The sequence below is a fragment of the Narcine bancroftii genome, chromosome 2 (genome assembly GCF_036971445.1).
Source record: "Narcine bancroftii isolate sNarBan1 chromosome 2, sNarBan1.hap1, whole genome shotgun sequence".
Classification (NCBI taxonomy): domain Eukaryota; kingdom Metazoa; phylum Chordata; class Chondrichthyes; order Torpediniformes; family Narcinidae; genus Narcine; species Narcine bancroftii.
In genome coordinates this window covers 353,533,551-353,605,019 of record NC_091470.1, presented here as the reverse complement: position 1 = coordinate 353,605,019, position 71,469 = coordinate 353,533,551, and the positions used below count along the sequence as shown (strand labels likewise).

The 71,469-nt window shown below is 46.7% G+C and overlaps 1 protein-coding gene and 1 long non-coding RNA gene across 3 annotated transcripts; one reads left to right on the top strand and one right to left on the bottom strand.

Moving 5' to 3' along the window:
* Positions 1 to 11,182: 11,182 nt before the first annotated feature.
* LOC138755769 (uncharacterized) lies at positions 11,183 to 49,965 on the bottom strand. 2 transcript variants are annotated; one of them, XR_011352555.1, is made up of 6 exons: positions 49,894 to 49,965; positions 31,926 to 32,088; positions 17,903 to 18,036; positions 16,298 to 16,489; positions 14,859 to 14,965; positions 11,183 to 11,512 (listed from the first exon to the last, which is right to left on the bottom strand). It is a non-coding gene; the product is annotated as an uncharacterized lncRNA (long non-coding RNA). The 2 variants fall into 2 exon arrangements; XR_011352554.1 differs by lacking the exon at positions 11,183 to 11,512 and having other exon boundaries at positions 12,137 to 14,965.
* Positions 49,966 to 50,189: 224 nt separating this feature from the next.
* chrac1 (chromatin accessibility complex subunit 1) lies at positions 50,190 to 70,574 on the top strand. The gene is made up of 3 exons (XM_069922337.1): positions 50,190 to 50,381; positions 63,331 to 63,454; positions 70,127 to 70,574. Exons 1-3 carry the CDS (start codon positions 50,217 to 50,219, stop codon positions 70,264 to 70,266), a joined length of 429 nt encoding a protein of 142 aa, XP_069778438.1. The 5' UTR covers positions 50,190 to 50,216; the 3' UTR covers positions 70,267 to 70,574.
* The last annotated feature ends 895 nt before the right edge of the window (positions 70,575 to 71,469 follow it).

The window sequence follows — 71,469 nt, the reverse complement described above, 5'->3', positions numbered from 1 at the left end:
TTGCAGGATAAAATATGCTGAAAACAAGCTCGAGATCATTTGTGCACTAATTCTGTCCTGACTTCTTATTTGAAGTGTAACAAAACTCTTTCTAAAACAGCTGTTCAAATTTAAATGAATTTTTTTTATTGGTCCAAACTTACTACCTGGTGCTCCACATTTATAATCAGTAAAAATCCCTGATGCATGGCACCTACAGGGATTGGTAGATACTGTTTAAGTGAATTGCCCTGGTTGCTTGAAGACTGCGTGTTGCGTGAATGGAGAACTAACGGCGAGATGCGCCAATTTTAAACTTCTGTATTTTTTAGCCATTTATTTTGCTGGTTGCTTGAATTCTGCATAAGTGATTTTTACCATATTTTGTTCGAAGAAGCAGCAAATCCTAAATCCGATAGGACCGGACATAGAATGGAAGTAAAAATGAAATGGCAAAGGGTGAGAAATAGAACAAAACAAGACAATTATTATAACATTTGAAAGTTATTTTTAATATCTCAGTATTCCCAAGGTGGAGTAGTCCTGCAAGAATGTATGATGAGCAAACTCGTTCATTATAGATTCACAGTAAAATATAACATTTTCTCCAGTTAGTTCTGCCACAGAGAGATTTGTTTTATAAATGTACACTGCCCTGAGAAGCCGAAATTCCTCATTGCATCTCTCAGCAATTCAGAGCACGTCAGACACAACCATCTCTCCATTAATGAGTTAGTAGTGGGAGAGACTCCTTACAGATAGCATTCATTTGATAAATTGCCCGTCATGTGCCAAGTTGAAGAGCAATGATGAAGAAGAAGTTTTCAAAAATATAATGATGACCATCTTACAGATCCTCTATACATCTGGTGACAAGATCTACAATTTTCTTGGGTACAGCCATGATTTATTTCTGATTTTGTATGTTACAGTCCTGTTAAGCAATTATTCTAGTTATTACAGGAATACACTGTCATTAGAGATATCAATGGTCCTCCAGACCCTATAAAGAACAGGAAATGATTCTCTGAGAGATGTAAACCTGTCAAAATTTATTTCCTAAGGCAAAGAGATCTGGAGCCACAAAGCCAAGATATTGATAACAAAGTACCTAAGTAAGATGTATTGTGTAGAAAAATGGTTAGTACCAGTCCATTCAGAAATTGCTAATTTGCATTCCTTGAACTTTGTGTTTTAAATGTTACGAGCCCAGAGGTCCTTGAAAACCCAGCAGCAATAGAAATTCACCAAGACAAATGGTTACTTAAAAAGGTGCTTTTAATTATCTTTAAACATGAAAACAGGATAAAACTTTAACTTATTACTATTAACTTAACTCCCTTCTAATTCTAAGCGCACGTGTATATAATGTGTAAGTTCAGAAAAGTTCTTTGTGAATCAGTCCAATCTCACTCCTCACTCCTCCAAGTTCACTGGTTGCAGGCAATTCACATACTGTGCACGCAATTCAACATTTATGAATTTCACCAGGCTTTGGTGCTCAGGAAGGTTCTTAACAGTTTTCAGAGAGAGATTTGTTGCTCGTTGGACACCCACAAATGATTCTTTCCGATCAGCCACTTCAGTGTCTTGCTGAAGAAACTTGCCCCATCAGGGTTTTCCAAATGATAACCTCTTTCTTTCAGGTCACCACAGAGTTCCTTTTTGTTTCCCTTATTTCAAGTGAAACATTAGGCAGCCAGTCCTCTCCTCTTGTATGGACCACAAGGGCTTTGAACAGGCTGAACTAAGAACTCACAACCAATAATGGGGTTTTTCTACAAATTTGCCAGCTTGTCCTGTTCCAGTCCCAACTGCTGCTGCTGAACAGTAGAACTGAATTCTCTCTATCCCTCTCTCTCTCTCAGAGAAAACTACATGACCCTCTTAGAACAGCCAACTGCACTCAGACAGACTGCAGCTCTGGACCTAATCTTCCGAGTTCATTCATCTGTTGCTTTCCAAAATTATAATATTTTACTCCTCATGTCCAATTAACACCTACTTGTGAAGTCCTTATAGTCCTTCAAAGGTTTTGCAAAGGCACTTGGAGCTTGGACTGCCTGGCTTAAGCAGACCTCTGGTATTTTAAATGAGATCTGTTTTGAAGTGTTTGCATTTGACCTACACTAAAAAAAAATGCCACAATTTATCTCCTTTAAAACATATCTATATACAATATAAAATATAACAATTTGTCAAATAGTGGACATCATTTAAAAGTATCATTGTAAAAGTGAACATGTGGCTTATTAAATAGATTCAATTAAAATATAGTCTCAAAGGAAGTACTCTTATCCCTGAAGTAATGCAGGTGTAGGTCAATGGGACAACCAGAATGATGTTTCAACACTAACGAGAAGAGCCAAATGGCCTGTTTTCTGTGCTGTAGTGCTCTATGGTTCTATGGAAAGGCTTTCAGTGGATTACCTCATGAAAACGTGACTGGAAAAGTTGGAAGTGCAGGAATGGTAGAAAGTTTAGCCCTACATGTCCAGCAGTATTGGTGTAGGAAAGTTATCAAAATCATGCCATCTTCCAAATAAACTCCCCGGTTGTAATTTTAATGGTATTATTGAAAGAAGCTGGGAGCTAGTTGAATAATTACCATAAGAAATGAGAAACAAAGCCTGGTTCTCACTTTTGCCACCATTGAAGCTCTTTCTTGAGATATCCAGGTGTCAGGTTAACATGCTGATGGCCAGCAAAATTTCTTTCCACGCTTGGAAGATAAAATAATTATTAACTCTATTCTCACTTTTTGGAAATGGGAGTTCCCTCTTTAACTTTACCTTCATCGTACAAACTTTCAAAATTGCTTCGGAAATCTTTGAGCCTTTCTGAGCATGCCCCCAAAGACATTGCAAGGGAATTCCACTCCCCCTTAAGAAACACATTTCTATTTTTAAAGAGGTCTTTTCAGACTTGCTTACAATTGCATTCCAGATTTTTACAGTTTAACGTCAGCCTCAATATTCTAGACCTGTTTTTGACGGAAATGAAAACACAATGCTGGACAAACTCAGCAGGTCAAAGAGTGAACTTTATGCAGAAAAGATAAAGATACATAACCAATGTTTTGAGCTTGAGCCCTTCATCAAGCTCTGACTGAAATAGGTGAGCTTCAAACTAAAACCAAAACTTTAACTGATTTTTTTTCAAAATAAGTTGTGCAGGGTTTAAATGGAGTTGTCAGGGAGAAATTTTGTCCCTTGGAAGAATAACCAGCATCAAATGTTATCTTGTAAAGCAATTATTTCAAAGTATTTAAGACACTGGGCAAAGTAGGGGGTAGATAACAATGCTCTTTCACACAGAGGATTTCCATGATCAGGACTGTGCAGTTTGCAATGATGAAATAGTAATTTTCAAAAGTCAAATGATTTAAAAAAAAAAGATGAGATGAATAAGGGGCTTGAGACAATTGAATAGATCTTTCAAAGAAATCACTCAAATGACTTCATTCTCTTCCTATCATATTGTCAGGCTAAAAGTTTTAGAATGGGTAGGATAACAGCAAGCACCTTACACAGTTGAGGCTTCAATATAGTGTGGTACTGGAGACCAGTGAGGAAGGAGTTAAAGAAAGCTAGAGTGGAGATTTGCAGGCGAGCCCATGGGTGGTAGATGTCAATAAGCCACAGTATACTGATGAGGGTTCTGTTCAGAACTTGCCCCTTGACAAACGTACTCAGACAGACCAGCAGGAAAGCTAAAATTACTCATCGGAAAACCCAAAAATGTAAAGGGACTGAAGAGCTGCAGTTGCAATTTCAACCCTTTTAAAATATCCCTAAATTATTTATATCCCATAAAGTACTTCTGCAACGTTGTCCTTATTACAATAAAAGGAACTCAATAAATTTCCCACAAATCTTCTTCTTCTTTGGCTTGGCTTCGCGGATGAGGATTAATGGAGGGATAATGTCCACGTCAGCTGCAGGCTCGTTTGTGGCTGACAAGTCCGATGCGGGACAGGCAGACATGCAGGGGAAAATTGGTTGGTTGGGATTGGGTGTTGGGTTTTTCCTCCTTTGTCTTTTGTCAATGAGGTGGGCTCTGGGGTCTTCTTCAAAGGAGGTTGCTGCCCGCCAAACTGTGAGGCGCCAAGATGCACGGTTGGAGGCGAGATCAGCCCACTGGCGGTGATCAATGTGGCAGGCACCAAGAGATTTCTTTAGGCAGTCCTTGTACCTCTTCTTTGGTGCACCTCTGTCTCGGTGGCCAGTGGAGAGCTCGCCATATAACACGATCTTGGGAAGACGTGACCTATCCAGCGCAGTTGGATCTCCCACAAATGGTTACCTGATAACTACAGTCATGGCGATTGAGGAAGACATAATGTGGCAGGATTCTGAGCAGTCTTACCCTTCTCTGTTTGGAGTAGACCCACAAAGGTGCCAATCCCCTCAGTATTTCACTTGAGCATCAGTGCACATTTTCCTGTTCAATTTCAAGGATGTGAATCCTGGAACTTTTATATTTCACCATAAGTAGAGTAACAATCGAGTTGTGGAGGAGGTAAATTTGCCTCTTAATCAAAAGGGCTAGTTCAAAATCAAGGCAGAAATTTGAGCTCAAAGTAAATTAGGTAGATGTTCTGATGCAGGACCGAGGGGGTGTTGCGTTGAAATGCCATCTTTTAATGAGGCTTTCTTCTTTCCCAATATTTTTATTGAAATTCCACCTCAAAAAAATACAGCACTAGGATACCCTAATCAGAGTGACCCACAGTCGCCAGGAGTGGTTGTTATCACTGGAGCCATCAATCAACTGAATGGCTCACGAGACAGTCTTGAGCCCTGGAGTCAAGCTCGTGTAAACTTCTATAAATAGCTCACTCCATTTTTTTTGGAAAAAAGTAGCAGAGAGTTCAGGTTTGGCTTGGTGAAAATGTGCCTGTCGTTAATTCTCTGAGTAAACTCGAAGTGGGAGTTAGATTCCTCAGTTACGTGTGTAACCCAAACATTTTGGGCACAGTAGCAACATACAGAGAATACGTATTAAAAGTCAAAAAATTGTATATTACACTTAAATCATACCAACTCATCCAAGTATCCCACATTCTTGAATAAACAAATATTACAATAAAACATTTTATTATAAAAAGATCAGGGCTGAGACATGGCTCTATTTTGAGGAATGGGGATTTATTTCTAGCCTATATTGAAACCCAAAATTACTTTTTAAAATCACTATGAAGTTATTTTTGGAATCATTGCATCCAATGAGAATCAGATTTATTGTCAGAGTAAATAAATGACATCTCTTACAACCCTGAGATTCTTTTTTCCTGCCGGCCAAGGCAGAATTACCATTCACTGGCCGTGCAAAAAAACTGTACACAACATACACACGTAAACAAATAAAATGTAAACAAACTGCAATTCAGAGAGGAGAAAAGAACAATAAAGTGCAAAAGTGAGAGTTCTTAAATTAGTCCCTCACTGAGTTTGTCCTCACTGAGGACTCTGAAGATGTTGACAGCTGTTCCTGAACTGGGTGGTGCAAGTCTTGCGGCACCTATGCCTCTTTCCTGATGGCAGCAGCGAGAGCAGAGCGTGTCCTGGGTGGGGTGGATCCTTGTTGATTGCTGCTGCTCTCCGACGACAGCAGTTTTCCCTGTAGATGTTCTCGATAGTGGGGAGGGTTTTGCCTGTGATGTACTGGGCACCCTTATGGAGGGCATTACACTCGGCGGTGTTAGTGTCCACATACCAGACCATAATGTAGCCATGACAGATAATTAGCTGCAATGTTTCTGATGTTATAACATTTCAAAAGTGCCTCAGTGATTGCAAAGTTCTTTGGGATATGATGAAAGGGAAATAGAAAATCAAATGTCTATTCTTCTCCACAACTTCTGCCTCATTGTGTTCATAAGGGAGTGCCCTCTGTCATATCACTGTCAAACCACATGACACTGTCACATCACTACTGGGCAGAAATCCTTTGAAACTCCATGTGTGAACCAGAAAGTTGAGAGCAAATATGGATTGCAGCTGTGAATCCATCACAGAAAGCTGATTTCCAAGAAGTTGAAATGTAAACAGATATTTTATGCCATTGTGTTGGAGACGAGAGCATTCTCTCGATAATCATATTCACAGGTTTCTGACTAAAGATAAAGGGGGTTTCTGACTAAAGATAAAGGGGGTTTCTGACTAAAGATAAAGGGGTTTTCAAAGTGATGGGCATGAAATATAATGGGTTTTCTGGTTCTCTAACCTTTCTTGTACCGTGATTGATCTGAGGGCTGCAAATTACTTGAAGGAAATGTATTGGTTGTTGTGATGTTACGCTGCGGAACATCATTCTGCCAACCGGTGGCCTAGAGACACGGCACCCGGCCTAATGACATCCGACCACCAGGTGGGCCCATGGTATAAAGCCGAGGTCCCGACTGTGTGTGTTCTCCCCCCCTCCCCCCCCCCCCTCCCCCCCCCCCCCCTCCCCCCCCCCCTCCCCCCCCCCCCTCTCCCCCCCCCCCTCCCCCCCCTCTTTCTCCCTCCCCCGGAACCACTAACAGCCAACTAGATATTTATGTGAGTTGAATAAAGCTGTGTTTCCCCAAACAGTATTTTGCCTGTGTTTTCCTTTGGCACAGCCTGCCACACAATTTATTCCACTCACATAAATATCTAGTTGGCTGCTCGCTTTGCTTACAGTGATCCCAGCGGAAAGAGAGAGAGAGAGCACACAGTTGGGACCTCAGCTTTATACCATGGACCCTTTGGGCCCACCTGGTGGTCGGATGTCTATAGGCCGGGTGCCATGTCTCTAGGCCACCTGTTGGCTGAGTGATGTACCAGAGCGTATCATCACATTGTGTCTAATCTTCCAAAACAAATTATATAGATCACTAACTTTAAGATTGCAAAGAACTAAATTTAGGAAACTTTAATCAAAACATGAGACAAGAACAAAACACAAGTTGTGAGTCCATTAAGGACATCTACAAGAAGTGGTGTCTTAAGAAACCAACCTCTATCCTCAAGGACCCCCACCACCCATGTCATGCGCCCTTCACACTGCTACCATCAGAAAAGTGGTACAGGAGCCTGAAGACAAGCATCCAGCTGCACAAGGACAGCTTCCTCCCCTCTACCATCAGATTCCTGAATGGATTCCTGAACCACAGACATTATCTCACTTTTTCCATTTTTTGCACTATTTATTTTGAAATAATTCATAGCAATATTTGCACTGTAGAGCTGCCTCAAAACCATGAATTTCATGACATATTCATGACAAATTCTGTTTCTTCTGAAGAAACGCCCTCTCGCAGGATTTTCTTTCTTTGGCTTGGCTTCGCGGACGAAGATTTATGGAGGGGGTAAAAAGTCCACGTCAGCTGCAGGCTCGTTTGTGGCTGACAAGTCCGATGCGGGACAGGCAGACACGATTGCAGCGGTTGCAAGGGAAAATTGGTTGGTTGGGGTTGGGTTTTTCCTCCTTTGCCTTTTGTCAGTGAGGTGGGCTCTGCGGTCTTCTTCAAAGGAGGTTGCTGCCCGCCAAACTGTGAGGCGCAAAGATGCACGGTTTGAGGCGTTATCAGCCCACTGGCGGTGGTCAATGTGGCAGGCACCAAGAGATTTCTTTAGGCAGTCCTTGTACCTTTTCTTTGGTGCACCTCTGTCACGGTGGCCAGTGGAGAGCTCGCCATATAACACGATCTTGGGAAGGCGATGGTCCTCCATTCTGGAGACGTGACCCATCCAGCGCAGCTGGATCTTCAGCAGCGTGGACTCGATGCTGTCGACCTCTGCCATCTCGAGTACTTCGACGTTAGGGGTATAAGCGCTCCAATGGATGTTGAGGATGGAGCGGAGACAACGCTGGTGGAAGCGTTCTAGGAGCCGTAGGTGGTGCCGGTAGAGGACCCATGATTCGGAGCCGAACAGGAGTGTGGGTATGACAACGGCTCTGTATACGCTTATCTTTGTGAGGTTTTTCAGTTGGTTGTTTTTCCAGACTCTTTTCAAGCATCCAGCTGCACAAGGACAGCTTCCTCCCCTCTACCATCAGATTCCTGAATGGACGATGAACCACAGACATTATCTCACTTTTTCCATTTTTTGCACTATTTATTTTGAAATAATTCATAGCAATATTTGCACTGTAGAGCTGCCTCAAAACCATGAATTTCATGACATATTCATGACAAATTCTGTTTCTTCTGAAGAAACGCCCTCTCGCAGGATATTTGCAGGCAAACAACAATGCTAAGAAACTTAGTGCGACTCCACGGTAATGGGATCAATTTGCATTGGAATACAGACTCCAAGACCCTGATTGCACCAGTCATTCATGGACTGTCATTAATAAGTTCACCACTAAACTAGCACTGTAAAAATTGAGTGAAACATGCAATTCTGCAGATGCTGTGATTGTAGTAAACACACAAAAATGCTGGAGGAACTCAGTAGGTCATGCGGCGTCCATAAGAGGTAAAGATAAACAACCAATGTTTCGGCCCTGAGCCCTTCTTCAAGGTACCTTGAGCTGTTTGTTGTATATTTTTACCTCCCATGGATGCTGAGTTCCTCCAGCATTTTTGTGTTTTTGCTACAGGAATTGAATCTCTTTCAGAAAGACAGAATAACATTAACAATTTTCCATTTGCATCTACCATCTTCCTTTCAAATAAAGACCTGAATACCTATGATATTCAAAATAAAAGTTGAAAGTGTTACAGAATGGGTTAATTAAATTTTATATATGTCTTTAAAAGGTATAGATTGTGTGGGTTTAGTTTAGGTACACTTCACAAACAGTCATCTCAGTAACGTTTCACAAAAGACATCTCATTTGAAATGCAAGAGCTATGCCCAAGGAGAGACTCCATGTCTACAGTGGCTTTGAAGAATGTCTATGATGCTTCACAAGTAGGAGTCAATTGGACTGACGTTGTGGAATTGAAATGGATTATTGTCTTTAAAGGAACAGATGTCCAGGCTCAGAAACTGATTAATCTTTTCCCGTGCCAGCGATCCAAGTCTGGTTGAAGTTTGCTGTTCTAAGAGGGGTCATGTGATTTTGAAAACGGAGAGAGAAAAAAACATGCTATTCTCTTGAGAGAGAGAGAGAGAGAGAGAGAGAGAGATTACAGTGGGAGTTGGTGTTGGAAGCAGCAAGTTTTGCAGACCTGCTACAAGACCCCATTTGAAGACAGGTTTTGAGTTCAGCCTATTAGTCCAATTACAAGAAGAATTGGCTGGTTAATGTGTTTCTCCTGAAATAAGGGAAAATTAAGAAATTTCTGTGACAACCTAGAAGAAATTACCTTTTGGAAAACACAGGAAGGGGCAAGTTTCTTTGGTAAGACATTGAAGTGGCTTGGTAGAAGGAGATCAGTTTGTGTGTCCAACAAGAACAAAAATCTCTCTGAAACCAACAATTTTAAGTTAAAGCCCCAGAGCCTGGTGAAGATCATCAATGTTAAATTCTGTGCACTGTATGAAAATTGCCTGATACCTGTGAACTTGGAGGAGGGAAAAGTGAATGATTAGACAGTGAAATAGAGAACTTTCCTGAACACATACACATTACATACACATGTGCTTGTAATTAGAAGGGGTTTAAGTTAAGTGTAATAAGTTAAATATTGATCTTATTATGGTTGAAGAAAATTAAAGACATTTTTGTTTAAGTAACCATCCTCTTGATGAATTTCTTTTGCTGCTGGTTTCTGGAGTCCTCTTGGCTCGTAGCAAAAACAATAGTGTTGCTTGAAAATGTTTGTTTAAAAAAAAATCAATAGGAAACACATAATTAGGGGAGGCATGGTTACAGTTAGCACAGCGCCATTACAGAACCAGTGACCAGGGTTCGAATCCAGTACTCTCAGTAAGGAGTTTGTACATTCTTCTCATGTCTGCATGGGTTTCCTCTGGGTGCTCCAGTTTCCTCCTGCCCTCCAAAATGTACAGAGGTTGTAGGTTAATTGGTGTATTTGGGCAGAATAGGCTCGTGGGCCAGAAGGGCCTGCTACTGTGCTGTATATTTAAATTTTAAAAATTTAAAGGTAAACATTTATAAATTTAAAGTACAAATCCCAATGCTCATAAGAAAACTGCATACAGATTCAAATCATTTGACTAAATCCCAAGCCAAACACAAGAAATGTCTTCCTATACTGGAAGGTATTCATTTGGAATCAGGGAATTTTATATTATTAACATGCAGATACATCCAAAACAAAACTACAATTGGGAATTTTGGAAAGCCATGTGCCAAATCTAGTCATTGCTTGGGTTTTTTTTTGGTGAATACAATACTCTTGCCCTCTTTCTGTGTGAAGTTCCTGCACCTTTCACTTGCTGGTTATAATCTGCCCCCCAAAAGAAAACCATTCATCGTGATCTGATCACCAACCATAATACACACAGAGTCGTAGAGTTTTACAGCATGGTAACAGGCCTTTCAGCCTAGTATATATTGGTTACGACTTAGGCACGACTTGAGTACCCCAATTTACTAAAACGCACTAAAGAATTTGTGGGGTTAAAAATGTTCCAGTCTCAATGGATGTGAGGGATGTGCCGCTGTTACAGTGAGGCACAAACAATTTTTCTACCATTTCCTTTTCACAGTTCTATACGGATAAAAATTGAAGGGTTATGGCTGTGAGGAGGGAAGGATTAGAGTGGCATGCAGAAGGTTTAAATAGGTTGGCACAACATTGTGGGCTGAAGGGCCTGTAATTGCACTCTGTTATTAGACTCCAGGTCATATAGCATGGAGACAATCCCTCCGGCCCAACTTACCCATGCCAACCAAAATGTCCCACCCACACTAGACCCACCTGCCTGCATTTGATCCATATCCCTCTAAATCTATCCCATCCATATATCCGACCAAATATTTCTTAAACATTGTGATAGTACCACCCTCAACAACAACTCAGGCACCACCCTCTGTATTAAAAAAAGTTTCCCCTCAGTTTTCCTTTGAATCTCACCTTAACCTATATCCTTTGGTTCTGCATACCCCGACTTTGGACAAAAGACTTTTCACCTGATCTCTTTCTATCATGTCTATTTCCCGCATTGCAACAAAAACTATATCGAAAGTATATGTATATATCCTACAGTCCAACATAAAAAAAAGTCTTTTTTAAAAAAAGCTTTGATTAGATGATTTTAATTTTAATAAAATGTGTGCACACACACACACACACACACACACGTGTTCACGGGTACACTTACATGTATTTTGATGGGAATGGTTTACATTCAAATGTTGTGTTAAAATGTTCCCTGACACCTGCTTAGATTATTTCTACTGGCACCAGATACATTTGTATCATCTTTGGTTGAATTGAGCTTGAACAATTGAACAAAATTCTTCCCATCTTGGGAGAACTGTTCATTTGGAATCAAAAATAATTATTTGTACACTACACGAATAAACGCTTTCTTCAAATTCACTGAATAAAAATGAAACACAGCAGTTTCTAGCTTCAGCGTACCGCAGCCGTACTGCAGAAGATTGGATCTCCTTCACTTTGCGACTTCCATGCTCTTGTCAGCTTGAAAATTAAAAGTATAAATAGAATATTTTAATGGTATGTTGGGTTTTTTCTTTCCACATTTTGTATGCAGCATGTGCTTTGTCCCAAGGTATTTTGTTGACTTGTGACATTATGAAAATGCCAAACCTTTTTTTTAAATCAAAATACACTGAAGTTCAAATCTCTCAAGTCTTTTTTGGCCATATTCTAAAATAAATAGGAATGATGTCCCTTGTTAGCGTTGAAAATATGGGCGAAGTGATCACCAAGCCAGCTGAAGTAAAAACTAATCCACAATGACTTTCTGAGATTCAGGAGGAAAGGGCCTACTTACCCTGAAGGAGGCTTTTTACACAGCTCAATTATTTTGTTTTTAAAAAATTGCTTAACGAATTCAGCATTTAATAGCTTTTATTGTTATGAACCCCTGGTGTTTGGCAAATATCTACAATTTAATAGACTTGGCCGGTGGTTCCCAACCTTTTTAGGTCTAAGGCCCACCTGGCTTTTGGTCTGACATGCCATGGCCCACTAGTGGTAATGACTGAGCAATATTTTTGCCAAAGGCAAAAGTAAGCAACATCTTTATCTAATTTAAAGTATTTTATTTAACATTTTTAAAGACCAAAAAACACTGCATGCATATATTGAACATAAAAACTCTCAATCAAAATCAAGGCTCAAGCCACTATAACAGGAAGTCTCTGTGTCCCACATAGAAACAAACTGCGGCCCACCAGTTGGGACCCACTGGGCTAGGTCTTCCTCCACCAAAAAAATAATGCTGATACTGGGAACGACCAAGTCAAACAATTCTGTAGTAAAGAGAGAGGAGAGCATCAAGTTCCTAAGAGTTCATTTAGCAGTGACCTATCATGGACACTCATCATCTCCTCACTTGTCAGGAAGATGCAACAGCACTTCCTGAGAAGACTGAAGCAGGCAAGGCTACTGGCCACCATTATGTCAAAGTTCTATAGGAGCTCTATTAAGAACATCGTGGCCAGCTGCTTCACAGTGTAGTACAATTGCTGCAGAGAAATGGATTGGAGGTCAATCCACAGGATTGACTGAGAATATTCCCATCGATGTGATCTACCAGGATCGCTGTCTAAAGAGGGTGCGCAAAATCATTGAGGACCCCTTCCACAAAGCATCTTTCAGCTGCTCCTGTCAGGGAAGAGATACAGGAGGATCAGAGCCAGCACCACCAGGCTGAGGAACAGCTTCTTCCCACAGGCAATGAGAATGCTGAACGACCAAAGGATCTGCTCACACTAATCATCCAAGACTCTCATATTTATGAAACAATATTTATTTATTTATTTGTATAGATGAAATACTCGTCCTGCATTTGTACTGTTTGTCTGTGTGTTTGTCTGGTTTTGAATCTGCATGTTTTGAAGAGAACCAGGGAACGCTGTTTTGTCGAGTTGTACTTGTAGGAACAGACAATAAACTTGACTTGATCAAAGATATCTACAAGAGGCGGTGTCCTAGGAAGGTAGCCTCCATCCTGGAGGACCCCCACTCTGCTACCATTGGGAAAAATGTACAGGAGCCTGAAGATGAGCACTCAGCGGCACAAGGACAGCTTCTTCCCCTCTGCCATCAGATTCCTGAATGAACAATGAACCATTTTGCCTTTTTCTTTTCCTTGCACTATTTTTATTTATTTTATAAGGTGGTTTATATTAATAATTGTACTGTGATGCTGCCACAAAACAGTGAATTTTGTGACATGTTCATGACAATAAATTCTGAAGTCATTCTGAGGACTGTAACGTGACTAATTAGAAGAGGGGATGCAGAAGGAGATATGTTCATCACCTGTTCAGAAAGACTGCTCACTATTACCTTAGAGGGAGTTGGATATTAAATCGTGGTCATGCCACTGACACACACATCCCTTTTACTTGTGAACGTAAAACATCATAAAAGTGGAGAGGTCCCAGCAACACATCTGCCTTATAGCCAACACAAGATGGAGAGTCCACTCCAACTATCCATCAACCCACCAGCAATGACATAACAGGAAAAATAACCCAAGATTTAGAATCAAAAATAGGGCATTGTCTCCTTGCACCAGCTCCACCATTCAGTGAGATCATGGCTGATCTATTGCCATTCACCCCATATCCCTTGATCCCCTTGTAAATCTATTGACCCGTCTGGAATACATTCTCATGGCAGTGAATTCCAAAATTTCACTATCGTCTGGATGAAGAAACCATTTTTGTTGACTGTGACATCTGGTTCAACACATCTCAGCTGGAGGAAACATGAACCATTTTGTCAACCCAAGTAAGAATTCTGTGCATTTCAATCAGATTACCTCGCATACTTCTAAATTCCAGACTCAGTCTGCTTAATTTATATTTATATAACAAAGCTGCCTATACTGAAATATTTTTCTCCATAGTATAGCCCCTAATGGTTACTTTATCTATGAAGCTGGCCTGCCCACTAATGACTCATCCCTTAAGTCTCCTCCCCTTGTGCCCTGGCCAGAAAGGTCACATTACCTCCCCCTTTCCAGCAGTCATGTACCTGGAGCCGGGCCAGCCAAAGTCTTGTGTGCATTAAAGCCTATTATTTCTGGTTATTGATAGAGCCTATCATTGCCATCGCAGGAACTAATTTGATGAAATGTGCCGCATTCTCCCTGTCACAAGAACATCCTTCCTTAGATCGGGATAACAGGCAGTTCATGTTGCAGTCTCACTGGGGCCTGTATAATTGCACTCAGAAATCTTCACCTTTGTACTCAGATCCTCTAGCAATAAAGACAAACATGCTGACAGCCTTCTGAATTTCTCACAGTGCCTGCTTGTTAACTTTCAGATGCACCCATGCAAGGACATTCACTCACTTCTGAAAATCAACACGTTTCCAAATGCAAAATGTCCATGATCAGAGGTCTACAAAAAGATTCTATTTTTCTAAATAGTTTGTGATTTACCATCACAACAATGCCGTTGATAAAGAGGATCAATTTGGGCCTTGGAGGGTGGTGTTTTTCCACTGTCTATCCATAGGAAACAATGAACAAACAATTATTCTTGGCAGAACCCAGTCATTAATCTCATGTGTTGCCAAAGGACAAGGACACAGAAATCAGATACGCACCAGGAACCATTGCACACGCGCAGGAAATGAAAACAATTAACAAGTAAAATGTTCAAATCCAATCCACAATGTGACTCTCAAGGAGCAGCTGATCACAGGATATAAACCTCCAGATTTACATTGTGTAATATCCAGTTGTGAACATGTTCAAACCCATTACTTAATCACGACCATCACCTGCTGATCATTTACAAACTTAACAATTAAGACAGCACCTAATAGCCTGAATATACACCTGGGATTGCCGGATCTCAGAAGTTAAACAGGCACAGTGCTTGGAGGGGAGACTGTCTAGGTGCTGTAGGTTTCTGTGATGGGTCTTGGAAAAAGTGGTGACTCTGCCTGCCAGAGGACAAAAGTTAAAGAATTTCATGAATGTTACATTCTAAATGTAGTTTTATGTGACAATAATGGAAACTTTAGCTTGCATTATTTCTGTAATGGTAATGGCAAGTCTCAGTTATGCATCTCTTTTAGAAACCAGTTTATTGTTCTCTTATAGAACATTACAGCATAATACAGGCCCTTTGGCCCTCAATGTTGCACTGACTTGTATATGCCTAGTAAAAAAAACCACAAAATACTAAACACTTCCTACATCATAACCCTCTATTTTTCTTTCATCCATGTGTCAATTTAAGAGTCTCTTAAATGCCGCTAATATTTCATTCTCCACCACCATCCCTGGCAAGGCATTCCAGGCACCCACAACTCTGTGTTTTAAAAAAAAAACCTACCCTGATGTCTTCCCTAAATTTTCCTCCCTTTTCTTTGTACAGATAGCCTCTGGTGTGGCTATTCATGCCCTGGGAAAAAGGCTCTGGCTGTCCACCTTATCTCTGCCTCTCAATCTTGTTGACCTCGGTTAAATCTCCTCTCATTCTTCTTCTCTCCAAAGAGAAAAGTCCCAGCTCTCCTAACCTTGCCTCATAAGCCTTGTTTCCCAGTCCAAGCAGCATCTTGGTAAATCTCCTCTGCACCCTCTCCATAGCTTCCACGTCCTTCATGCAATTATGTCACCAGAACTGAACACAGTATTCTAAGTGTGGTCTTCACAAAGATTTGCAGATTTGCCACATGATCTCTCGACTTTTGAACTCAATCCCCCTATTAATGAAGCCCAACATCCCATAGGCGATCCTATCAACTTATGTTTTCTGATATTAATCTTTGAGTAAATTTATATCTGAATTATTTCATTTCAAATAGCCTTACAAAAATCATAGGTCATTCTAGAAAAGGAGATCTTGACATCCAAGTTCATGAAGGCAGATAAACCAGAATCACAGACACAGATTTCACATTGTGAATGAGGGGATTTTGGGGATTTTTTTTTCATGCAACCTGCTTGCTGAGAATGAGCAAGAATGACACTAAAGAGACCTCTAGTGATTTTTTTTTGGATAGAGGATGCACGCTTCATTTTAAAATAATTTTGAACTTGTCTAACCTGAAAATTTCAGTTACAATAGTCTCCACCATAGATCCATAGATTTAAATTAACTTCTCAATCCAAGGCTGTTTAGATTTACAATTTGTATTAAAAACTGTGTTTGAAATTTTTATTGGCTTTGTCTGCCTCATACAAATGCTATAGCAGCAATCTCTTATTTTAACACCATTACTAATTTCTATACATGGTTAGTATAGCGGTTAAGTCAACACTGTTCGTACCAGCAACCTGGGTTCTAATCCAGCGTTGTCCGTAAGGAGTTTGTACATTCTCCCATGTCTGCATAGGTTTCCTCTGGGTGCTCCGGATTCCTTCCACCCTTCAAAATGTACCACAGTTGTGCTGTAGGTCAATGGGTGTAATTGAGCAACACGGGCTCGTGGGCTGGAAAGGCCTGTAACTGTGCTGTAGGTCTAAATTTAAATTTAAAATTTAAATATCATTATCAATCTTTCCATTGTGCATGCATTAATAATACTTTCATATCCAAATGCTATTACTAGTTCCATAATCACATGATGTATTTTGGAAAGACAAACAGGGTTAATAGTTGGTTATTTAAGAGTGTGGATGAACAGAGGGAACTTGGGATTCAAATCCACGGTTGCCACACAGATTGATAGGATAGTTAAAAAGGCCTATGGGATCCTGGGATTTATTAATAGGGGGATTGAATTCAGGAGTAGAGAGATCATGTTGCAACTCTACAAATGTGGAAGCAATGGAGAGGGTGTAGAGATTTACCAAGATGCTGGCTGGATTGGGAAACAAGGCTTATAAGGCAAGGTTAGCAGAGCTGGGACTTTTCACTTTGGAGTGTTGAAAGATGAGAGGAGACTTGATAGAGGTCTACAAGATTATGAGAGGCATAGATAGATAGATAGATAGATAGGGTGAATAGCCAGCACACCTGTTTCCCAGGGCAGGATCAGCAAACACCAGAAGACACATGTACAAAGTTAAGGGAGGGAAGTTTAGGGGAGACATCAGAGAGAGAGAGAGAGAGAGAGAGAGAGAGAGAGACAGAGACAGAGACAGAGACAGAGAGAGAGTGAGATATTGTTACAGAGTTATGTGTTGTGTGGTTTCATGTTAAAAAGTGACAGTTTGCCTTAGAGAGCCAAGGTGAAGGTGGACTGCTGAGAGAGTGGGAGATGGACTGAGCATGTGCAGAAAATGATCTAAAAATTTCTGGACTTGGATGATAAACCATCACTAGGTGGTGCTGTGGAGTGGAAGAAGGCCCAGAGCATGAGTCATGGTCTGGAGGACAGTTTAGAATGTTGGGATTTCAAAAACGATGAACATTCCAAAGGCAGCCAGAAGGATCCGACCAAACCATTTGTTCCTCTCTCTGCAAGCAACACAAGACAACTTCAAATTTTGTGTTCTCTCTCTCTCTCTCTCTCAAAGATCTTTTGGCTTCAGTTTACCAAACAAACTGAATTTTGTTTATTATCTTTGCTTTGGTTTAGATCGAAGTTTTGAGAGTCTTGTGTGTTTGTTTTGTGTCTAAGTTTTTCTGTGGGCTGGTTGGAAATATAACTTAGACTTTAATTACATATGTTATATTTAGGCTGGGGAATTTATTAGTTTTACACTGTTATAGAAATTTGCATAGTAACTAGTGGGCATTGTTATAAAGAGGGGATTTTGAATTAAAGTTTGAAGGTGAATTTTTGTTAATAAAGTAATTGTTCATCTTTACCCCTGTATGATATGCCTTCTTTGTGGTTGCTGGTTTGATCTTGTAACAATATGCCTAATTTGTTCTTTTGTTTAACTTTATGCATTTAAGAATAATGTAGATCAACTTCATTTCTTACTTGAGTGTATCTTCTCTGCACTGCCTCTGTGGAGCGAAGCAGGCAATAGCCCATACTTTGACTTCAATGCCAGTATGAAACTGTTTACCTCGCATATCCCATACACCTTGAATTGGAGTAGCAATAGTCTTGTTCTGCAACAGAAAAGGAGACAACACAAAAATCAGGCATCAAAGTCAATAAAATAGTTGGTTTAATTTCAAGTATAGATAGCCATGGAGGCCATTCTTCTCTTAACCTTTTAACTGGGTAAGTCCAAATGTAATTAACTTCAAAAAAAATTAAAATAAACAAAGCACATTTGGAATAAAAAGCTCACCTCTATATCAATTCATGCAGCTTATTCTTTGCAATTAATTTATTGTCATGTTTAAATCATTGTTACGGCTGTGACTATTTCCACCTGAATGATTTCAAGTCTAATCTCTGAGCATTTCAGACAGTGTTATTATATACACTGGCTTGTAGCCACGTGCTACTCGAAAACACGAATGTAGTCAGGTTAAACTCTGTTTTATTGGGGCTCAAGCCCAACTTTTATATCTCTTGCGTTCCCACTGTTTGCCCCAATTGCTGACGTAACAACATGCATAACAAAAGCGGGTTTTCTGCCCACGGGTACCTTCTTGCATGACAATACCTTCTTCCCCATGCACTGTCCCTGCCTGTTGGCTTTGCATCGGGGCCCAGTGCCATTTTGGGCTCACTGACCCTCAAGCTGCCCCAGCCATTCATCTGCCAGATCGCCACTGCCGCTGCACGGTCTGCTGGCTTTTAGGTACACTCGCCACCTGGGGTGCCGGTTTGATCGCTGCTGCTACACAACACCCCCACCCCCGAGTCAGCAACATTATCCTTGGTGCCCGGAGGCAGAGTTTCTGCAGGCTTCGGTGGCCTGCATCTCTTGTGTGGTGATGAAATCTCGAAAGGGCACGCACCGGGTCCAGCTGTGCTGCTTTAGCCTGTCCATGGTGAAGACCCCTGTCCTGCCTCTGACCTCCAGCTCAAACGTGGCTCCATTTGGACAACCTGGAACAGTCCCTGATACGGCCTCTGCAGTGGTGGACGGTGTAGATCCCCGCAATTGAAAACATACAGTCCTGTAGGTCTTTGGTTACGTTGGTCATCGCACGTTTGTGCCTGGCAAGTGGAGTCGGGGCCAGGTTTCCAACTCTTTCCCTCAGTTTGCAGAGGAGAGCTGCCGCGCAGTCCTGCTGTCCAACTGGAGACTGTGCTAATTCCTCCAGGACCACCAGTGGAGCTCCATAGATGAGTTCAGCCAAAGAGATGTTGAGGTCCTCCTTGGGTGCCTTGTGGATACCCAACAGTGCCCATGGTAGCTTGTCTACCCAGTTAGGTCCTTGAAGTCTGGCCATGAGTGCAGCCTTGAGGTGCCTGTGGAAGCACTCCACCAGCCCATTTGACTGTGTGTTATTGTTAAGGAGTCCAGAGGACCCCAAAAACCAGCAGCTATAGGTTTGCACCACAACACCGGGTTATTTAAACAAAAGTAGTTTTTAATTATATTTCAACAAGAAAACAGAATTAAACTTTAATTTATTACTTAACCTACCTAACCACTTAATCTAATACTAAGTGCAGGTGCGTGTAATGTATATTTAAGATTAGAAAAGTTCTCTGAATCACAGACCAATCTCAATGGTGGCAGGCAATTCTTGTACTGGGCACAGAAGTTAGCATTAACAAAGTTCACCAATCTTTGGTGCTTAACAGGCAAATGATTACCACTCAGGAGGGTTTTTGCTGGTTTTCAGAACTTTTCCAGGACATGCGCAACTGATTCCTTCTCAATCAGTCTTGCTGATGCAACTTGCCCCCTTCAGGGTTCTCCTGATGATCCTCTCTTTCAGGTCACCTTTCAGACTCCCAGTCTTCTCCTTTGATCAGGCAGCCTTCCAAAGTTTGCCAGCTTGTCCCTCTGGAACTGATTTCTATGGCTCCTTCTCTCTCATTCCCTCCCTCTCTGAGAGCAAAGCTGTTCTCTCTCTGCTGCAAAAATTACATGCTCTCCTAAGCAAGCGGTATGTCGATACTTTGTTGCTCCTCTGTGTCAAGCACTCTGCAAAAGTACTGCAAAAATTCTGTGTTTTGAAATGTGTGTGTGCAAGCTACTCTAGCAATTTCTCCCAAGCCGCCTCAAAATACGCTGTCAGTTATAAGCCATTGTGTGGTGCAGCTGGGTGCCCCACATGCTGGTGAGGTCAGACCATAGGCTGGCGGTGAGCAGAGCCCATCTGTCTGATGTTATGTAGGATGGTAACCCGAACCATGCCACCCAGGAGACGAGAGCCCTGACACATGAGATTGTGGATGTGTGTGCAAGCAGGATTGCTTCTGGCCACCTGCTGAAATGGTCAACCATCGTGAACAGGTAGCAGAACCCCTGAAAAAGGTCCAACTATGTCCACATGGAAGTGGTCAAACCTTTGGTCCACAGGCTCGAAGTGCTGCGATAGGGTCTTGGTATGCCGCTGCACCTTGGCTGTTTGGCACTGCATGCAGGCCTTCGCCCACCCATTGACCTATTTTTGTAATCCATACCACACGTATTTGCTGGTCACCTGCCGGACTGTGGTCCTGATGTATGGAATTGAAAACCTGCTGCCTCCAAGCTGCCAGGACGATAGGTCTGACCTGACCAGTGGCCATAATCACACAGGAGGGTGGTCTTACCTGTGGCAACTGGGATGTCCTGCAGCTGCAGTCCCAATATGGCTGTCCTGTACTGGGCCATCTCCTTGTCGTTTTGCTGCCCCTCCACCAGTGCCACAAAATCCACTCGCTTGAGAGTGCATGGATGCTCTGCCTGTCAGTACGTCGGCCACCACGTTGTATTTGCCGAGACATGCCTTACACAAGTGGTGTACTCTGTGATGTTGTTGGCAGGCTGACCAGGGGTCCGAGATCTTGGCCAAGGCAAAGGTCAGGGGCTGATGGTCTGTGAAGGCCATAAAAGACCTGCCCTCAAGGAAGTAGCTGAAGCGGCGGATGGCCAAGTACAACACTAGTAGTTCCCTGTTAAAAGCGTTGTACTTCAGTTCCGGGGCCGCAGATGTTTGCTGAAGAAAGCCAGTGGCCGCCAACTACCTTTGATCTGCTGCTCCAGAGCTCCGCTGATCGCTGTTTTTGAGGCATCCTCTGTCAGGGCCATTGGAGCTTCTGCTCTGGGGTGTGCCAAAAGAGCGGCACCTGACAGGGCTTTCTTGGCCTGCATGAAGGCCTCCGGTGACTCCTGCCCCATGTGATGTCCTTCACCTTGTCTGATATCCTGGCAAACAAGGGCTGCATGATCCAGGCAGCTGAGGGCTGAACCTGTGGTAGAAGTTGATCATCCCCACAAACACCTGTAGCCCCCTAGTCATGCTGGACCTAGGAAACTTCCAGATGGCCTCCACCTTGCTGGGTAGTGGCGTGGCCCCTTCCTTGATTATCCTATGGCCCAGGAGGTTGATGGTCTCCAACCCGAACTAGCACTTGGCTGGATTGATTGTCAGTCTGAACTCACTCAGCCGGGTGTAGAGGTTGCGGAGATGTGTCAAGTATTCTTACTGGTTCCTGGTTGCCCTGAAGATGTCATCTAAGTAGACGCAGGTGCCGTCCAGGTCTTGGCCCACTGCATCCATAAGCCACTGGAAAGTTTGTGCAGTGTTCTTCAACCCAAATGGCATTTGCAGGAATTGAAACAGGCTGAAAAGGGTGATTATGGCAGTCTTGGGGATATTATCAAAGGGTGAACCAGGATCTGATGATATCCTCGCACGAGGTCCACTTTGGAAAATATCTTTGCCCCATGCAGGTTAGCCGCAAAATCCTAGATATGCGGCACAGGGTATCGATCTGGTGTTGTGGCCTCGTTGAGCCAACAGTAGTTGCCGCATAGTCTCCAACCCCCAGTGGCCTTGGGCACCATATGCAGGGGAGAACCCCATGGGCTGTCTGACCACTTTACAATGCCAAGTTCCTTTAGTTTCTCGAATTCCTGGTTTGATCTTGTAACTAGAGAGAGAGAGAGAGAGAGAAAGAGAGAGAGAGAGAGAGAGAGAGAGAGAGAGAGAGAGAGAGAGAGAGATGAGTTGTGGTGCCTGGAATGCTGAAACACTGAGAGGATTTCAGAGACTCTTAGACACATGGATGGAAAAATAAGAGGGTTATGGGGTAGGGAGGTTTTAGTACATTTTTTTTAAAGAAAGGGATATATAGGTTGGCACATCATTGAGGGTCAAAGGGCCTGTACTGTATTGTTCCATAACAAATTTCAAGATTCCATTATTGTCATATAATAAAAACAGTGTAATATTGTACAGAATCTGCTTTCATCTGATGCATGGTGGACAGATTTGCCATTGGCAAAAATTGCATGAATTGCCTCTTTCAGTCGGAGAAAGAGAAGTAAAAAGAGCGTCCCTTGGAGTCACCAATTGTCCATGGATTCACATCCAGCGCTTCAGCAACCCCTGTAACCACACAGATTCCAGTCCAAACCATCAGCAGCCCGAGCTCCGGATCCAAACCTCCAACATGATCAGGAAGCCCCTGGCCCCCTATCGCATCCTGGCTCCAATACCTGGCACTCCTTCACCCACTCTCAAGCCAATGTGAATAAAGATGTGAGTCCCTCGACCACAGTCACCAACTGCCTGCAGCTTGTGCGTTCTTCATCCTCAGAGCTACGTTCGTGACATATGACACCTGTTTTATTACATGACAGTAAAGGAATTTTTTTGAAAATTTTATTTATCATTGTATCAATACAAAAAAATTCAATATAACATTAATTGTTTACTCGTCCACTATGATGCAGTATAAAGGACTTAAATTTTTCTCCCCAACCCCCATCCTTCCCAAAAGAAAAAAAAGGAAAGAACACCTTGTGATAGTACAGATCTATCACCAATGTATATAGTGTATTCTTCTTTGGCTTGGCTTCGCGGACGAAGATTTATGGAGGGGGTAAATGTCCGCGTCAGCTGCAGGCTCGTTGGTGGCTGACAAGTCCGATGCAGGACAGGCAGACACGGTTGCAGTGGAAAATTGGTTGGTTGGGGTTGGGTGTTGGATTTTTCCTCCTTTGCCTTTTGTCAGTGAGGTGGTTACAGTATCTAGACTGTGCTTACAGCGATTGGCTGAGAGCTTAGCCACGCCTACTGTCTGGGCCTTAAAGGGTTGTGTCCCTAGCCAGGTCGGATCATTCCGGACTGGTCGGCCACCTGTGAAGAGCTCCTGTCTTTTGCTAATAAAAGCCTTGGTTTGGATCAACAAGTCTTTGATTCTTTCGACGAGCTCTACACACCTATTGCTACATATATAATATCGTTAGCGTATCCATATTCATTGATAGTTATTATAGACTCTAATTGAGAGGGGTGGGTAAGGTGGATGGAAATTTATTCATAAAACCCATGTATGGTTTCCAAATATTATAAAAATTTTCAACTCAATTCCTTAAACGGTGTTATTTTTTCTAAAGGTATATAATGATGCATTTCACTATGCCATCTACTTAATGATACTACATTTTCAGTTTTCCATGTTGTTGCAATACATTTCTTTACAGTCGCCATTGCTACACTTAAAAATTTCTCTTGACATTGATCCAATTTCAACTTTACATCCTTTTCACATATATCCCCAAGTAAAAACATTCTTGGATCCTTTTGTATTTTCATCTTCATAATTTTTCCTAGCAAAACACTCAAATCATTCCAAAACCTTTCCACTTTTTCACAAGATTATACTGCATGTAAAAAAAAATCCCTATTTCTTTTGTCCATCGAAATTCTAATTATTCCAATAAGTGTTCGTCCATTTAATTTTTGGGGAGTATAATATAATTGATGGCGAAAATTATATTGGATCATTTGGTATCTGGCATTAACTGTATTCTTAACACTTTCTTGACACAGTTTTGACCACATCGCATTTTTGATTTATACAAATATTTTTTCCTCGTAGTTTCTTGTAATTTTATATAAATATTAGTAATAAATTTCTTAACCATAAATGCTTCTGTTATTATATCTTCAAATTGACTTTGTTTTGGAAGACTCAAATCAGTTCCCAATTTCTTTTTTAAATACAATTTTAACTGATAGTATGCAAAGATTGTATTATTTTGTATATTATATTTATCTTTTAATTGTTCAAAGGTTTTTAAAAAGTGATCCTAATAAACAATCTTTTATCCTCTGTATATCTTTACTATACCAATTATCAAATAAAGTAAAAGGAAGAAATTGATTTTGTTTTAACATCATTTTGGTAGTTGATAGTTTTTAAGTCCTCTATCCATAGGAATCACATTCCATATTTTAAATATAAGTTTTAAAACTTTAGTCCCTTTAAACAACTCACTATTCCTTTTATATAAAATTTGTTCTGGGATAGATTCTCCAATGTTATTCATTTCAATCTGAACCCAAGCTCAGTCCACCCGATCAAATTTCCACATAATTTTTTTTAGAACAACTCTTGACATCTTAACTTTCCAAATAAATTCTCATATCATTTTATTCAAACTTTTTTTAAAAAAATGATTCAGGTGCATGGATGGGCAACTATTGAAATTGTATTCTCAGAAAAATATTCATTTTAATACAATTCACCTGTCCTATTAGCATTATTGGTAAATCTTCCCATCTTCTCCACAACCTCTATCAGCACTGGAGCACCAGAGTTGTACATTAAGCCCCCTGCTCTACTCCCTTTACACCCATGACTGCGTGGCTTGGTACAACAACACCACAAATTTTGCTGACGATACCACTGAAATAGGCTGTATAAAAAGGGCCGACAGTAGGGACATTGAAAACTTGGCTGAATGCTGGACTAACAACAATCTCACACTCAATGTCACCAAAACCAAGGAGCTAATTGTCAACTTCAGGAAAGGAAAACCTGAGATGTTCGATCAAGAGATCATTGGGGGATTAGATGTGGAAAGGGGGAGAAAATTCAAATTCCTTGAAGTCATTATAGTGGAGGATCTTTCCTGGACTCAACACATGAACGTTATAATGAAAAAAAGTGCATCAGCACCTCTATTTCGTCAGGAGATTTCAGAGAGGCAATAGGTCATGGGAAAACTCTCGTTAATAATTTATTTATAAATTTTCAAACTCCAACAGTTTCCAATAATCACAAACTACAGCTATCAATTATATACAAAATTCATCATCGAGTCTGAGCCAATTTCTCCCCCCCACCTCACCCACATTCAACAGACCCCAGTTACTCACAACACTCAAGACAACCACAACAAAGGTAGGAACACATCAGGGATTTGTCACGGCCCGACAGCCAGCATTTTAGGCCGTTACATTTTCCTTGACTGTACTTGATTGAGATGGAATGGAACCCCCCCCGACCTTCCTTCAGTAGGGTAGGCAGGGAAGTGAAACATGTACTATAATTGTGCTCCTATTAAATTTAAATAGGGTTGCTAAATTTTTAGGAAGGTAATCTATTTTTTTCCCTTAAGTTATGGGAAATTTTCTCCAAGGGAACACAGCTTTGCATTTCTGTATTCCAGAGCGCAATGCCCAAGTGAGAGTCAGATTTCCAGATAACCGCTATGCCCTTCCTGGCCACTGCCAAGGCGATCATTACAAATTGGATTTGGAATTTTGAAAGCTTCATCAGAAGCCTTAGCAAATCACATGTATAATTTATACACATGTTATATGGCGAGCTCTCCACTGGCCACCGTGACAGAGGTGCACCAAAGAAAAGGTACAAGGACTGCCTAAAGAAATCTCTTGGTGCCTGCCCCATTGACCACCGCCAGTGGGCTGATCTCGCCTCCAACCGTGCATCTTGGCGCCTCACAGTTCGGCGGGCAGCAACCTCCTTTGAAGAAGACCGCAGAGCCCACCTCACTGACAAAAGGCAAAGGAGGAAAAACCCAAAACCCAACCCCAACCCACCAATTTTCCACTGCAACCGTGTCTGCCTGTCCCGCTTCGGACCTGTCAGCCACAAACGAGCCTGCAGCTGACGTGGACATTTACCCCCTCCATAAATCTTCGTCCGCGAAGCCAAGCCAAAGAAAAGAATAATGGAAAGTGTTCTGACCAGCTGCATCACAGCCAGCTATGTGGGCAAAATTCTCCTCACCATTGAGAAAATCTACATGGAACACTGCTGTCAGAGAGCTGCAGTATCATCATCAAGGATCCACGCCACCCAGGACATGCTCTGTTCTCATTACTGCCATTAGACAAGAAGTATGGGTGCCTCAGGACTCACATCAGCAGGTTCAGGAACAGTGGCTACCCCTCAACCATCAGACTCAGTCAGAAACTCATTTAACAATTCTTTCTTTGCTCATTATTTATTTCTAAGCATTTATTTTTCTGTATTTGCAGTTTGTTTGCATTTCTTTCTTTGCTTACATTTCTCTCTTACGTAAACATCCTTGAGCACAGTTTACAGTTAACAATAAATTTTGCCTGGCCCACAGGGAAACCAGAATCTCGGAGTTGTAGACACTCTGACAATACATTTCAACTTTAACTCCAACAATAATTTTGCGTTACACTGCCACATAACTTGTAGTGCCATTGTCTCCTCTTCATTTGAGGGGAAACAACTCTTAATAGTACTAAAGTGGTACTTCCATTTTCACATTATTGGAGCAGGTACCCTGATCCTTTCAAGAAGGACCTCACATTTGCTATGGGCAGAAGAGCACTGCAGCTCAAAACAGAATCTGCAGGCTTCTTGTTCACTTTTACAATGGGCATAAGTTGTACTATACCTTAGATGTTGGTACCTTGGGCAACTTCACCCCAAAGGGCAAAGATCTGAACTGTTTCAAAACTTCTACACCACCTGCCCCAGCACTGATTTTCTGAGATCCTGCTGCTTGGGACCTCATTACAAGCAGAGTGAGAACAGCTGGAGAAATCAATGCATGATACTGCTTCAACAATCAATAGTCCACTGATTAAAGAAACAACTTCATTAATATATTTGCCTTGTACAACCTAACAACAACCCAGAAGATTCTGTAACCTTATAGGTGGTCTGGGGGAACATGATGGAAAAGCAGGAGAGTCCCACAAACAGTATGATGAGCAGAGAATTCATTTTATTGATTCAAGTTGAGGGATAATTAGTAACAAAAAATACCAAGGATAACAGCCCTGCTAATACATTGTAATCACTTTTATATTCACCGAAGAGAGAGGCCATTCCGCACAAACAGGAGCATCCATGATTTTGCAGCAATGCATTGGAGTGTCCCCCCGAAGTTTTGTGCAAGCAGAGAGAGTCAAACAGGCTTCCTCTCAGAGAGAGAGAGAGAGAGAGAGAGAGAGAGGCACACACAGAGATAAGTTCTACAGTGTTACAGCCAGCAACAGCAGCTGGAGCTGGAACAGGACAAGCTGGCAAACTTGTGGAAAACCCCATTTGAAAATGGGTTGTGAGTTCTTAGTTCAGCCTGGTCAAAGCCCTGTGGTTCATGCAAGAGGAGAGGACTGGCTGTCTAATGTTTCACTTGGAATAAGTGAAACAAGAAGGAACTCTGTGGTGACCTGAAATAAAGAGGTTATCATCTGGAGAACCCTGAGGGGGCAAGTTTCTTCAGCAAGACACTGGAGTGGCTGGGTGTCCATCATACAACAAACCTCTCTCTGAAAACTGACAAGAACCTTCCTGAACAGCAACCATTTACCTTTCAAGCACCAAAGCCTGGTGAACTTCATAAATGTTAAATTCTGTGCACTGTAGAAGAATTGCCGGCAACCAGTGAACTTGAAGGAATGAGGTGCGATTGGACTGTGAATCAAAGGACTTTTCTGTACTTACACACACATTACATACACATGCGCTTAGAATTAGAAAGGGGTTAAGTTAGGTTTGTTAAGTTAAAGTGTGATTCTGTTATCATGTTTAAAGATAATTAAAAGCAACTTTTGTTTAAGTAACCATTTGTCTTGATGAATTTCTGTTGCTGCTGGGTTTTGGGGTCCTCTGGGCTTGAAAAACCAGGCAACATCTCCAAAGGGTGAAACAGATGAATGTTTCATGTTCAGAATGCTATTTGCAGAACTTGTTAGATGTAACTGAAACTTACTTGCTGCTCAGTGTGAAAAGGAGGAAATGCTTTGGCTAAGATGTACAAATCAGCCACATGATCTTCATAAATGAGTTAAACTACAAGTTTTATGAAAAAGAAAGAGGAGAGGACTGGCTGTCTAATTTTTCACTTGGAATAAGCGAAACAAAAAGGAACTCTGTGGTGACCTGAAATGAAGAGATTATCATTTGGAAAACCCTGACAGGGCAAGTTTCTTCAGCAAGACACTGGAGTGGCTTAAAAAGGAATCAGTTGTGGATGTCCTGGAACAATAAATCTCTCTCTGAAAACCGAAAACCATTTACATTTCAAGCACCAAAGCCTGGTGAACTTTATAAATGTTAAATTCTGTGCACAGTATAAGAATTGCCTGCAACCAGTGAACTTGGGGGAATGAGAAGCAAGATTCAACTGTGAACCAAAGAAATTTTCTGAACTTACATTACATACATGTGTGTTTAGAATTAGAAGGGGGTTAAGTTAGGTTAGTTAAGTCAATAGGGAAAAGTTAAAGTTTGATTTTATTTTCGTGTTTAAAGACAATTAAAAGCATCTTTTGTTGAAGTAACCATTTGTCTTGGTGAATATCTATTGCTGCTGGGTTTATGGGTTCTCTGGGCTCATTACATGTGCTTTACCATATGGTGGAGCTGCCTCAAGAAAGCAGCCAACATCATAAAGGGCCTTATCACCCTGGCCACAACTATTTCCCGCTGCTACCTTCCAGCAGAAGAGATCGAAGCCTGAAGCGCAGATCTTCTTGAATCAAGAACAGTTTTTCTTCAGGCTCTTGAACTCATACCACCTCCTCCCCCCACCCCCTTCCCCCCCCCCCCCCTCACACCACCCCCATGCTACCCTAACAATTCACAAATCTAGAACCACCAAACATCAAGACATTGGTTTAATTTTCTTGCACTGACTGCATTTTGTGTGCATTTGTCCTGAATCCCTCTAAACATTTCCTATCCATGTACATCTTCAAATATCTTTTAAACATTGTTATTTTGCCTGCCTCCATCACTTCCTCTGATTCTGTGTTCTATATACCCTCTATCCTCTGTGTGGAAAAACCTGCCCCTTGGGTCCTCTCTCACCTTAAACCTTTGTCCAGAGGAGGTTCACCAAGTTGAATCCAGAGATGAAGGGGTTGGTCTATGAGGACAGATTAAATCATTTGGGACTGTACTCACTGGAATTTAGAAGAATGAGTGGGGATCTTATAGAAATGTATAAAATTATGAAAGGTATAGATAAGATAGAGGTAGGTAAGTTGTTTATATGGGTGGGAGAGACCTGAACTAGGGGACATAGCCTTAAGATCCAGGGTAGTAGATTTAGGACAGAGACGAGGAGGAACTGCTTTTCCCAGAGGGTAGTGAATCAATGGAATTCGCTGCCCATTGAAGCAGAGGAGGCTACATCATTAAATGTATTTAAGACAAGGTGGGATAAATTTTTCCATAGTAAGGGAATTATGGGATATGGGGGAAGGCAGACAGGTGGCAATGAGCCTATCATCAGATCAGCCATGATCACATTGAATGGTGGAGCAAGACTCGATAGGTCAGATGGGCTACACCTGCTCCTATGTCTTACGTTCTTATGTTCTTCAATGCTTTGTCATCCAGGAGAAACCAGGTAACAGCTGGATAGACCTTTGTCAGCTGGCATGGATGCAATGCAATAGCTAGGCTCCTGTGTCATCAGTTTTAATGATCCTGCCATGAACGAATGAGCTTATTGTCAAACACATAAGTACAATGTACAGATACAATGGAAGGCTTACTTACTACAGATTCCCAGGTTCACAAAACACATTAACTCAAATTAAATATAATTCAGATACCACAAAGAGGGGGGGGGGGGGGGGGTTGGAGAGAAAGAATAAATATGAAAGGAAAAGAAAATAAACAATAAATAATAAGTTTTATAAAAAAATTTAGGCATTCAGCGCTGTAACAGGACCTTTCGGCTCAAGCCCATGCCATCCAAATATCCCAATGAACCTACAACCCCTGTACATTTTTTTGAGGTGGGAGGAAACTGGAGCACCCAGAGGAAACCCATGCAGTCATGGGGAGAACGTACAAACTCCTTACAGACCGTGCTGGATTCAAATCCCAGTCGCTGGCGCTGTAATAGCATTGCCCGAACTGCTACATTAAACTGTGCCCAGTTGAAGATTAACTACCTACCCGAGCCCCTAGCCTGAGTTTTAGTAAGGCTCCTCCTGGCCTGAATCTTTGTTGAATAGAATAAAATGACGTTAAGTTATGTTAAATAAATTCCAATCGCGGTACTATGTCCAAATCACTCTCCATCGACTTCGACGACTTGTCTGCGATTTCTCCATCATCAGATCCAGAATTAATTTCACGTCGCGATTCTTCACCTACTTCCACATCACCAAGTACAGCTTCTTTTTGCTGACTTAAAAAACATGTCAAGCTTGCATGTGTTCTTTTGTAGACTCTTGCTCTCACCTCTTCTCTTTCCTTTTATGTTTCCATTTCTTAGTAGCCATTTTGCAGAATAAAAACTGACAATACAAAATACTAGTATGAGCAGAGTTCACGTTTTCAGTGTTCGAGCCAACTCGCGACACAACAACATCGTCATGGAAAGCACAATCTCATGGCTGCATTACGAAGTCCTAAAATGTTTATATGTTTGAAGACTAATTTAGAAAACAAAATAGTATTTGTAATATTCCAGATATATGCAAAAGTACTGAAATATCATCCAAAATACGCAATTAAACCTTTTGTTTTGTTCTTGGGACCCTAGGCTTAAGCCTACTCAGCCTAATGGTTAATCCGCCATTGACTCCATGCCCCCCTTTCAATAAATATTCATAGCCGGTTAGCTGTGTTCTGTCAGTAGTACAGACGGACCTTTGGTGATCTGGGAGTAGTGTTGTGGCTCGGGCGATACAGAGAGGTGCATGTCTTTGTGGCAACTATCACACCTGCCTTCACTGCTTTGGAGCCTTTGAACAAATGCTGCCACCTGGTGGATTTTAATTCAATTGCCTTGTGAACATTCAAGATTCAGTTTATTCTCATGTGCAGCATTACATGGAATTTGCTTTTCTCTACCGTAAAGCAGAAAGATTCGCCATCGGCAGATATTGACTGAAGCACCTCTTATAGTCAGAGAAAGAGAAGCGAAAGGGAGTCCTTTCAAAGTCACCTCCAGTGCTTCTGCAGCCCAGAGTCCAGTCCGAGCCCGAGCCCCAGATCCGAACCTCCAATGTGATCAGGAGCTCTTCAGCACCCTTAGCACCCTCTTGCATCCAAGTTCAAGTACCTGGTTCCGCACACCCCCCAACCCCCGCCAGTCTCCAACAATCAGCAGCCCTTGACCGCCGTCACCAGCAGCCCACAGCCTGCAAGGGTTCCTCACCTGAACAACACATACTCATGAATTTAGGACAAAATGCCATCTCCACACCAAGTTGTCTTGCATGGCACTACCCGTATGCTAATCACTAGAAGGAGAAGCATTCACCACCACAGTCTATAACCTCACATTCCATCATGTTACATTGTCACATTTTTCTAACATGGTGTTAAGGTGCAATTTTAAAGCATCACTGCAAAAGAAAATACATCAATTCCAGCGGTGCTGCATCGGTCAACACCTCCCATTAAAGTTGGTTCGATTTTCTATTCAATAAAATAGGGAATTTACAGCTGCAAAAAAAATCAGCCAACTTTTCATCTCGATAAAGCATAACCAAATCAGAATTAGTCATTGTAATAGTTTTATAGACTAGTTCAGAATTAACTTGCATTACATCCTGTGACGCACTGTTGTGACAGTAAGCAGACACAAGATTCAAAGACTGAACAACAGGCTTTATTCCGCTTAAAGTTTCTGCTGTAGCTAGCTGTGCTCTTCTCCCGAGTGACTGACCTCGAGAGGGGCCAAAGGTGGCTTATATCCCAGGCGGCTGCTCGGCTGCCCGTCCTCCAGTGGTCTTCCTGCAGTAGGCTAGTGATGTATCACCATGCATCCTTTCATTTGCCTTCAGTTTTCTTTCCCATTTCCTCCGTACTTTGACTCTTCCAGCCATTGCCTAACACAACAAATAAGATTAGTCAAGAGTCCATACCAGCATTTCGAAAGCCAAAGTTAGAAATCTTAAAACAAAATAAATGAAATTGTAAATTCCACTTAGTTGATAATTATTGCTGGCACATTTTATCTGTGTTTTTCCTTGAGGAGAGATTTGGTTAAACCTGAAAAACAATTGAATTCTGAGTGCTTACTTTTCCTTTCTGGAAATACAAAAAAGATCATTGAACTCTTCTCCTAGGTACTCTCGCCCAGGGCTCATAAAATTGAAATCCCAAGTCTCATTCAAAAGATCATACTGAAATTTTCAAAGAGAGTTTCAACAGAGATGTGGGAATTCAAGGTTCTTTTACTGTCATGTGTAATACACGTTTGCCTGCTCATCTGAGGTTGAAGCACTTTAAGGTATTTAGATGCAAAAGGATTATGCTTGGACTCACACAAGGTACATGGTAACTAAAAGCTAGGAGGAGACACGTGAACAGAGGAGGGAGTAGATACAGAAACCAGAGTTCCAGGGAAAGCAAGGTGAAACTGTCGAAAAACAGCCAAAAAAATTTTTTTAAGTGCCAGAAAAATAACGAAGGTCAAAGGAATGGGGAGAAAGGATAAGAAATGCACCCCAAAAGAATTGCCAACTCCAGTGCCCCGTAACAACCTCATGGTGGGGAAGATGGTGGAGTCCGTTGGAAACATTCGCGGGCAGAGAAAAAGGGAACGGAGTCGCAGCCCGCCCAGCAAACGGATGACCCAGCTGGATCGGCTGGCTGCGATTTTGATGGCAATGGGTCACGTCTTTTGGCGATGCCTGCACCACAAGGTGAATCCCACAAGCAGCGGGAGCAAAAGGCTGGTAGCGGCATCAGCACTGGGAATGTCGGAGGGACGGAGGGAGGTACGGGCGACTTCGACCCCGCACCAAATGGTCGAGAAAAAAAATATACAGACAGTGCCGTGGAAGCAGCCCTGCCTGCAAAACAGCGTGAACCCCACAAACAACGGGAGCAGTACCCCAGCAGCATGGGCAATCCCAAACCCGTGATGGGGATGTTGGGAAACAGCACCGACGGTGAGGAGGAGATCAGTCGGCAAGGAGGCCTGTCGCCTCGGGCAGCGAAAAGGAGGAAAATGGGACAAAGGGAGAGAGGGGACTCAGAGCCTTCTACGAAATACAATAAAGATGTGATGGAGGTTGTGCAGGAGGCTTCAGAGGACAGACTAAAGAACATTTTAATAGATTGGTCAATAGAAATGGGTGAAATCAGGAAAGCCATGGGGGAATTGACTGGGAGGGTGACTGCAGTGGAGGAGAGGGTTGAAAGGGTGGAAGAGAGTATAGAAAGATTAGAAAGCAATAGAGATGCCTGGAAAAACTAGACATACTAGAAAACTTCAGAAGAAAAATATTATAAAAATTGTAGGGGTAAAAGAGGGGGTTGAAGGAAAAGAGCTGGTGGCATTTTTTGATCCCTAAGATATTGGGAACCTCCAAATAGAAAGGGCCGATCGATCTCTCTTCCCAAAGCTAGGTCCGGGACTCTGATTAAACTTCTGAAGAATCAGGATAGGGAACTAATTTTACATACGGCGGCTGTGAGTATGAGGGTGAGAGGTGGCCCGTTAGAGTTCAAAGGGTGTAAAGTCCTCTTTTACCCAGACATAAGTGCAATGCTCTTAAAAGGGCACAAGGACGGTGATTTTGCCTAGGGGTGAGAAGAAATTCTTTGCAGAGGCCAAAGAGGAATTAGGCATTTACAAACTGGGGCTGCTCAGGACCCATGTAATCTACCCCTGCAGCCCTTTACTCACTGGACCTTAAATTGCCCAGTTGGTCATTCATTGTGTTGCTGGAAATACCCTGTTCCATGTGTTGGCCTCCAAAAGGTAAGTACCCAAGGCGGGCGTGGAATCGGGGCTGGAGGCGAGGCAGAGGGGGGCCGCAGTTGGGGCCAGGGCGAGCATGGATTTGGAACGCTATCGAGCCAGGGAAGGAATACGGAGTCAGGGCCAGGGGAAGTATGCTGTTGGGTTTGGGGTTAGGGGCACGCTGTCAGGCCAGTGGGGAGCGGAGTGGGCTGACAGGGGAGTCGAGTGGGCCAGCAGGGAACAGAGTGTGCCAGCGGGGAGCAGAGTTGAGGCAGGAGCAATGGGATATTATGGGTAAGGAAGACGGCCATTGCACGCAAGTCCTGATGTCATTTTCTATCTGGACAACCATCAATCGCCTACAAAACGCAAATTGACCAGTAGCAGCTACATGGTGCGTGTACACAGGTAGCCAATTCACCTCCGAGGTGGTTTGCCTACCCATGCAGTTTTTTAAAAATTCTACCCACCAATTAATTGGCCTGCACATGGATAGATAATCTGCCAAATTGGCATGTTAAATTCATGTTACACTCCAATTTGTAAACACCTATTGAGATATGCAAACATTTTGGTTGCTGTTCAAGAAGAATCCTAAGGGTGATAACAGGAGAGAGGGCCAAAGGCAAAAGACAATCTGGTTGTAAATAATGTCAAGATAACACAAATAACTGTTACACTTTGCTTATCATGCGTGTTAAAGTTAAAAAAAAAGTTTGTTGGGAGATCTGGAGAGGCTGAGGAGATGGCAAGGTAGGAAGATAGGTGCAATGAGCACGCTCCAGGATAAGGAGGGAGATGGCGCCAAATGTTTGCAGGCTGATGCCAGGAGGGAGGGGAAGAATAGGTGCCTGGGGAGAAGGCATAAAGGTTGTATGTTATTTGTTCATTTGTTTTTTACTTTTCGTTTTAGTTTTCCAGAATTTATTTTGAATACAGTCCACCGAGCCAAAAAGGCATGCAATATCGACAGGGTGAATAGTAAACATCTTGGGAGAAAGGTAAAGGGAGGAAACCTAGGGGAAGTGCTCTGGGATGATGGATGAAACAATTAAATTTTTAAGTTTTAATTTTAATGGTTTAAATGGGTGGTAAAGAGGAAGAGAGTCATGGCACATATAGCGAGAATCAAAAGTTAAGAAGGGGCTGAGTGGTGTCTTCCTTTAATTCCAAGGCTAGGGAAGCAGAGTAGCTATTTTAATAGGGGAAAATGTTCCAGTGAAGGTAGAAGACACAGTCATAGACGTAGCCGGAAGATATATGATAGTACATTGTCAAATATATTCAGAATCCTGCACACCGATGAATATATATGCCCCCCCCCCATTGTGATGATGAAAAATTTATACAAAGGGTCTTTTTACACTTGGCAGAAGGGTGGGAAAATATCTTAATTGGAGGGGATTTTAACTTTTGTGAAGAAAGTGATGTGGGGCAGGGCAGCAAAAACAACTCTGGCCCTCATGAAGGAACTAAATCTGATGGACATCTGGAGACAGTGGCACCTGAGGGAAAGGGATTTTTCCTTCTACTCAAAACAACATGATTGCTACACCAGAATTGATCATTTCTGGCCGCGGCCCAGCTAGACTGTAGGATTGTGGAAACTGAGTTCATAGCTGCAATACATTCTGTTTCATTTGTGGTGCGTATATGCTTAATACTAAATTCAATAAAAGTTCATTTAATGTTTCACCACTTCCTACATGATACAGCAAATCTGAAATTATCTTTGTGTTCAGCTTTGTCCATCATAACCCAAATTTTTTTTCAGGAAGCAAACGTTTAGAAAAAAATCTGTTGTCCAATAATATCAAAGGATATTTACAACAATAGATTCTATGTTCTGCTACTGGTGCATTTGAAGAAATAAAATAGATTTATGGCAAAGCCTAGATATCACCACTGGTGACCCGATAACCAAGGTCCCTGGAAACTTTGTAAACATTGAAGTGGACCAGGATTGTGCAGGGCTATTGGGTGAGTGGTGTAACACCATGAAAGGACATGCAGTTTTCAGAAAAATATTGAATATCTGCTCACATATAACAGTGTATATCGTGCCCTCATTTAAGTTCCCAAAATGTATCACTTGCACTTGTCTGAGTTAAATTCCATCTGTGTTTTCTTGAACATGTTCCCAGTTGATCTGTATCCTGTTGTAATCTTAGATCATTTCTTCACTGTGTACTATATCATGAATTGTGGAGTTACTGAAATGTAGCAGTCTTTATTCCTTGGAACGTAGAAGGCTGAGAGGGGATTTGATAGAGGTGTTTAAGATAATGAGAGGGATAGATAGAGTTGATGTGGAAAGGCTTTTCCCATTGAGAGTAGGAGAGATGGACACAAGAGGTCATGGGTTGAGAGTTGATGGGCAAAGGTTTAGGAGTAACATGAGGGGGAACTTCTTTACTATGGTTACTGTGTGGAATGGGCTTCCGGAAAAGGTAGTGGAGGCAGAGTCAATTTTGTCATTTAAGAAAGAGTTGGATAAGTATATGGATGGGAGGGGAATGGAGGGATATGGGCAGCGTGCTGGTAAGTGGGATTAGAGGAGGGTACTTGGATCAGTGCGGACTAGAAGGCCAAATTGGTCTGTTTCCGTGCTGTAATTGTTTTATGGTTATATGGCCATATTAATGTACATGACAGACAACAGAGGACCCAGCTGTAATGATAGTGATCATTGTTGAAAGGCAACTAGCAATCCCTTACTATTTGATTATACTTGGCTGACACAGAGCAAGAGACACACAGTATGCTGTATCTGTAATGGAGACTTGCAGCCTTGTGGTCTGCCTCATGTGCTGTTTATAACAACTTTCAAGTAAAGAATCTTTTCCTTCATCCATGAGTTGTCTAAGAATTTACACATATGAATACAAGATGAAACATGGTATCAAAAGTGTGCGACAGAGTGTATAGATATGTTTTTGGGAGATAAATTGGGAAAGGTTTGTTAGAGTAGATTACATACAAACACTTTAAAACAGATCTTATTTGAACTACTGGAGCTCTGCCCCATGCTAGACATGTCGGGGCCAACAGTCTTTTCAAGAGCTTTGAATGGTGCTTAAGAAACTTCACTAATGGTTGTTGTTTACAAAAGGCAACAGATGAAAGATCTTGTTTGAGCCACAGATTGTCTGGAGATGTTCTAAGAGGATCATGTAGTTTTGCAAGCAGAGAGAGAAAAAAACAGTCTTTCTCTCAGATAGAGAAAGAGACAGACAGAGATCACTTCTACAGTGTTACATTCAGCCACAGTAGTTAGGATTGGAACAGGACAAGCTGGAAAGCTTGTGGAAAGCCCCATTTAGAAGATGGCCTGGTCAAAGCCCTTGTGGTTCATGCAAGAGGAAAGGACTGGCTGTCTAATGTTTCACTTGGAATAAGAAAAAACAAGAAAGAACTCTGTGGTGACCTGAAAGAAAGAGGTTATCATCTGAGAACCCTGAAGGGGCAGGTTTTGTCAGCAAGACACTGAAGTGGCTAATGGAAGTAAATCAGTTGTGGATATCCTGGAATATCAAATCTATCTCTGAAAACTGACAAGAACCTTACTGAGCGGTAACCATTTACCTTTCAAGCACCAAAACCTGATGAACTTTATAAATGTTAAACTCTGTGCAGAGTTGCCAGCAACCAGTGAACTTGGAGGAATGAGATTGAACTGTGAACCAAATAACTTTTCTGAACTTACCCACATATTACATACATGTGTGCTTAGAATTAGAAGGAGGTCAAGTTAGGTTAAAGTAAGTCAATAGTGATAAGTTAAAGTTTGATTGTCTTTTCATGTTTAAAGATAATTGAAAGCAATTTTTGTTTAAGTAACCATTTGTCTTGGTGAACATATATTGCTGCTGGGTTTGGGGTCCTCTGGGCTCATAACAAGTGAGATGAAGGAAATTAGAAGGAAATACATTAAAAGGTAAGATCTAAGGTCAGCAACTGATCAGTGAAGTGAAGCTAACACAGTGAAAAATGGAAGGATTACACCCACCAGCGAAACTTCAGACGACAGGTAATGTGGCTGCAAATTGGAACATATTTAAACAGCATTTGGGATTGTATTTAGTGGCAGTTGGAGTTGAGGAGAAATGTGATAAAGTGAAAAAGCATCAGTTTTCTTACATGTTGTGGGTGATGAAACCCTGGAGGTCTATAATAATTTCACATTTCCTGCTGAAGGAGACAAAAGGAAATTGGAAAATATAATGGAACAGTTTGAGGCATATTGCATATCTAAATGTAACGTGACGTTTGAGAGGCACAGATTTTTCATGTGTACAGAAAATGGGAGAAAGTATTGATCAGTATGTGACTGAATGGAGAAACAGAAGCAAAATGTGTGAATTTGGTGGACTAACTGATTTGCTGATAAAAGACAGATTTGTATGTGGTATTCCAGATAATAGTCTAAGGGAAAGACTGCTTAGAGCAAAATCTAGACCTGGAAAAAGCCACAGCATTTTGAAGGGCTGCAGAAACTATAAAAACTCAGGCAAAAGAGCTGTTCAATGAAACTAGCTGCAATGTGGATGCAGTGAACAAGGTCAGACATAAACTGTTTAACAAAAAGTGCACCAAAGTGGAAAGAGAGGCGTGGCCACCGAACAAAAATGAAAGGGACAATCGAAAGCCATGTCGTTGATGTGGTACACAACACCTACCAAAAAAGTGTCTAGCATATGGTAAAACATGCTATATGTGCAACAAAAGCAAACATTATGTCCGTTGCTGTAGGAACCAAGTGCAACAAAGCAAGGTTCATGCAGTAGATGAAAGGGAGAGAGTGGAATTCTATGTAGATGTTGTGACTGAAAACAAGAAAGATAACAGAGACTGGATGTTGAGATTAAAAGTGAATGACATTTACATTTCAGTTAAATTGGATACTGGAGCACAAAGTAATGTAATATCAGAGACTGATTTTAAGAAGATTAGACCCAGATCAAAGATGTATGGAACAAAAGTGAAGGTGACAGGATATTCAGGTATCGATATATCAGTGCAAGGAGAATGCATAGTCAAAGTGAAACACAAGGACAAAGAGCACATGCTAGCATTCATCGTGGTACCAAAGGATGTACTAGGTTTTACAGCCTATGAGAAACTGAACCTGGTAAAAAGAGTCCTCGTTGTGGAAAGCAAAGGAGAGACAGTCTATGATAAACTCATGAAGGAGTACAATGACCTATTTCAGGGTCTAGGCTGCCTTCCAGGAGAACACACGATCAAAGTATGGATAAACATGTGCCACTGATAATACATCCATGCAGAAAAGTTCCATTTGCATTTCAAAAGCAACTAAAAGCAAAGTTGGACAGGATGGAAAGCCTGAATGTGATTCAGAGGATAGATGAGCCAATGGAGTGGGTGAGTTCACTCGTCATTGTGGACAAAAAGAATGGAATTTGCCTGGATCCAAGAGATCTAAACATGCAATAAAGCGAGAACACTTTAAGCTTCCAATGTGTGAAGAAATCATGTCACATTTTGCAAATGCAAAGTTTTTCAGCAAATTAGATGCATCATCAGGATTTTGGCAGTTGAAATGGGATGAAGCAAGTTCAAGACTGTGTATGTTCAATAGTCCATTTGGCAGAGACAGATTCCTAAGGTGACCATTTGGAATCGCCTCAGCTCCTGAAGTGTATCACAAAATTATCCATCTGGTCTATGAACACCTGGATGGAGTTGATACTTCAGTGGATGACATCATAGTCTGGGGAACCACAAGAATGGAGCATGATGAGAGACTAAAGCAAGTGCTGGAACCAACAAGGAAATCAAAACTGAAGCTGAATAGAAAGAAATGCCAGCTCGGAGTAACAGAACTAATATTTGTAGGAGATAATATTGGCAGTGGGGGCATCAGACCAGATCCCAGAAAGGTGCCTGTCGCCATGGGGAACATGCCAAGGCCACAATGCAAAAAGGACGTACAGAGATTTAATGGAATGGTCAACTATATGGGTAAATTCATATCCAACCTCTCAGAAAAGACAGCTCCATTGAGAAGACGAACAGAAAAGAACATTGAATGGGAGTGGGATCATGAGTATGAAAAGTAATGGAGGGAACTAAAGAAACTGATCACAGAGGAACCAGTTCTGAGGTTTTACGACCCAGCGAGACCCATCAGACGCATCACATAGTGGATCGGTGCAGTTCTACTGCAAAAATATGACTGGCAACCTATTTCATATGTATCACGCTTAATGACAGACACAGAGACACGATACGCTCAAATTGAAAAGGAGCTGCTCAGCATCACATACGCCCGTGAAAAATTTCATCAGTTTGTGTCAGGACAAGAAATCAGTGGAGAGACTGACCATAAGCCCTTGATTGCATTGTTCTAAAAGCCATTAAATGAATGTCCACTGAGAATACAAAGAATGATGATTAGGGTGCAACACTATACACTGAATTTGGCGTACACTCCGAGTAAGCTAATGTACACAGCAGACACGTTGTCCAGAGCTGTTGACACAATAGAGCCAGCAAACACCAAAATGGATGAAGACGAGAACACCTTCATGGACATGATCACAAGTGCACTGCCCATATCAGATGCTAAAACAGAGCTCATAAGGTCAGAGACAAACAAAGATGAAACACTGAGGCAACTGAGATAAACATCTTGGATGGATGGCCCAACATGAAGCAGGACTGCTCACCTGACGTTTCAGAGTACTGGAATTGCAGGGCGGAACTATCAATGGTTGAAGACATCATCTACAAAGGATGCAAAATCCTTATCCCAAAGAGTCTGAGAAAAGAGATGCTAAAAAGGATCCATGGAGAACATTTTGGAAACGAAAGGTGTAAGAAAAGAGTATGAGAGGTGATGTACTGGCCAAGAATCAACAATGATAAAACAAATGAAGTGTCAAACTGTACAATATGCCAGAAATATCAAGCAAGCAATCCTGCAGAACCACTAAAGCCACACCCAGCACCACACAGACCTTACCAGAAGGGAGACGCTAACCTACTCAAATGTCAAGGGAAGGACTATCTTGTAGTCACAGACTATTACTCCCTGGATCCAGAGGTGTTTAAACTGAACACCACCACTACAAATGCTGTAGTAACAGGTATGAAAGCCATATTCTCCAGACATGGCGTGGCAAGCGAGGTCTTCACAATGGACTCCAGTTTTGCAATTTAAAGTTCTGACAGTTTGCCAAAGAGTGGGACTTTGTACACACCACGTCAAGTCCTAATTTTCCACAATCCAATGGTCCAGTGGAAAAATCAGTACAGACAGTGAAAAGACTAAAGTATAAGGCAAAAGACAGTGGAACAGACTTCTACCAGAGCATATTTGTATACCGCACAATGCCGCTCGAGTGTGGTATGTCACCAGCACAACTTCTTATGGGATGTAAGCTAAGATCAAACCTACCCATTCAGAAGAACCTCCTAACAACAAAAGAGGGGGAGAAAGTGAGGAAGTTCAAAGAACAACAGAAAGAAAAGCAAAAGTATTACTTTGACATAGGAACAAAACACCTACTAGAACGTTACACTGGTGACCAAGTAAGGCTAAAAGACAAAACAAACTTATGGACTCAGAAGGGAACTGAGTCCAACCAAGACCATACACCATTCAGACAGATGAAGGTGATGTTCTGCGAAGAAATCGTCGAGACCTTCAAATGGGACCAGCCACAGTAGATGGAAAAACTGATACTGTTGTTCAACCTGAATGCACAACTGAGAAGAAATCGTCTGAGGCAACAACTCAGATTCAAGGACAGTCAATTTGGAGATCGTCAAGATACTTGAATCCTCCTAAGAGACTCACTGAGAAAATTTAAAGGCTCCTGTTATAGAATGAAGTAGTGCTATTTTATTTGCTCTTCAAGTTTTAGTGTTTGTAAATGTGAACACACAAATCAAGTTTTAAAAATGTTAGCAATGTTGATAATAATGAAAATATAAGTTCTTGGTGTTAGAGTTAAAATTGCAGAGTTATACAAAGAAAACATGTTAGTTAAAAGTGAGCTATATTTGTTTAAAGAAAGGGAGATGTAATGAGAGTGATCATGGCTGCAAGGCAACTAGCAATGCCTTATTGTTTGATTAGACTTGGCTGCCACCAGGGGCTGACACAGAGCAAGGGACACACAGTATGCTGTATCTATAATGGAAACTTGCAGCCTCATGGCATGCATCATGTGCTATTTACAACAATTTTAAAGTAAAGAGCCTTTTCCTTCATCCATGTCTTCTTTCTTTGGCTTGGCTTCGCGGACGAAGATTTATGGAGGGGGTAAAAAAAGTCCACGTCAGCTGCAGGCTCGTTTGTGGCTGACCAGTCCGATGCGGGACAGGCAGACACGATTGCAGCGGTTGCAAGGGAAAATTGGTTGGTTGGGGTTGGGTGTTGGGTTTTTCCTCCTTTGCCTTTTGTCAGTGAGGTGGGCTCTGCGGTCTTCTTCAAAGGAGGCTGCTGCCCGCCAAACTGTGAGGCGCCAAGATGCACGGTTTGAGGCGTTATCAGCCCACTGGCGGTGGTCAATGTGGCAGGCACCAAGAGATTTCTTTAGGCAGTCCTTGTACCTTTTCTTTGGTGCACCTCTGTCACGGTGGCCAGTGGAGAGCTCGCCATATAATACGATCTTGGGAAGGCGATGGTCCTCCATTCTGGAGACGTGACCCATCCAGCGCAGCTGGATCTTCAGCAGCGTGGACTCGATGCTGTCGACCTCTGCCATCTCGAGTACCTCGACGTTAGGGGTGTGAGCGCTCCAATGGATGTTGAGGATGGAGCGGAGACAACGCTGGTGGAAGCGTTCTAGGAGCCGTAGGTGGTGCCGGTAGAGGACCCATGATTCGGAGCCGAACAGGAGTGTGGGTATGACAACGGCTCTGTATACGCTTATCTTTGTGAGGTTTTTCAGTTGGTTGTTTTTCCAGACTCTTTTCAAGCATCCAGCTGCACAAGGACAGCTTCCTCCCCTCTACCATCAGATTCCTGAATGGACGATGAACCACAGACATTATCTCACTTTTTCCATTTTTTGCACTATTTATTTTGAAATAATTCATAGCAATATTTGCACTGTAGAGCTGCCTCAAAACCATGAATTTCATGACATATTCATGACAAATTCTGTTTCTTCTGAAGAAACGCCCTCTCGCAGGATATTTGCAGGCAAACAACAATGCTAAGAAACTTAGTGCGACTCCACGGTAATGGGATCAATTTGCATTGGAATACAGACTCCAAGACCCTGATTGCACCAGTCATTCATGGACTGTCATTAATAAGTTCACCACTAAACTAGCACTGTAAAAATTGAGTGAAACATGCAATTCTGCAGATGCTGTGATTGTAGTAAACACACAAAAATGCTGGAGGAACTCAGTAGGTCATGCGGCGTCCATAAGAGGTAAAGATAAACAACCAATGTTTCGGCCCTGAGCCCTTCTTCAAGGTACCTTGAGCTGTTTGTTGTATATTTTTACCTCCCATGGATGCTGAGTTCCTCCAGCATTTTTGTGTTTTTGCTACAGGAATTGAATCTCTTTCAGAAAGACAGAATAACATTAACAATTTTCCATTTGCATCTACCATCTTCCTTTCAAATAAAGACCTGAATACCTATGATATTCAAAATAAAAGTTGAAAGTGTTACAGAATGGGTTAATTAAATTTTATATATGTCTTTAAAAGGTATAGATTGTGTGGGTTTAGTTTAGGTACACTTCACAAACAGTCATCTCAGTAACGTTTCACAAAAGACATCTCATTTGAAATGCAAGAGCTATGCCCAAGGAGAGACTCCATGTCTACAGTGGCTTTGAAGAATGTCTATGATGCTTCACAAGTAGGAGTCAATTGGACTGACGTTGTGGAATTGAAATGGATTATTGTCTTTAAAGGAACAGATGTCCAGGCTCAGAAACTGATTAATCTTTTCCCGTGCCAGCGATCCAAGTCTGGTTGAAGTTTGCTGTTCTAAGAGGGGTCATGTGATTTTGAAAACGGAGAGAGAAAAAAACATGCTATTCTCTTGAGAGAGAGAGAGAGAGAGAGAGAGAGATTACAGTGGGAGTTGGTGTTGGAAGCAGCAAGTTTTGCAGACCTGCTACAAGACCCCATTTGAAGACAGGTTTTGAGTTCAGCCTATTAGTCCAATTACAAGAAGAATTGGCTGGTTAATGTGTTTCTCCTGAAATAAGGGAAAATTAAGAAATTTCTGTGACAACCTAGAAGAAGAAATTACCTTTTGGAAAACACAGGAAGGGGCAAGTTTCTTTGGTAAGACATTGAAGTGGCTTGGTAGAAGGAGATCAGTTTGTGTGTCCAACAAGAACAAAAATCTCTCTGAAACCAACAATTTTAAGTTAAAGCCCCAGAGCCTGGTGAAGATCATCAATGTTAAATTCTGTGCACTGTATGAAAATTGCCTGATACCTGTGAACTTGGAGGAGGGAAAAGTGAATGATTAGACAGTGAAATAGAGAACTTTCCTGAACACATACACATTACATACACATGTGCTTGTAATTAGAAGGGGTTTAAGTTAAGTGTAATAAGTTAAATATTGATCTTATTATGGTTGAAGAAAATTAAAGACATTTTTGTTTAAGTAACCATCCTCTTGATGAATTTCTTTTGCTGCTGGTTTCTGGAGTCCTCTTGGCTCGTAGCAAAAACAATAGTGTTGCTTGAAAATGTTTGTTTAAAAAAAAATCAATAGGAAACACATAATTAGGGGAGGCATGGTTACAGTTAGCACAGCGCCATTACAGAACCAGTGACCAGGGTTCGAATCCAGTACTCTCTGTAAGGAGTTTGTACATTCTTCTCATGTCTGCATGGGTTTCCTCTGGGTGCTCCAGTTTCCTCCTGCCCTCCAAAATGTACAGAGGTTGTAGGTTAATTGGTGTATTTGGGCAGAATGGGCTCGTGGGCCAGAAGGGCCTGCTACTGTGCTGTATATTTAAATTTTAAAAATTTAAAGGTAAACATTTATAAATTTAAAGTACAAATCCCAATGCTCATAAGAAAACTGCATACAGATTCAAATCATTTGACTAAATCCCAAGCCAAACACAAGAAATGTCTTCCTATACTGGAAGGTATTCATTTGGAATCAGGGAATTTTATATTATTAACATGCAGATACATCCAAAACAAAACTACAATTGGGAATTTTGGAAAGCCATGTGCCAAATCTAGTCATTGCTTGGGTTTTTTTTTGGTGAATACAATACTCTTGCCCTCTTTCTGTGTGAAGTTCCTGCACCTTTCACTTGCTGGTTATAATCTGCCCCCCAAAAGAAAACCATTCATCGTGATCTGATCACCAACCATAATACACACAGAGTCGTAGAGTTTTACAGCATGGTAACAGGCCTTTCAGCCTAGTATATATTGGTTACGACTTAGGCACGACTTGAGTACCCCAATTTACTAAAACGCACTAAAGAATTTGTGGGGTTAAAAATGTTCCAGTCTCAATGGATGTGAGGGATGTGCCGCTGTTACAGTGAGGCACAAACAATTTTTCTACCATTTCCTTTTCATGATTCAGAGCCGAACAGAAGTTTGGGTATGACAACGGCTCTGTATACGCTTTTCTTCGTGAGGTTTTTCAGTTGGTTGTTTTTCCAGACTCTTTTGTGTAGTCTTCCAAAGGCGCTATTTGCCTTGGCGAGTCTGTTGTCTATCTCATTGTCGATCCTTGCATCTGATGAAATGGTGCAGCCGAGATAGGTAAACTGGTTGAACGTTTTGAGTTTTGTGTGCCCGATGGAGATGTGGGGGGGCTGGTAGTCATGGTGGGGAGCTGGCTGATGGAGGACCTCAGTTTTCTTCAGGCTGACTTCCAGGCCAAACATTTTGGCAGTTTCCGCAAAGCAGGACGTCAAGCGCTGAAGAGCTGGCTCTGAATGGGCAACTAAAGCGGCATCATCTGCAAAGACGAAGCGAGAGGAAACTTCCAGGCAAACCTCAAAGCAAAGCTCGACGTTGCAACCCGCCTCACGGACCCGTCCCCTGAAACCCTCTGGGATCAGTTGAAGGCTACCATACTGCAATCCACTGAAGAGGTACTGGGCTTCTCCTCCAGGAAAAACAAGGACTGGTTTGACGAAAACAGCCAGGAAATCCAGGAGCTGCTGGCAAAGAAGCGAGCTGCCCACCAGGCTCACCTTACAAAGCCGTCCTGTCCAGAGAAGAAACAAGCCTTCCGTCGCGCATGCAGCTATCTTCAGCGCAAACTCCGGGAGATCCAAAATGAGTGGTGGACTAGCCTCGCCAAACGAACACAGCTCAGCGCGGACATTGGCGACTTCAGGGGTTTCTACGAGGCTCTAAAGGCTGTGTACGGCCCCTCACCCCAAGTCCAAAGCCCGCTGCGCAGCTCAGACGGCAAAGTCCTCCTCAGCGACAAGATCTCCATCCTCAACCGATGGTCAGAACACTTCCAATCTCTTTTCAGTACCAACCGCTCAGTCCAAGATTCCGCCCTGCTCCAGCTCCCTCAACAGCCCCTAAGGCTAGAGCTGGATGAGGTTCCCACCCTGGATGAGAGATATAAGGCAATCGAACAACTGAAAAGTGGCAAAGCAGCAGGTATGGATGGAATCCCCCCAGAAGTCTGGAAGGCTGGCGGCAAAACTCTGCATGCCAAACTGCATGAGTTTTTCAAGCTTTGTTGGGACCAAGGTAAACTGCCTCAGGATCTTCGTGATGCCACCATCATCACCCTGTACAAAAACAAAGGCGAGAAATCAGACTGCTCAAACTACAGGGGAATCACGTTGCTCTCCATTGCAGGCAAAATCTTCGCTAGGATTCTACTAAATAGAATAATACCTAGTGTCGCTGAGAATATTCTCCCAGAATCACAGTGCGGCTTTCGCGCAAACAGAGGAACCACTGACATGGTCTTTGCCCTCAGACAGCTCCAAGAAAAGTGCAGAGAACAAAACAAAGGACTCTACATCACCTTTGTTGACCTCACCAAAGCCTTCGACACCGTGAGCAGGAAAGGGCTTTGGCAAATACTAGAGCACATCGGATGCCCGCCAAAGTTCCTCAACATGGTTATCCAACTGCACGAAAACCAACAAGGTCGGGTCAGATACAGCAATGAGCTCTCTGAACCCTTCTCCATTAACAATGGCGTGAAGCAAGGCTGTGTTCTCGCACCAACCCTCTTTTCAATCTTCTTCAGCATGATGCTGAACCAAGCCATGAAAGACCCCAACAATGAAGATGCTGTTTACATCCGGTACCGCACGGATGGCAGTCTCTTCAATCTGAGGCGCCTGCAAGCTCACACCAAGACACAAGAGAAACTTGTCCGTGAACTACTTCATCCATGTGTTGTCTTAAGAACTCACGAATACAAGATGAAACACCAGCATTCATCTCTGCAGTATATCAATGGTCATAGGCCTCAAGTCTGGAAAGCTGTCCTCTACTATCATCCTCTGACTCTTTTCATCAATCTCATTTTGTATCCAGTTTACTAACTCACACTGGATCCCATGTGTTTGAATCTTTCAGACCATGCAGGACCTTGTCAAAGGTCCAAGGAGACAATATCTATCACCCTGCCATTGTAAATCCTATTGCTCACTCCTTCCAACACAATAGCCTAATCATTTCTTGCCTTTCCAAATACAGATTTTAAAAATCTCATCCATCAGAATTCCTTTCAATAGCTTTCCCACTACTGATGTAAGGCTCACTGGCCTTGTTGTTCTTAAATAAAGGCACAACATTAGCCACCTTTTACACTTCTGGTATCTCACAGAGATCTCTGCCAAGGTCCCATCATTCTCCTCTCTGGATTCCCATAGCATCCTGGGATACACCTGGTCACGTCCTGGGATCTATGCTTTCCATGTGCTTCAAGATCAATGACATCTCCATCTTTGTAATATGATGATAATTGTGATATGATCTAGAAGGTAGTAAAAGCAAAAAGATTTTGAATGAGGTTCATCAATTCAGTGATAGGAAAGGAAGCAGATTGAACACAATCAAGATAATGGAGAGACTAAGGAAGCAGGAGTCAGCAAAAGATGTGTTGGGATATTTTAAACGATTTTATTACAGTCTCGACTTTCAGTTTATTCCCATACTTTGAGCACAAAGTCACACAGCACCAAGTGATGTAGCACGCATTGCCCCACTTTTCCTGAATAATTTTTCTGCATTTGTCATCATGTATTCCATTCCTCACACACATGGCTTGTTCAAGCAGACATCAAGAGGTTGCAAACCACCCGGGATAACTGCCATGTAAGTATTACATATTACATATATTATATTACATCTAGCCCTAACCCTAAATCTACATTTAGTCTTCTCAGTTAAGTGGCTACGAAACATATACCAGACAAACTCCATTCCTTGCATGAACTGTCTGTTCCACACTTTGTCTGTCCATAGTTTTACACCATTTTCATCCATCCATCCTTTTTCATGAAAATGTACAAAAATGCCTGCAGAGAATTTCATTTTTGCTATAATTTTGCATTTGAAGATTACCATGGGTCTTAACTTCATCCATCAACCATGCACAATAACACTATAGTAAACCTGGTCCTTTCGGGCCTGTACTTCTGGTTTGCAGTTTTAACACCTTTCTATTCCATGGTTCTATTACCTATCATGTTGAAATGCATTGGAGGTGGGGGGTTTCCAATATTTGCCAATGTAAATTGATGTTTCTGCTGGTTATGTAAAATAAACTGGTGAAAACTTACAACTTTATGATCAAGATCTTTTGGTAGTTTCTGAGCAATTTTTAGATTTATTTTGTCATAATACCAGATTTTTCCTGTTTATGGAACAGTTGCACCAGCCTATTGTAGCTTCAAAATCTTTACTGTGTTCTGGGTGTGACTTTGCCCGTTTCAGTGTAAATGCTCTTATTGTATTTCGGGTGACTATATAGCAGTCTTGCCTCTGTTCACGTATTCTGCAACATTCTGCAATATGATTCCCCACCCCACCCCACTACCCATTCCCCACCCCCCCATCCCCCACCCCATCCCCCCACTCCCCCACCCCACATGCCATTCCCCACTCCACCCCCCATCCCCCCCACTTCCCCACCCCCCATCCCCCACCCCATCCCCCCCACTTCCCCACTCCACCCCATCCCCCATCCCATCCCCCCACTTCCCCACCCCCCATCCCACTCCACATCCCCCCACTCCCCCACCCCACCTCCCATTCCCCACCCCATCTCCACCCCCCACCCCCCACACCATCCCCCCACTTCCCCACCCCCCCACCCCATCCCCCCACTTCCCACCCCACCCCCCATCCCCCACCCCATCCCCCACCCCATCCCCCACTCCCCACACCATCCCCCCACTTCCCCACCCCACCCCCCATCCCCCACCCCATCCCCCCACTTCCCCACTCCACCCCATCCCCCCACTTCCCCACCCCCCATTCCCCACCCCATCTCCACCCCCCACACCATCCCCCCTCTTCCCCACCCCATCCCCCCACTCCCCCACCCCACCTCCCATTCCCCACCCCATCTCCACCCCCCACCCCATCCCCCCTCTTCCCCACCCCCCACTCCCCCACCCCATCCCCCCACTTCCCCACTCCACCCCATCCCCATCCCATCCCCCCACGTCCCCACCCCCCCACTCCATCCCCCCACTTCCCCACTCCACCCCATCCCCCATCCCATCCCCCCACTTCCCCACCCCATCCCCCCACTCCCCATCTCCACCCACCCCCACACCATCCCCCCACTTCCCCACCCCCATCCCACTCCACATCCCCCCACTCCCCCACCCCACCTCCCATTCCCCACCCCATCTCCACCCCCACACCATCCCCCCACTTCCTCACCCCCCCACCCCCCCACTCCATATCTCCACCCCCCCCCCCACCCCGGGCTGAAATGACGAGCACAAGGGGCACCGTGTGAGGGGGCTGAGGAGAGTGGGGTCATGGCCCAGTCCCCCGGACACGATCTGGTGACGAAGCTGCGCTGAAGAACTGGGAGAAGCCACCGCGTGGGCGATACCAAGTCCCCGGGGGGGGGGGGGACGAGTTCTAAATGGACTTCTCCCTGCTTTGGGAATTAGTTGAGACTCGGAGCCTGATGAGGATTCGTCCACAAGTGGATATTTGAGCGGGGGGGGGGGGCGGGGGGGGGACGTGGCTGTGAGGGACCTGGGGCTGCGGCTCCATGAGCTGCTCCCCCCCCCCCGCCCGCCCGCGTGGCGCCGCCGCCCGGCAAGATGGCGAAGCCGAAGCGCCGTGAGGGTCTCCGGTTCCCGGCCCGCCGCAGCCCCCCGCCCGCCCTGCTGGCGCTGCCCCTCTCCCGCGTCAAGCTCATCATGAAGAGCTGCCCCGACGTGTCGAGCATCAACCAAGACGCGCTCTTCCTCACCGCCAAAGCCACAGTGAGGGCCCACCGGGGGGAGGGGGGATGGGGGTCGAGGAGGGAGGGAATGGGGGTCGAGGAGGGAGGGAGGGAGGGAATGGGGGTCGAGGAGAGAGGGAGGGAGGGAGGGAATAGGGGTCGAGGAGGGAGGGAGGGAATGGGGGTCGAGGAGAGAGGGAGGGAGGGAGGGAATGGGGGTCGAGGAGGGAGGGAATGGGGGTCGAGGAGGGAGGGAATGGGGGTCGAGGAAGGAGGGAGGGAATGGGGTCGAGGAGAGGGAGTGGTGGTCGAGGAGGGAGGGAGGGAATGGGGTCGAGGAGGGAGGGAATGGGGGTCGAGGAGGGAGGGAATGTGGGTCGAGGAGAGAGGGAGGTAATGGGGGTCGAGGAGAGAGGGAGGTAATGGGGGTCGAGGAGGGAGGGAATGGGGGTCGAGGAGGGAGGGAATGGGGTTGATGGAGGGAATGGGGTCGAGGAGGAAGGGAATGGGGGTCGAGGAGGGAGGGAGGGAGGGAATGGGGGTCGAGGAGAGAGGGAGGTAATGGGGGTCGAGGAGAGAGGGAGGTAATGGGGGTCGAGGAGAGAGGGAGGTAATGGGGGTCGAGGAGAGAGGGAGGGAGGGAGGGAATAGGGGTCGAGGAGGGAGGGAGGGAATGGGGGTCGAGGAGAGAGGGAGGGAGGGAGGGAATGGGGGTCGAGGAGGGAGGGAGGGAGGGAGGGAATGGGGTCGAGGAGAGGGAGTGGTGGTCGAGGAGGGAGGGAGGGAATGGGGTCGAAGAGGGAGGGAATGGGGGTCGAGGAGGGAGGGAATGTGGGTCGAGGAGAGAGGGAAGTAATGGGGGTCGAGGAGAGAGGGAGGTAATGGGGGTCGAGGAGGTAGGGAATGGGGGTCGAGGAGGGAGGGAATGGGGTTGATGGAGGGAATGGGGGTCGAGGAGGAAGGGAATGGGGGTCGAGGAGGGAGGGAGGGAGGGAATGGGGGTCGAGGAGAGAGGGAGGTAATGGGGGTCGAGGAGAGAGGGAGGTAATGGGGGTCGAGGAGAGAGGGAGGTAATGGGGGTCGAGGAGAGAGGGAGGTAATGGGGGTCGAGGAGGGAGGGAAAGGGGGTCGAGGAGGGAGGGAATGGGGTTGATGGAGGGAATGGGTGTCGAGGAGGGAGGGAATGGGGGTCGAGGAGGGAGGGAGGGAGGGAATGGGGGTCGAGGAGAGAGGGAGGTAATGGGGGTCGAGGAGGGAGGGAAAGGGGGTCGAGGAGGGAGGGAATGGGGTTGATGGAGGGAATGGGTGTCGAGGAGGGAGGGAATGGGGGTCGAGGAGGGAGGGAGGGAGGGAATGGGGGTCGAGGAGAGAGGGAGGTAATGGGGGTCGAGGAGAGAGGGAGGTAATGGGGGTCGAGGAGAGAGGGAGGGAGGGAGGGAATAGGGGTCGAGGAGGGAGGGAGGGAATGGGGGTCGAGGAGAGAGGGAGGGAGGGAGGGAATGGGGGTCGAGGAGGGAGGGAGGGAGGGAGGGAATGGGGGTCGAGGAGGGAGGGAATGGGGTCGAGGAGAGGGAGTGGTGGTCGAGGAGGGAGGGAGGGAATGGGGTCGAGGAGGGAGGGAATGGGGGTCGAGGAGGGAGGGAATGTGGGTCGAGGAGAGAGGGAGGTAATGGGGGTCGAGGAGAGAGGGAGGTAATGGGGGTCGAGGAGGGAGGGAATGGGGGTCGAGGAGGGAGGGAATGGGGTTGATGGAGGGAATGGGGGTCGAGGAGGAAGGGAATGGGGGTCGAGGAGGGAGGGAGGGAGGGAATGGGGGTCGAGGAGAGAGGGAGGTAATGGGGGTCGAGGAGAGAGGGAGGTAATGGGGGTCGAGGAGAGAGGGAGGTAATGGGGGTCGAGGAGAGAGGAGGGAGGGAGGGAATAGGGGTCGAGGAGGGAGGGAGGGAATGGGGGTCGAGGAGAGAGGGAGGGAGGGAGGGAATGGGGGTCGAGGAGGGAGGGAGGGAGGGAGGGAATGGGGGTCGAGGAGGGAGGGAATGGGGTCGAGGAGAGGGAGTGGTGGTCGAGGAGGGAGGGAGGGAATGGGGTCGAAGAGGGAGGGAATGGGGGTCGAGGAGGGAGGGAATGTGGGTCGAGGAGGGAGGGAATGTGGGTCGAGGAGAGAGGGAAGTAATGGGGGTCGAGGAGAGAGGGAGGTAATGGGGGTCGAGGAGGTAGGGAATGGGGGTCGAGGAGGGAGGGAATGGGGTTGATGGAGGGAATGGGGGTCAAGGAGGAAGGGAATGGGGGTCGAGGAGGGAGGGAGGGAGGGAATGGGGGTCGAGGAGAGAGGGAGGTAATGGGGGTCGAGGAGAGAGGGAGGTAATGGGGGTCGAGGAGAGAGGGAGGTAATGGGGGTCGAGGAGAGAGGGAGGTAATGGGGGTCGAGGAGGGAGGGAAAGGGGGTCGAGGAGGGAGGGAATGGGGTTGATGGAGGGAATGGGTGTCGAGGAGGGAGGGAATGGGGGTCGAGGAGGGAGGGAGGGAGGGAATGGGGGTCGAGGAGAGAGGGAGGTAATGGGGGTCGAGGAGGGAGGGAAAGGGGGTCGAGGAGGGAGGGAATGGGGTTGATGGAGGGAATGGGTGTCGAGGAGGGAGGGAATGGGGGTCGAGGAGGGAGGGAGGGAGGGAATGGGGGTCGAGGAGAGAGGGAGGTAATGGGGGTCGAGGAGAGAGGGAGGTAATGGGGTCGAGGAGAGAGGGAGGGAGGGAGGGAATAGGGGTCGAGGAGGGAGGTAGGGAATGGGGGTCGAGGAGAGAGGGAGGGAGGGAGGGAATGGGGGTCGAGGAGGGAGGGAGGGAGGGAGGGAATGGGGGTCGAGGAGGGAGGGAATGGGGTCGAGGAGAGGGAGTGGTGGTCGAGGAGGGAGGGAGGGAATGGGGTCGAGGAGGGAGGGAATGGGGGTCGAGGAGGGAGGGAATGTGGGTCGAGGAGAGAGGGAAGTAATGGGGGTCGAGGAGAGAGGGAGGTAATGGGGGTCGAGGAGGTAGGGAATGGGGGTCGAGGAGGGAGGGAATGGGGTTGATGGAGGGAATGGGGGTCGAGGAGGAAGGGAATGGGGGTCGAGGAGGGAGGGAGGGAGGGAATGGGGGTCGAGGAGAGAGGGAGGTAATGGGGGTCGAGGAGAGAGGGAGGTAATGGGGGTCGAGGAGAGAGGGAGGTAATGGGGGTCGAGGAGAGAGGGAGGTAATGGGGGTCGAGGAGGGAGGGAAAGGGGGTCGAGGAGGGAGGGAATGGGGTTGATGGAGGGAATGGGTGTCGAGGAGGGAGGGAATGGGGGTCGAGGAGGGAGGGAGGGAATGGGGGTCGAGGAGAGAGGGAGGTAATGGGGGTCGAGGAGGGAGGGAAAGGGGGTCGAGGAGGGAGGGAATGGGGTTGATGGAGGGAATGGGTGTCGAGGAGGGAGGGAATGGGGGTCGAGGAGGGAGGGAGGGAGGGAATGGGGGTCGAGGAGAGAGGGAGGTAATGGGGGTCGAGGAGAGAGGGAGGTAATGGGGGTCGAGGAGGGAGGGAATGGGGTTGATGGAGGGAATGGGGGTCGAGGAGGGAGGGAGGGAATGGGGGTTGAGGAGGGAGGGAATGGGGTCGAGGAGAGGGAGTGGGGGTCGAGGAGGGAGGGAATGGGTTCGAGGAGGGAGGGAATGGGTTCGAGGAGGGAGGGAGGGAATGGGGGTCGAGGAGGGAGGAAATGGGGGTCGAGGAGGGAGGAAATGGGGGTCGAGGAGGGAGGGAATGGGGGTCGAGGAGGGAGGGAGGGAGGGAATGGGGGTCGAGGAGGGAGGGAGGTAATGGGGGTCGAGGAGGGAGGAATGGGGTTGATGGAGGGAATGGGGGTCGAGGAGGGAGGGAGGGAGGGAATGGGGGTCGAGGAGAGAGGGAGGGAGGGAGGGAATGGGGGTCGAGGAGGGAGGGAGGGAGGGAATGGGGGTCGAGGAGGGAGGGAATGGGGTCGAGGAGAGGGAGTGGTGGTCGAGGAGGGAGGGAGGGAATGGGGTCGAGGAGGGAGGGAGGGAGGGAATGGGGGTCGAGGAGGGAGGGAATGTGGGTCAAGGAGAGAGGGAGGTAATGGGGGTCGAGGAGAGAGGGAGGTAATGGGGGTCGAGGAGAGAGGGAGGTAATGGGGGTCGAGGAGGGAGGGAATGGGGGTCGAGGAGGGAGGGAATGGGGGTCGAGGAGGGAGGGAATGGGGGTCGAGGAGGGAGGGAATGGGGGTCGAGGAGGGTGAGGGGGAGGGAATGGGGGTCGAGGAGAGAGGGAGGGAGGGAGGGAATGGGGTCGAGGAGGGAGGGAGGGAGGGAGGGAATGGGGGTCGAGGAGGGAGGGAGGGAGGGAATGGGGGTCGAGGAGGGAGGGAATGGGGGTCGAGGAGGGAGGGAGGTAATGGGGTCGAGGAGAGGGAGTGGTGGTCGAGGAGGGAGGGAATGGGGTCGAGGAGGGAGGGAGGGAGGGAATGGGGGTCGAGGAGGGAGGGAATGTGGGTCGAGGAGAGAGGGAGGTAATGGGGGTCGAGGAGAGAGGGAGGTAATGGGGGTCGAGGAGGGAGGGAATGGGGGTCGAGGAGGGAGGGAATGGGGGTCGAGGAGGGAGGGAATGGGGGTCGAGGAGGGTGGGAATGGGGTTGATGGAGGGAATGGGGGTCGAGGAGGGAGGGAATGGGGGTCGAGGAGGGAGGGAATGGGGGTCGAGGAGGGAGGGAGGGAGGGAATGGGGGTCGAGGAGAGAGGGAGGGAGGGAGGGAATGGGGGTCAAGGAGGGAGGGAGGGAGGGAGGGAATGGGGGTCGAGGAGGGAGGGAATGGGGGTCGAGGAGGGAGGGAGGGAATGGGGTCGAGGAGAGGGAGTGGTGGTCGAGGAGGGAGGGAGGGAATGGGGTCGAGGAGGGAGGGAATGTGGGTCGAGGAGAGAGGGAGGTAATGGGGGTCGAGGAGGGAGGGAATGGGGGTCGAGGAGGGAGGGAATGGGGGTCGAGGAGGGAGGGAATGGGGTTGATGGAGGGAATGGGGGTCGAGGAGGGAGGGAGGGAATGGGGGTCGAGGAGGGAGGGAGGTAATGGGGGTCGAGGAGGGAGGGAATGGGGGTCGAGGAGGGAGGGAATGGGGTTGATGGAGGGAATGGGGGTTGAGGAGGGAGGGAATGGGGTCGAGGAGGGAGGGAGGGAGGGAATGGGGGTCGAGAGAGAGAGGAGGGAGGGAGGGAATGGGGGTCGAGGAGAGAGGGAGGGAGGAGGGAATGGGGGTCGAGGAGAGAGGGAGGGAGGGAGGGAATGGGGGTCGAGGAGGGAGGGAGGGAGGGAATGGGGGTCGAGGAGGGAGGGAATGGGGGTCGAGGTGGGAGGGAGGGAATGGGGTCGAGGAGAGGGAGTGGTTGTCGAGGAGGGAGGGAGGGAATGGGGTCGAGGAGGGAGGGAGGGAGGGAATGGGGGTCGAGGAGGGAGGGAATGTGGGTCAAGGAGAGAGGGAGGTAATGGGGGTCGAGGAGAGGGAGGTAATGGGGGTCGAGGAGAGAGGGAGGTAATGGGGGTCGAGGAGGGAGGGAATGGGGGTCGAGGAGGGAGGGAATGGGGGTCGAGGAGGGAGGGAATGGGGGTCGAGGAGGGAGGGAATGGGGGTCGAGGAGGGAGGGAATGGGGGTCGAGGAGGGAGGGAATGGGGGCCGAGGAGGGAGGGAATGGGGGTCGAGGAGGGAGGGAGGGAGGGAATGGGGGTCGAGGAGGGAGGGAGGGAATGGGGGTCGAGGAGGGAGGGAGGGAGGGAGGGAATGGGGGTCGAGGAGGGAGGGAGGGAGGGAGGGAATGGGGGTCGAGGAGGGAGGGAATGGGGGTCGAGGAGGGAGGGAGGGAATGGGGTCGAGGAGAGGGAGTGGTGGTCGAGGAGGGAGGGAGGGAATGGGGTCGAGGAGGGAGGGAGGGAGGGAATGGGGGTCGAGGAGGGAGGGAATGTGGGTCGAGGAGAGAGGGAGGTAATGGGGGTCGAGGAGAGAGGGAGGTAATGGGGGTCGAGGAGGGAGGGAATGGGGGTCGAGGAGGGAGGGAATGGGGGTCGAGGAGGGAGGGAATGGGGTTGATGGAGGGAATGGGGGTCGAGGAGGGAGGGAATGGGGGTCGAGGAGGGAGGGAATGGGGGTCGAGGAGGGAGGGAGGGAGGGAATGGGGGTCGAGGAGGGAGGGAATGGGGGTCGAGGAGGGAGGGAGGGAATGGGGTCGAGGAGAGGGAGTGGTGGTCGAGGAGGGAGGGAGGGAATGGGGTCGAGGAGGGAGGGAGGGAGGGAATGGGGGTCGAGGAGGGAGGGAATGTGGGTCGAGGAGAGAGGGAGGTAATGGGGGTCGAGGAGAGAGGGAGGTAATGGGGGTCGAGGAGGGAGGGAATGGGGGTCGAGGAGGGAGGGAATGGGGTTGATGGAGGGAATGGGGGTCGAGGAGGGAGGGAATGGGGGTCGAGGAGGGAGGGAGGGAGGGAATGGGGGTCGAGGAGGGAGGGAGGGAGGGAATGGGGGTCGAGGAGGGAGGGAGGGAATGGGGGTCGAGGAGAGAGGGAGGGAATGGGGTCGAGGAGAGGGAGTGGTGGTCGAGGAGGGAGGGAGGGAATGGGGTCGAGGAGGGAGGGAGGGAAAGGGGGTCGAGGAGGGAGGGAATGTGGGTCGAGGAGAGAGGGAGGTAATGGGGGTCGAGGAGAGAAGGAGGTAATGGGGGTCGAGGAGGGAGGGAATGGGGGTCGAGGAGGGAGGGAATGGGGTTGATGGAGGGAATGGGGGTCGAGGAGGAAGGGAATGGGGGTCGAGGAGGGAGGGAGGGAGGGAATGGGGGTCGAGGAGAGAGGGAGGTAATGGGGGTCGAGGAGAGAGGGAGGTAATGGGGGTCGAGGAGAGAGGGAGGTAATGGGGGTCGAGGAGAGGGAGGTAATGGGGGTCGATGAGGGAGGGAAAGGGGGTCGAGGAGGGAGGGAATGGGGTTGATGGAGGGAATGGGTGTCGAGGAGGGAGGGAGGGAATGGGGGTCGAGGAGAGAGGGAGGTAATGGGGGTCGAGGAGGGAGGGAAAGGGGGTTGAGGAGGGAGGGAATGGGGTTGATGGAGGGAATGGGTGTCGAGGAGGGAGGGAATGGGGGTCGAGGAGGGAGGGAATGGGGGTCGAGGAGAGAGGGAGGGAATGGGGGTCGAGGAGAGAGGGAGGTAATGGGGGTCGAGGAGAGAGGGAGGTAATGGGGGTCGAGGAGGGAGGGAATGGGGTTGATGGAGGGAATGGGGGTCGAGGAGGGAGGGAATGGGGTCGAGGAGAGGGAGTGGGGGTCGAGGAGGGAGGGAATGGGTTCGAGGAGGGAGGGAGGGAATGGGGGTCGAGGAGGGAGGAAATGGGGGTCGAGGAGGGAGGGAATGGGGGTCGAGGAGGGAGGGAATGGGGGTCGAGGAGGGAGGGAATGGGGGTCGAGGAGGGAGGGAATGGGGGTCGAGGAGGGAGGGAATGGGGGTCGAGGAGGGAGGGAGGGAGGGAATGGGGGTCGAGGAGAGAGGGAGGGAGGGAGGGAATGGGGGTCGAGGAGGGAGGGAGGGAGGGAATGGGGGTCGAGGAGGGAGGGAATGGGGGTCGAGGAGGGAGGGAGGGAATGGGGTCGAGGAGAGGGAGTGGTGGTCGAGGAGGGAGGGAGGGAATGGGGTCGAGGAGGGAGGGAGGGAGGGAATGGGGGTCGAGGAGGGAGGGAATGTGGGTCAAGGAGAGAGGGAGGTAATGGGGGTCGAGGAGAGAGGGAGGTAATGGGGGTCGAGGAGGGAGGGAATGGGGGTTGATGGAGGGAATGGGTGTCGAGAAGGGAGGGAATGGGGGTCGAGGAGGGAGGGAATGGGGGTCGAGGAGGGAGGGAATGGGGGTCGAGGAGGGAGGGAATGGGGGTCGAGGAGGGAGGGAGGGAGGGAATGGGGGTCGAGGAGAGAGGGAGGGAGGGAGGGAATGGGGGTCGAGGAGGGAGGGAATGGGGGTCGAGGAGGGAGTGAGGGAATGGGGTCGAGGAGAGGGAGTGGTGGTCGAGGAGGGAGGGAGGGAATGGGGTCGAGGAGGGAGGGAGGGAGGGAATGGGGGTCGAGGAGGGAGGGAATGTGGGTCGAGGAGAGAGGGAGGTAATGGGGGTCGAGGAGAGAGGGAGGTAATGGGGGTCGAGGAGGGAGGGAATGGGGGTCGAGGAGGGAGGGAATGGGGGTCGAGGAGGGAGGGAATGGGGGTCGAGGAGGGAGGGAATGGGGGTCGAGGAGGGAGGGAATGGGGGTCGAGGAGGGAGGGAGGGAGGGAATGGGGGTCGAGGAGAGAGGGAGGGAGGGAATGGGGGTCGAGGAGGGAGGGAGGGAGGGAGGGAATGGGGGTCGAGGAGGAAGGGAATGGGGGTCGAGGAGGGAGGGAGGGAATGGGGTCGAGGAGAGGGAGTGGTGGTCGAGGAGGGAGGGAGGGAATGGGGTCGAGGAGGGAGGGAGGGAGGGAATGGGGGTCGAGGAGGGAGGGAATGTGGGTCGAGGAGAGAGGGAGGTAATGGGGGTCGAGGAGAGAGGGAGGTAATGGGGGTCAAGGAGGGAGGGAATGGGGGTCGAGGAGGGAGGGAATGGGGTTGATGGAGGGAATGGGGGTCGAGGAGGAAGGGAATGGGGGTCGAGGAGGGAGGGAGGGAGGGAATGGGGGTCGAGGAGAGAGGGAGGTAATGGGGGTCGAGGAGAGAGGGAGGTAATGGGGGTCGAGGAGAGAGGGAGGTAATGGGGGTCGAGGAGAGAGGGAGGTAATGGGGGTCGAGGAGAGAGGGAGGTAATGGGGGTCGAGGAGGGAGGGAAAGGGGGTCGAGGAGGGAGGGAATGGGGTTGATGGAGGGAATGGGTGTCGAGGAGGGAGGGAATGGGGGTCGAGGAGGGAGGGAGGGAGGGAATGGGGGTCGAGGAGAGAGGGAGGTAATGGGGGTCGAGGAGAGAGGGAGGTAATGGGGGTCGAGGAGGGAGGGAGGGAATGGGGGTCGAGGAGGGAGGGAGGGAATGGGGTCGAGGAGAGGGAGTGGGGGTCGAGGAGGGAGGGAATGGGGTCGAGGAGGGAGGGAGGGAATGGGGGTCGAGGAGGGAGGAAATGGGGGTCGAGGAGGGAGGGAATGGGGGTCGAGGAGGGAGGGAGGGAGGGAATGGGGGTCGAGGAGAGAGGGAGGGAGGGAGGGAATGGGGGTCGAGGAGGGAGGAAATGGGGGTCGAGGAGGGAGGGAATGGGGGTCGAGGAGGGAGGGAGGGAGGGAATGGGGGTCGAGGAGGGAGGGAGGGAATGGGGGTCGAGGAGGGAGGGAATGGGGGTCGAGGAGGGAGGGAGGGAATGGGGTCGAGGAGAGGGAGTGGTGGTCGAGGAGGGAGGGAGGGAATGGGGTCGAGGAGGGAGGGAGGGAAAGGGGGTCGAGGAGGGAGGGAATGTGGGTCGAGGAGAGAGGGAGGTAATGGGGGTCGAGGAGAGAAGGAGGTAATGGGGGTCGAGGAGGGAGGGAATGGGGGTCGAGGAGGGAGGGAATGGGGTTGATGGAGGGAATGGGGGTCGAGGAGGAAGGGAATGGGGGTCGAGGAGGGAGGGAGGGAGGGAATGGGGGTCGAGGAGAGAGGGAGGTAATGGGGGTCGAGGAGAGAGGGAGGTAATGGGGGTCGAGGAGAGAGGGAGGTAATTGGGGTCGAGGAGAGGGAGGTAATGGGGGTCGATGAGGGAGGGAAAGGGGGTCGAGGAGGGAGGGAATGGGGTTGATGGAGGGAATGGGTGTCGAGGAGGGAGGGAGGGAATGGGGGTCGAGGAGAGAGGGAGGTAATGGGGGTTGAGGAGGGAGGGAAAGGGGGTTGAGGAGGGAGGGAATGGGGTTGATGGAGGGAATGGGTGTCGAGGAGGGAGGGAATGGGGGTCGAGGAGGGAGGGAATGGGGGTCGAGGAGAGAGGGAGGTAATGGGGGTCGAGGAGAGAGGGAGGTAATGGGGGTCGAGGAGGGAGGGAATGGGGTTGATGGAGGGAATGGGGGTCGAGGAGGGAGGGAGGGAATGGGGGTCGAGGAGGGAGGGAATGGGGTCGAGGAGAGGGAGTGGGGGTCGAGGAGGGAGGGAATGGGTTCGAGGAGGGTGGGAGGGAATGGGGGTCGAGGAGGGAGGGAATGGGGGTCGAGGAGGGAGGGAATGGGGGTCGAGGAGGGAGGGAGGGAGGGAATGGGGGTCGAGGAGGGAGGGAGGTAATGGGGGTCGAGGAGGGAGGGAATGGGGGTCGAGGAGGGAGGGAATGGGGTTGATGGAGGGAATGGGGGTCGAGGAGGGAGGGAGGGAGGGAATGGGGGTCGAGGAGAGAGGGAGGGAGGGAGGGAATGGGGGTCGAGGAGGGAGGGAGGGAGGGAGGGAATGGGGGTCGAGGAGGGAGGGAATGGGGGTCGAGGAGGGAGGGAGGGAATGGGGTCGAGGAGAGGGAGTGGTGGTCGAGGAGGGAGGGAGGGAATGGGGTCGAGGAGGGAGGGAGGGAATGGGGGTCGAGGAGGGAGGGAATGTGGGTCAAGGAGAGAGGGAGGTAATGGGGGTCGAGGAGAGAGGGTAATGGGGGTCGAGGAGGGAGGGAATGGGGGTCGAGGAGGGAGGGAATGGGGTTGATGGAGGGAATGGGGGTCGAGGAGGGAGGGAATGGGGGTCGAGGAGGGAGGGAATGGGGGTCAAGGAGGGAGGGAATGGGGGTCGAGGAGGGAGGGAATGGGGGTCGAGGAGGGAGGGAATGGGGGTCGAGGAGGGAGGGAGGGAGGGAATGGGGGTCGAGGAGAGAGGGAGGGAGGGAGGGAATGGGGGTCGAGGAGGGAGGGAGGGAATGGTGGTCGAGGAGGGAGGGAATGGGGGTCGAGGAGGGAGGGAATGGGGGTCGAGGAGGGAGGGAGGGAATGGGGTCGAGGAGAGGGAGTGGTGGTCGAGGAGGGAGGGAGGGAATGGGGTCGAGGAGGGAGGGAGGGAGGGAATGGGGGTCGAGGAGGGAGGGAATGTGGGTCGAGGAGAGAGGGAGGTAATGGGGGTCGAGGAGAGAGGGAGGTAATGGGGGTCGAGGAGGGAGGGAATGGGGGTCGAGGAGGGAGGGAATGGGGGTCGAGGAGGGAGGGAATGGGGGTCGAGGAGGGAGGGAATGGGGGTCGAGGAGGGAGGGAGGGAGGGAATGGGGGTCGAGGAGAGAGGGAGGGAGGGAGGGAATGGGGGTCGAGGAGGGAGGGAGGGAGGGAATGGGGGTCGAGGAGGGAGGGAATGGGGGTCGAGGAGGGAGGGAGGGAATGGGGTCGAGGAGAGGGAGTGGTGGTCGAGGAGGGAGGGAGGGAATGGGGTCGAGGAGGGAGGGAATGTGGGTCGAGGAGAGAGGGAGGTAATGGGGGTCGAGGAGAGAGGGAGGTAATGGGGGTCAAGGAGGGAGGGAATGGGGGTCGAGGAGGGAGGGAATGGGGTTGATGGAGGGAATGGGGGTCGAGGAGGAAGGGAATGGGGGTCGAGGAGGGAGGGAGGGAGGGAATGGGGGTCGAGGAGAGAGGGAGGTAATGGGGGTCGAGGAGAGAGGGAGGTAATGGGGGTCGAGGAGAGAGGGAGGTAATGGGGGTCGAGGAGAGAGGGAGGTAATGGGGGTCGAGGAGAGAGGGAGGTAATGGGGGTCGAGGAGAGAGGGAGGTAATGGGGGTCGAGGAGAGAAGGAGGTAATGGGGGTCGAGGAGGGAGGGAAAGGGGGTCGAGGAGGGAGGGAATGGGGTTGATGGAGGGAATGGGTGTCGAGGAGGGAGGGAATGGGGGTCGAGGAGGGAGGGAGGGAGGGAGGGAGGGAATGGGGGTCGAGGAGAGAGGGAGGTAATGGGGGTCGAGGAGAGAGGGAGGTAATGGGGGTCGAGGAGGGAGGGAGGGAATGGGGGTCGAGGAGGGAGGGAGGGAATGGGGTCGAGGAGGGAGGGAGGGAGGGAATGGGGGTCGAGGAGGGAGGGAATGTGGGTCGAGGAGAGAGGGAGGTAATGGGGGTCGAGGAGGGAGGGAGGGAGGGAGTGGGGGTTGAGGAGGGAGGGAATGGGGTCGAGGAGGGAGGGAGGGAATGGGGGTCGAGGAGGGAGGAAATGGGGGTCGAGGAGGGAGGGAATGGGGGTCGAGGAGGGAGGGAATGGGGGTCGAGGAGGGAGGGAGGGAGGGAATGGGGGTCGAGGAGAGGGAGTGGTGGTCGAGGACGGAGGGAGGGTATGGGGTCGAGGAGGGAGGGAGGGAATGGGGGTCGAGGAGGGAGGGAGGGAGGGAATGGGGGTCGAGGAGAGAGGGAGGTAATGGGGGTCGAGGAGAGAGGGAGGTAATGGGGGTCGAGGAGAGAGGGAGGTAATGGGGGTCGAGGAGGGAGGGAATGGGGTTGATGGAGGGAATGGGGGTCGAGGAGGGAGGGAGGGGATGGGGGCTGGAGAGGGAGGGAGAGGGAACAGGGTTGAGATGGGGGCTGGGGAGGGAGGGTAGGACAGGAGAGCTGAGGAGGGTGGGATGGGCGGACGAGGCTGAGAAGGGGAGAGGGACCCACAGGCAGGTGAGGGAGGAAAGGACGGCTGAGGAAGGACAGACAGGCAGGAGGGGGGGCTGAGGAGGGATGGACGGGCAGAAGGGGGGTTGAGAGAGGGGGCATCAAGTGGAATGCTGGTGGGGTCAGGAGGAGTGGCAGGGCGGGCTGAGGGATCATGAGTGGAAGTGTTGTGACGGAATGCAGTAGTTGTTTAAGATGTGGAGGAGGGAGTTTTGAGTTTGCAAGGAAGGAAGAGGGTCATGTGAGGGAGGATGGTGGAGCAGGACAACTCTTTTGTTCCTGCTAATGTTTGGTTGAAATTCCCCATCACTGTTTTGTTATCTTCTTATAATTTGCCAGCTTTTGTACTGATCGAGGCTGCGGAGCGCAACCACCAATTGAATTGCTGATTATTCCATTATATGGAACTGTTTTTGATTGCATTTCAGGAATTATTTGTGCAACATCTTGCCACCTATGCATACAAAAGCAGCCGTTCAGAGCAAAAGGAATTCTCCTACAATGACCTGTCTGACTGTGTGGAGAATTCTGAAACTTTCCAGTTTCTGGCTGGTCTGTATATTTCAATAATCCTTATACTTGTGAAAAAATACGTCTTTACTGGGAAACATCTTTGGGCATTCCTCAGTGTGGGGAAAATTTGGAATTCTTTGTAAAACTTACAAGATCAATTTGACAGAAGTTCTGCACAAATGATTAAGATGAAAGTATTAAGTTTTTTTATATAAATGTGTGAATTAGACTTTCTCCAAATGAACCGAAAAACCCAATATATTCATCTTGGGAAGGAGTTCTGGTGTGATCCTGCAGGATAAACTCGTGTTGTGTCCCTGACATTATTGTTAGTTCTTTATTTGATATTTGTAAGAGTCTATGTCTGACATTTGGGAACTGTTTAAGGACCAGAATGTTCCAATGAAGAGGAAGGACAGGGATGGCAGTCAGAGAACCTGGGATGATGAAACATTGTGATTTGAGTTCAAAAAAAAGGAAGCATGTGTTTTAGAAGTCAACATTGGAGGAATATAAAGATGGCAAGCAGGGATAAGGAAGGCCAAAAGTCCTTGGCAGGTAGGATTAAAGAGTTTCCCAAGGCATTTTATCCTTGCTTAGTGTCTGAGAAAGTGGGTGACTAATCTCATACTCTGAATTGGTATTCACCAAAGAGAAGGGAAGGAAGGAGAGTGAGAGCGGTGTGGGTATTTTGAAATGGAAGATGGGCTTTTGTAGTGCATTAAGGTAGTCAAGACCCCAGAGCCGAATAGCTTGGATGCCACCTTATTGCAAGAGAGGAAATGGCTGGGGCCTTGAAGATGTTTGTATCCCCACGAGCAACAGACAAGGCCCCAAATGATTGGAGCAGCCAATGTTCTTGTGTTCAATAAGGGTAAGCCTTGCATCAGTTATGGAGAAGCCATTGGAGAAGATGATTCGTGCTAGTATTTGTGTGGATTTGGGATTGTGATTGTTTCGTGCATGGTAACACGTTTTACAAATTTGATGGAGTTTTTTGAATTGAAGGTGGAAGGCAATGGATGTTGCTCTATGGACTTTAGAAAGCCATTTGATGTGGTTCCTTATGGCAGGCTGATCCAGAAGGTAGAGATGCATGGGATACACAGCAAATGGATAGTCTGGATTCATGAGTGTCTTGCCATAAAGACAGGCATTAGTAGTGGAAGGGTGAAAGGTACGAATTACTTGATCAATAAAGTATGGGATAGTATGTTAACAGATGACAAAAATTGGTAGAGTTATAGAAAATGTAGAGGGCTATGCACTTTGGGAGGTCAAATGCAAGGGGAAAGTATACAGTTAATGGCAGGGCCCTTCAACTCTACTCTGGGGATCCAAGTCTATAACTCCCTGAACATGGCACACAAGTAAATAGGGTGATGGCATGGTGTGCTTGACTTCATTGGTCTGGTCATTGATTTAAGAGTCAGGAAGTAATGTTACAGCAATATAAAATTTGGGTTGGACGTGCAGATCTGGTTGTCCCATTACAACAAGGATGTGGTGGCTTTGGAATGGGTATGGAAAAGATTTACCAGGATGCTGCCTGGTTTACAGAATGATCTACAAGGAGAGGTTGGACAACTTGCATTGTTTTCTCTGGGATGTCAAGGGCTGAGGGAAAACCTGATAGAAGTTTATAAAATTGAGAACCATAAGTCAAAAGTCACTTATTTCCCAGTGTGAAATTTGTCAAACACTAGAGGACATGCATTTAATGTGAGAGGGGAAAGTTTAAAGGAGGTGCAAGGGGCAAGATTTTCTTTTTTTTCTGCACACACAGGGATGTGCTTGAAATAGGCTGCCAGAAATAAATGGTGGAAGGAGACAAAATAGTATAATTTAAGGGGTTTCCGGGCTGACATTCAGGCAGAAGAGATTTAGTTTAACTTGGCATTGTGTTCAGCGCAGACATTGGCCAAAGGGCTTGTTACTATTTTATATTAATATCTTAATGTCAGGCCACTCTTCGGAGTGCTACTGGTACCATGTAACCCAGTACTACCTATTGCATGGTCAGGTAGTCTGCGACTAAACTGGCTTCTCCCCCACCCCCACCCCCACCAGGCTTACCTGGTGCAGAGGGTGGCTAGACACCCTGCAACGTGAAAAATGAGAGCTGTCAAAGGGTGGATGAACCCTCTTGTAGGGTCAATGGCCATCAAGCAAACATGTGCTGTGAAGCGCAGAAAGGACATCCCTCACATCGAGGCTTGGTCTGGCCATTCACTGCAACAGAACTTCCCCCAGCCGTCTTGCACCTCACCATGCTGCTGCATCCGGGAGGGGATGTCAAGAGGGTGGGTCTGGACCTGCACAACCTCTACTCACCTAAATCCATTAATGCACACACTGTTCCTTTCTGAGGAGTGGGGTATCCTCATATCAAGCCTCACAAACTGACTGAAAGGAACCATCCTCATCATATTGGATGGATAGCCAGAAAAAAAAATTAATATCTTGGATTCAATAGTTAGTCATACCAACAGGTTAAACAAAATTTGCTAATCTTATTTAAAGGGAAGATATTACAGCGGTGCTGAGGCAAGATAGACTGGAGGGCTCATCGAGGGAGGCAGTGTGGGTAGCTGAGATGTGCAGTAGAAATAGGGTGGTGTTGGTTGGGGATTTCAATTTTCCAAACATCGAATGGGAAACACAGTCAGTAAGAGGGCAGGATGGCTTAGCATTTATACAATGTGTTCAGGACTCTTTGTAGCAATATGTTGAGATGCCCACTAGAGGGGGAGCAGTGTTAGATCTGTTGTTTGGTAATTAAATGGGGCAGGTGATGGAGGTGAGCGTTGGGGAGAACTACGGATCCAGTGATCATGGGTCCATTAGCTTTAGCTTAATTATGGAAAGGGATAGGTCAAGTTCGAAGTCAAAGGTCTTCGAGTGGGGGAAGGCCAGATTTGAAGAAATGAGAAGGGATTTGCAGAGGGTTGTGTGGGCTGATCTTTTTGCCAGAAAGGATGTAGAGGAAAATTGGAGGGCATTTAAAAGGTGAGATTTTGAGAGTACAGGATCTTTATGTTCCAGTCCGGCCGAAAGGCAAGACCAAAAGTTCAAGGGAGCCGTGGTTTTCTCGAAAAATTAGGAAGTTGGTTCGGGACAAGAGGGAGGCTTATGCTAAATATAAGAAACAGAAGATTGAGGAGATGCATGATCATTACTTAGATTGCAGGAAGAACCTTAAGAGGGAAATTAGAAAGGCAAAAAGGTATGAGGAGTCCATAGCTAATAAGGTGAAATTGAATCCTAAGGGTTTTTACAGATACATGAACAGTAAGAGGAGGGCTAAGGATAGAGTAGGTCCACTGGATGATGGGACCGGTGGACTATGTGAGGAACCATATGAGATGGGAGAGATACTAAATGATTTTTTCTTGTCTATTCATGAGGGAAAGGGACATTGGGCTATACGAGATAAGTGAGGCAAATAGCTTAGTTACAGAGAGGATAGGGATGAGTAAAGTGAGGGTTTTGGAGCTTCTTGGGTCAATAAAGGTGAATGTCTCCTGGTCCTGATGGGATTTTTCCCAGGATGCTAAGGGAGGCCAGGGAGCAAATAGTGAGGGCTCTGACAGTGATTTTTCAAAGATCACTGGAGGAGGGTGTGGTGCTGCAAGATTGGAGGGTTGCAAATGTAGTTCCGTTGTTTAAAAAAGGCATATGGTGCAGGCCAAGTAATTATCGGCCAGTAAGTTTGACCTTGGAGGTGGGGAAAGTTATGGAGGGTATTCTTCAAGATAATATATATGCCTATTGAGATAGGCAGGGATTGATTAGGGGCACCCAACATGGGTTTGTAAAGGGAAAGTCATGTTTGACGAACCTTGTTGAGTTTTTTGAGGAGGTGACAAAAAAAGTGGATGAAGGTAGGGCGGTTGATGTGATCTATTTGGATTTTAGTAAGGCTTTTGATAAGGTCCCACTTGGAAGGTTAATAAGGAAGGTTCAGTCACTAGGGATTAGTAGAGAGATTGTGACATGGTTTCAGAGGTGGCTAGAAGATAGACAGCAGAGAGTCATGGTGGACAATTGTCTGTCAGGTTGGACGCCTGTGACAAGCGGGGTGCCTCAGGGATCGGTGCTAGGTCCCTTGTTGTTTATCATTTATATTAATGATTTAGAGGAGGGTGTGGTTAACTGGGTAAGCAAATATGCAGATGATATGAAAATGGGGGGAGTGGTGGATAGTGAAGAAGGTTTTCTTGGATTACAGAAGGATTTGGTTTGGAAGAGTGGGCTGAAAGATGGCAGATGGAATTCAATGTAGACAAGCGTTTCGGAAAAAATAATCAAAATAGTACATATGCAGTTAAGGGGAGGGCATTGAGGTAAGCAGAGGGACCTGGTGGTGGGGGGGGGTTATAGAGTTCATCGAAGGTAGATTCCCATGTAGACATGGTGGTTAAGAAGGCTTATGGTATGCTGGCCTTCATAAATCATAGTATAGGAGGTGAGAAGTGATGCTGCGGCTGTTTAAGGCATTGGTGAGGCCATGTTTGGAGTATTGTGTTCAGTTCTGGTCTCCAAATTATAGAAAGGATATAGAAAGGATATAGGAGTTGGGAGGTGATGTTGAGATTGTATAAGACGTTGGTGCGGCCTAATTTGGAGTTCTGTGTGCAGTTCTGGTCGCCTAATTATAGGAAGGATATAAACAGAGTGGAGAGAGTGCAGAGAAGGTTTACCAGAATGTTGCCTGGGTTTAAGCATCTGGAGTATGGGGAGAGATTGGACAGATTGGGTCTTTGTTCTTTGGAGCGTAGAAGGTTGAGAGGGGATTTGATAGAAGTATTTAAGATTGTGAAAGGGATAGACAGAATGGATGTGGATAGACTATTTCCGTTAAGAGGAGGAAAGTTTAAAACAAGAGGACATGAGTTAAGAATTAAGGGGCAGAGGTTTTGAGGTAACATGAGGGGAAACTTCTTTACTCAGAGAGTGGTGGCTGTGTGGAATGATCTTCCGGGAGAAATAGTGGCGGCGGAGTCAATTGTATTATTTAAGAAAAGGTTGGACAGGTATATGGATGAGAAGAAGATGGAGGGTTATGGGCATTGTGCAGGGAGGTGGGACTAGAAAGGGGTGTTTGGTTCGGTGCGGACTAGAAGGGCCTAATGGCCTGTTTCCGTGCTGTAATTGTTATGTTATGTTATAAGGTGGAGAGGGTGCAGAGAAGATTTACAAGGATGGTGCCTGGCTTACAGCATCTGGATTACAGCGAGAGATTAAGGAGACTGGGACTTTATTCATTGGAATGTAGACGGCTGAAAGGGGATTTGATAGAGGTGTTTAAAATTATGAAGGGAATAGACGACTAGACATAAATAGACTCCTTCCACTGAGGGCAGGGGAGATTGGAAGTTAAGGTTAAGGGGGCAAAACTTTAGGAGAAATGTTAGAGAATGCTTTTTCACTCAGTGGTGGCAGAATGAAATGATCTTCCAGAAGAGATAGTTGCTGTAGGGTCCCTTCTGTCATTTAAGAGAAGAATGGATGTGAGGGGGTTGGAGGGTTATGGGCAGAGAGCGGGAGAGGGGAGCTAGTGAAGTTGTTCAAGTGAACCAGCGTGGGCTCAAAGGGCCAACATGGCTTGTTTCCGCGCTATAAACGGTTCTATGGTTAATAAGTTTGCCGCCAACTATCCAATTTAAGTGAATAATAGTTGACATGTATAGGCAAAGGTGATTGTCAGACCATCCTACTTTGAAATCAAGAATTGTAGTAGTTGGCTTCCTGGATGTCGTTGATGTTGGCAAATCTGCATTCGATGCTCTTCCTAATTCAGTAGAACTCTGATTATCCGAAATTTGATTCTCTGAAATCCTCATTTATCCAAACATTTTTTTTTAATTTCAGATAAATGAGGATATCTGAAACAAATCAGAAATCCTCATTTATCTGAAATTTTTTCAGATCCAAACTGACCTCATAGATTGGGTAAAAAAAATTCACTTGATATGAAATTAGAATGACAATGGTCCTCATTTCAAGTAAGTCCCTCCCTTCTCTTTCAATTTCTTCTTTACCTTTCGTTGTTTACTTTTCTCTCCAACTCTCAATCTGCGTGCCACTGTCTCCCAGCCATAGGTGGTCGGAAGAACCCCTTGTCCCAGCGTCAAGAAGAGCAGCCTCTGGCAGGAGCAGGACTTCGGGCTCGGTGACATTCCCTCCTCTCCTATCGCCTTCCTTCCCGACGCCGACTCTCAACCCTCCCCTCGGCTTACGACCACACAACGGATTCCCCCGTGCTCGTGTGCGGTAGGCCTAGGGGGGGATTCATAGTCAGGACTCAGGCATCAGGAGTTCTGGTGGATCGGGGAGGCAGGAGCTCTCTGGTGAGTTTTCCACTGGCCTGGGAAGCCTCCCCGGGGTTCAATGGCGGCGGTTAGGGCTCTTGCAGATCAGTGGCAGTGTGAGGGCAGCATTTTTTTTGTGAGGATTAAACATTATTTTAATACTTAAAAAGCCTTCCTCTGATTGATGTTTCAACATTGATACAAAGTGATAGTGCTGTTGGGTATCTGAAAAAAAAAATGTTTATCTGACCATTTCGGATAATCGGAGTTGTACTGTAGTTATGATTGAGGATTGATACTTCAAAGAACATTAAGTCAACTGCACAGTTTTACAAAGATCCATCACAGTAAAACAATGAATTGGAAATTTATCCAGTAATTTAAATGTCAATTACAGATATTTTACCAAAAAAGATCTTGGCAAATGAATATCTGAAGATGCTTGGGGAGGAGAAAGAAGGAATTGGCGAAGGCAGTAATGAAAATGATGAGGACGATTCTGATGATGAAGATGAGGAAGAAGAAAAGGAGTCCTAACGTATCTTTCTCGTCAACTTGTAGAAGAGCGTACTGAGCAAGAGGAAGATTTTAAAAACAATGCAGAGTTTTTGGGACCAGTAAGCATGTTTACCTTGCATAAACTTCTAAATTCCATAAAATGAGCCACTGATCAGAAGAATAACATGGGAAGCCTGTGGTTAATGTTAACTTCGTGAAAGGGAAGATTTTTTTTTGAGGAAATTATTTTTCTGTTTATATTTTTGATTAAATGACTGACCTGATATAAAATGTATATATGATATACTTTTGTATATTTGAAAAATAAAATGCATTATTCTCCAGAATTTGGTTAATTCAAAATTAACACAATGGTGTCCATAATATTTATAGGAAGAACATGATCTATATATAACATTTTATAGGGGTATGTTCATTGTTTTTGCACTCAGTGCAATTAATTGTGTTTGTAGAGTGAAGTTACTGACTACAAACTGGAGCTGATATAAACAAACAGTACCTCATTTTGACACCAAACTTCTATGAAATGTTTTTAAATATTGCACTTATTCATCTGGTTCCTAAATTTAATTGCAGGTACCAAAATGGTGGACATTTTGCATCAAACTGATTGAATTTCTGGATATGCATATTTTGATGTTATTCTCATCAATACCTGAAGATGCAGGATTGTGCAGATGCTGGAATCTGGAGCAAAAATACACTGCTTGGAAGAGCTCAGTGGGTTAGACAGCATCTGGGGAGGCAGAGGCATGATTAATATTTTTTTTCAGTCAAGATATGTCAGTCAGAATGAGTTTTAACAGTACAGAGATGCTTCCCTTGGCTGAGGATTTTGTAATCAAGGGTTAGTCTTAGAAAGGTAAATGAGCATTTAAAAGCTGAAAGAACTCACCAGTATGTGAAGAAAGAATTGAATTGTTTGCCATGTTCATCAAGGTAGCTCTACCCAAGGCAGCAAGAAGCTGCAGTTCAATGTAAATATAGCTCTAGCCCTAGTACAACCCAACCTCTCTCCATCGATTCTGCCAATGGCTCTTTCTGTCTTAAGCAAAGTGCTTATTTGTTGAAGGACTAATCCCACCAAGGTCATACTCTCCTACTTCCCCAACCCCAGAAGGTATTTGAAAACACAAACCTCCCAATTCAAGGACCATTTCCTGCTGTAATCATTCTCTTAAATGGATCTCTCAATGGCAAAAGATAATGTCCTTGCCTTGT

Coding starts and splice junctions, on each gene's coding strand:
- chrac1 (XM_069922337.1), top strand. CDS start 50,217: ATGGCGAAGCCGAAGCGCCGTGAGGGTCTCCGGTTCCCGGCCCGCCGC. Junction 50,382..63,330: donor TCCTCACCGCCAAAGCCACA/GTGAGGGCCCAC, acceptor ATTGCATTTCAG/GAATTATTTGTGCAACATCT. Junction 63,455..70,126: donor AACTTTCCAGTTTCTGGCTG/GTCTGTATATTT, acceptor TGTCAATTACAG/ATATTTTACCAAAAAAGATC.